The sequence below is a fragment of the Diceros bicornis genome, chromosome 25 (assembly GCF_020826845.1).
Source record: "Diceros bicornis minor isolate mBicDic1 chromosome 25, mDicBic1.mat.cur, whole genome shotgun sequence".
Taxonomy (NCBI): domain Eukaryota; kingdom Metazoa; phylum Chordata; class Mammalia; order Perissodactyla; family Rhinocerotidae; genus Diceros; species Diceros bicornis.
The window spans coordinates 47,590,764-47,655,462 of record NC_080764.1 but is presented as its reverse complement, the minus strand read 5'-3'; the positions used below and the strand labels follow the sequence as shown (position 1 = coordinate 47,655,462).

Genomic DNA, 64,699 nt, shown 5'->3' with positions numbered 1-64,699 from the left:
GCCACTTATATTTTGTGATATGCACCTGTTCAAACAATCTATAAGAACTAACCACCCACACTATCCACCCACATATAGGATTATGCAGGAATGGAGGAATTTTGGCTGACTTGTTGTATATAACTGTTCAGCCAAAGCAGATGGCAGACTCTACCACTTACAATGATTTAGGGGATTGAAACAGTATTTTTAAATACAAATAATCTCAAAATTAGTAATATATAAAGTATATTACTTACAGTGATAACTAATCAAAATAGTTAAATTTGTTATTTTTCCTCCATTTATAAGGATGCACTCATTATATAGATTCTGTACAAAATTGCGAAGATCACTTTTTTCCTTTTCAAAATTTATTTATTTTAATTTTTATAGTGAGAATCCTAGTGTTGGGTAAACTGCTGCACAATTACTGGAAATGCTGAGAGTCTTTTGGAAAAGTGTAGAAGTCGAAAGAGAATGTAAAGTACATTTCTCCAATGTCAAGTCCTTTGAGCCTCTGTCTAGTTGTACCTTGAAGAGATGGAAGATTAAGTACCAGCAAATGACACAAGAGAACAGGCTGCCAACTTGAGAGCTTCCCACTGACCACAGAATGCCTGGCAGACGCTTGGAGATTAAATCTGGGCTTTGTCTATGGGTGGACCCTGAGAGGAGGATTTTGCTTAAATGACCAGAGAATTAGACAACCATTTTTCTTGATAATAAGTAATACTTACCATGTAAATTTCTTCATAAATCGCTGAATAAAATAAAAATATATAACCCATATAGATATAAACTCTTACTGACAAGCCCGACAGCCTTCTCTAGAGAGCCCAACAGAAAATGTTTTAGCTGACTGTGAATTGGTCTTCTCTAAAAGCCAGCCAGCCCTTCACTGATAGCCCTGGATAAGGAAAGCCAGATATAATTCTTTGAAGATGTTTAGCTGAATTCAGAACCAAAAATCCTACCTCCAGTTGGCTCCTCTGTGAGAATGGATGGCCAGCCTTATTTCATAGGCTGGGCAGTTGAGGTTTCAGATGAGCTTATTTGTCCTGTTCCCCGGGGATGCAAAAGGAGGAATGTGACATTCATTCAGGGCTGAGATTTTGCAGGTAAAGACAGGGTTGTCGGGAGAGAGGGAGAATCTCCCTCTGCCCTTTTCCTTAAGGTTCTTATGGCTGGCCAAATAATTAACAAGACAGGTTAGAAGGAGAAAATAATACCAAGTTTAATAACATGTATGCATGTGATGGTGCTCAGGGCAAGCTGCCCCAGGAAGCACCACTCTGGTATGCGGATTATTTCGAGCTTAAGACAATAAGGACTCAGAGAACTCAGGAAAAATATTTGAGTTTCCCCTCCCAAACTGCCTAAAGAATTTAAAACAAAAGATCTGTTTTAGGAAGGAGTTATTATCATGACTGCTATAAAAGATAATTTAGGATAGAGGTTACAATAGAAAAGGCACCAACAAGCCCATCTTATCGGGAGTTCTGTCTCTCTGGCCACATTCTTTGGATGGCCCTGCGAGGAGTTGTCAGACAATCATTTACAAGGGAAGTCTCCATTTGTAAAGGTATCTCCCTCTCTGTATTGGGAAAAGGGGGGATGAGCTCATTTCTAGTAACTTATCAATGTGGAAGGTGAGGCCTTGGGGCTGTATAATAAACCTTACTCTTGTTTACTGTGCTGTAGTGGTAATCTCCTGTAACGGACTCCCCCCACCCCCAAAATCCTCCTTTGTCATTGGCTGAAAATGATATTTAAGACGAGAATTTCTGCTATTGTGTTGAGAAACGCAGTGTCCTTGCTTTCTCCCATGTATACATGTTATTAAACTTGGTATTATTTTCTCCTGCTAACCTGTCTTGTTAATTATTTGGCCAGCCAGAAGAACCTTAAGGGAAAGGGCAGAGGGAGAGTTTCCCTCTTCCCCCGACACATGGGAGAAAACAGGGACACTGCGTTTCTCAACACAATAGCAGAATTCTCATCTTAAATATCATGTTCAGCCAATGACAGAGGAGGATGTTGGGGGTGGGGGGAGTCCGTTACAGGAGATTACCACTAAAGCACAGTAAACAAGAGTGAGGTTATTATGCAGATTTAAGGCCTCACCTTTTACATTGATAAGTTTCTAGAAATGAGGTCATTCCCCCTCTTCCCAATACAGAGAGGCAGATACCTTTACAAATGGAGATTTCCCTTATAAATGTAAATGTCTGTCTGGCAACTCCTTGCAGGGCCATCCAAAGAATATGGCCAGAGACAGAACTTCTGATAAGATGGGCTTGTTGGTGCCTTTTCTATTGTAAGATCTATTGTACATTATATTTACAGCCATCATGATAATAACTCCTTCCTGAAACAGATGTTTTGTTTTAAATTCTTTAGGCAGTTAGTGGGGGAGGTCAAATGCCCTCAGAGAAAACAACCAAGGTAAAGAGATAGATTTCAGGGTGGCCAAATCTTGATCTTCCACAGGGTCATAGAGGGGAATAAAGATTTCAGCAAATTGGTTTTTTGTTCTCTACAGTGGAAGTAATTTAAGAAGAAGATAGTCTCTCACTCCAACTTCTCTTCCCTGTTCTCTATCTGTAATATGTCTGTAAAAATTCTCTCTACAAAAATTTCAGTGTTTTTTCTTTGCAGTCTATTATCATCTTTACGAATTCTTTGACTTCACCACCTTCTTGGCACCACAGCACTAGCCATTGAGATATTATTATAGATTCAGTTTTTCAATTTCATCCTCTTATCTCTATTTCCTCTGTCATTTCTTAGTTTTAGTTCTTATTGTATCTTATGCTTGAAAACATTTCAAGCTTACAGAGTATATCAGTTCCTTATCTTCTCAACTTTTTATTATCTAAGTGCCCTCAAATATCACTTTTTTAAAAAAAGAAGTGAAATAGATAATAGAACAATATACTGTAATAAATTGACCACTTATAAAATTAAGTTCAACCTGCAATCCCTCCCCACTTAACAGCGACCATCTTTTATATCTCACCATGCTTTAGTTTGGGCAGGGTCAGTTTATCAATGATTTCTGGATGTTTTAAACCACATGAGACAAATACAGTGTAAGGTAAAATTGTTACTCTTGCAGAAGTTGTAGAATATCCTGATGGTTATGGAAGTTGGTGGCGGAGAACCTGAATCATATGAAAAGTAGTTGATTAATTAGCACCTGACAGAATTTGTTAATTTGGGAAGGACAGTAATAAGACATAAATGTTGATAAGATAACTTTGCATATCAGAGTATTGTCAAAGGCCACTGGGGAAATTCATAATATTCTCAAATACCACAAAAAATGACCATTTTTTCATAAAAGATGTCGTACATGATGGCACCACATACTTCTGTCAGAAAATTTGCAATGAAGAAAATTAAGACTTGAGTCATTTTAACTTTAACGATTTGTTTCTGCTTACTATTAGGTTAAAAAACCCTTTTAGAAATAAAGTGATAAGGGATGTACTTGCTTAATTTTTAATCTTTTTTAAGAAAAAGTCTTTTTCACATTTAAAAAAATATTTATTTGTATTTATTTTATGCTGAATTTATTTGTGGGCCCAAAGCCTTTTTTTAATTAACTACCACCAATTCTTTTCAAACTCTTTCAAAAAGTTGAAGAGGAGAGAATACTTCTAAAGTCATCTTATGGAGTTAGCACTACCCTGATATGAAAGCCAAAGACACTAAGAGAAAAGAAAACTACAAGTCAGTATCTTTGATGAATATTGATACAAAAATCCTCAATAAAATAATAACTAACCAGATTCAGCAGCGTATTAAAAGGATTATACATCATTTTTAACTGGGATTTATAAGTGGGATTTATTTCTGGAATACGAGGATGTTTCAATATATGAAAATGAATCAATGTAATAAACCACATTAACAGAATGAGGAAAAAAAACACAGGATCATCTCAATGGATGCAGAAAAAGACTTGACAAAACTAAACATGTTTTCATGTTAAAAACACTAGAAAACTCTCAGAGTAAAAGGAAGCTACTTGAACATAATAAAAGCCAGATATAGAAATACACAGAGAACATCGTATTCAAGGGTGAAAGACTGAAAGCTTTTCTTCTAAGATCAGGAAAAAGGCAAGAATGCCCACTGTCACCACTTCTATTCAACATGGTATTAGATGTTCTAGCCAAAGCAATTAGGCAAGAAAAAGAAAGCAATAGCATCCAAATTGGAAAGGAAGAAGTAATATTATATTTGTTTACAAATAATGTCTTATATGTTGAAACCCCTAAAAATTCCACAAAAAAAATTGTTAGAACTGATAAATTCTGCAGAGTAGTGGGACACAAAATCAACATGCAAAAATTAGTTGTTCTTCTATACATTAATAATAAGTAATCTGAAAAAGAAACTTACAAACTTTACATTTTTATTTACAATATCATCAAAAAGAGAAAAATACTTAAGAATCAAGTTACTCAAGGAGGTAAAAATTCCAATGGTCTTTTTTGCAAAAATAGAAAAATCTATCCTAAAATTCATATGGACTCTCAAGGGACCCTAAATAGCCAAAACAATGTAGAAAAAGAAGAACAAAGTTAGAGAAGTCACACTTCATGATTTCAAAACTTACTACAAAGTAATCAAAACAGTGTGGTACTGGCATAAATACACACAATATACTAATGGAATAGTATAGAGAGCCCAGAAATAAACCTTTACATATATGGTCAAATGATTTTTGACAAGGGTGCAAAGACCATTCATTGGAGAAAGGATAAGTTTTTCAACAAATAGTGCTGGGAAAACTAGATGACCACATGCAAAAGAATGAGATTGGACACTTACCTTACACCATATACAAAAATTAACTCGAAATGGGTCAAAGATCTAATATTAGAGTTGAAGCTATAAAATCCTTAGAAGAAAACACAGGGTAAAAGCTGCATGTCATTGGGTCCAAATGCCATCGCCAACAATGATTTCTTTAATATGACACCAAAGACATAAGCAACAAAAAAAACCAACAAATTGGACTTCATCAAAATGCAAACGTTTTCTGTATCACAAGATACTATTAACAAAGTAAAAAGGCAACCCACAGAATGGTTGAAAATATTTGCAAATCACATATCTGATAAGGGATTAATATCTAGAATATATAAAGAACTCCCACAACTCAACAATAAAAAAACAACCCAATTTAAAAATGCACAAAGGACTTGAATAGACATTTCTCCAAAGATATAAAATGACCAGTAAACACGTGAAAAGATGCTCAACATCACTAAGTATCAGAAAATGCAAAATAAAACCACATTGAGATACCTCTTCACACACATTAGAATAGTTTTACTATCACAAAATCAGAAAATAACAAGTGTTGGCAAGGATTTTGAAAAATTGGAACCCTTGTGCTTGGATGGTGGGAATATAAAACTGTGGAAAACAGTATGGCAGTTCCTTCAAAAATGAAAAATAGAATTACCATATGATCTAGAAATTTTACCTATGGGTTCTGAAATAATAGAAAATATATTTATGGATCTCTGTCTCCAGTTCCTGGCACAGAGCTCCTAAAACCCTTGTAATTTCCTAAGTGATAAGAACACTAGGAGAATCATTTGTTCTATTGAGGCAACTCTGGGTGGGCTCCTGGATGGCCTCCTGGATGGGGGCTGGTCACCAGAAAGACCAAGCCCCGATTAGAAGCCTGGAATTTTTAGTCCTACCCCTTATCCTCCAGAGAGGGGAGAGGGGCTAGAAACTGAGTTAATAATTGATCATGCCTACGTGAGGGAGCCTCCATAAAAATCCCAATAGAATGAGGTTCACAGAGCTTCCAGATTGGCAATGACAAGGACTGCTTGGAGACTGGTGCACCTGGAGATGGCTTGAAAGCTCCGTGCCCCTTCTCACATACCTTTCCCACTGAACCACTTCCATCAGGCTGTTCTTGAGTTATATCTTTTTATAATAAACTGGTGATCTAGTAAATGTTTCTCTGAGTTTTGTGAGCCACTCTAGCAAATTAATCAAACCCAAGGAGGAGGTTGTGGGAACCTCTGGTTTACAGTCACTCAGTCAGAAGTACAGGTAACAGCCTGGGCTTGTAACTGGCATCTGAAGTTGAGGTGAGGTTGGGTGGGTGTGCAGTCTTATAGGACTGAGCCCTTAAACTGTGGAATCTGTTGTAACTCTGGGTTGACAGCATCAAATTGAGTTGAATTATCTGCCAACCAGCTGGCATTCCAAGAATTGCTTGTTGGAGGTGTGGGGAACCCTCCCACATGTGAAAAAATGAATCTCAGAACACCATATATGGGTATAAAAACAAAAGAACTGAACACATATATAAAGACATATATGTACACACGTGTTCTTAACAGCATTATTCAAAATAAGCAGAAGCTGGAAGCAAGCCAGGTGTCCATAAACGGATGAGTTGACAAAAATTGTGGTGTAAAACACAGTGGAATACCATTCACCCTTAAAAAGGATGGAATTCTCTTTCCTCTTCCCCTTCTAAGTTGTTCTTGTTATACCTTATTCTATCTTGTGTTGTGGCTGTGTGTTTACAGTGACGAGGTTAAATTTATTTTTGGTGAATTTCTTCCTTTGATCTTTGAATTTAGTATTTAAGTGGTTGTTAACCTATTCCGGTAAAGATCTACTATTTTTCTGAGTTTGTCTACCTACTTTTCTCCTTGCTCTAAGCTTTGTGTTCCATTTCTCTTCTTTTTTCAGGCCTGAGGACCTTGTTGAGTATTTCTTGTAGTGGGGGTCTCGTGGCCATGAACTCCCTTAGCTTTTGTTTATCTGGAAGAGTTACTATTTCTCCATCATATTTGAAGGATATTTTTGCTGGATAGAGTATTCTTGGCTGAAAGTTTTTGTCTTTCAGTATTTTGAATATATCATTCCAGTCTCTTCTAGCCTGTAAAGTTTCTGTTGAGAAATCCGCTGACAGCCTGATGGGAGTTCCTTTGTACGTTATTTTTTGTTTTTGTCTAGCTGCCCTTAATATTGTTTCTTTGTCGTTGACCCTGGCTAGCCTTACCACTAGGTGTCGTGGTGAAGGCCTTTGTCTGTTAATATATATAGGTGTCCTGTTGGCTTCGCTTACTGGTATTTCCTGCTCCTTCCCCAGATTTGGGAAATTCTCAGCTATTATTTCCTTGAATGGGCTCTCTGTTCCTCTTTCCCTCTCTTCTCCCTCAGGAATACCTATAACTCTTATGTTACATTTTCTAATAGAGTCAGATATTTCTCGGAGTCTGTCTTCATTTCTTTTTATTCTTAGTTCTCTCTCCTCTTCCATCTGGAGTATATCTGTATTCCTATCCTCTAAAGTACTAATTCTTTCCTCCATATTGTCAGCTCTGTTCTTTAAAGATTCCAGATTCTCCTTTATCTCCTCCATTGTGTTCTTCATCTCCATCAGCACTGATTGGTTTTTCTTTATGATTTCAATCTCTTTTGTGAAGAAACTCCTAATCTCATTGAATTGTTTGTCTGTGTTGTCTCGTATTTCGTTGAGTGTTTTTATGATAGCTATTTTGAAATCTCTGTCATTTAGTTTATGGATTTCTGTGTCTTTGGGGTTGATTTCTGGGTGCTTGTCATTTTGTTTCTGGTCTGGTGATTTCATATATTTTTGCATTGTGGTTCCTGTGTTGGTTTTGTTTTTCCTCATCCTGGAAGTCTCTGGTTGCAATTTCCACCTGCCGCCACTGTCTGGTGGTAAAGGGCTGTGTAGTCTAAGCCCCCTGCGCTCTGCCCCGGTTTTTCTGCTGTGATCCGCAGTTTTGTTTTTTGTTTTTTTCCCGCTGTGATCCACGGGTCTGGTCGTTTGATGAGGTCTGCCACGGATCACTTGGTCTGGTCTGTCACAGATCTCTTGGTCTGGTCTGCCGTGGATCACTAGGTCTGGTCTGGTTGGTTGAGCTGCAGGGTCCAGTTTGCGGGGAAGGGGGAGCTTTCTTTTGCCCTCTGGGTCCCTGATGTGGGAGGCTTCTCGTTTGCCCCTCTTTATCCGCTCTCTGGGGTGCTCAGATGTTGATGGTAGCCCTGTGGCTCTTCTGAGTCCTCTCTCCCCACTTCCTCAAAACCACATATGATAAACAAAGAGAAAACTAGAAGAGTCATAAGACAGAACAACCAAACTGAATTGGCAGTCCAAAACAAATGGGACAAGAAACAAAGGAAATGCAAAAGAACCAGAAAATAAGAGACAAAACAGCAACATTAAGCCCTCATATATCAATAATTACCCTAAATGTAAATGGATTGAACTCTCCAATCAAAAGATACAGAGTGGCAGGATGGATTAAAAAGCAAGACCCAACAATATGCTGCCTTCAGGAAACACATCTTAGCACTAAAGACAAGCACAGGCTCAGAGTGAAAGGATGGAAGACAATACTCCAAGCTAATGGCAAACAAAAGAAAGCAGGTGTTGCCATACTCATATCAGACAAAGTAGATTTCAAGATAAAACAGGTTAAGAAAGACAAAGAAGGGAAATATATAATGATAAAAGGGACACTCCATCAAGAAGACATATCACTTATAAATATATATGCACCCAACATAGGAGCACCAATGTACATAAAGCAACTATTAACAAACCTAAAAGGAGAAATCAACAACAACACAATAATAGTAGGGGATCTTAACAACCCACTTACAACAATTGATAGATCATCCAGACAAAAAGTCAATAAAGAAATAGTAGACTTAAATGAAAAACTGGACGAGATGGACCTAGTAGACATATACAGAGCACTCCATCCAAAAGCAGCTGACTACACGTTCTTCTCAAGCGTGCATGAAACATTCTCTAGGATAGACCATATGTTGGGAAACAAAGCAAGCCTCAATAAATTTAAGAAGATTGAAATCATAACAAGCATCTATTCAGACCATAAGGCTATGAAACTGGAAATGAACTATGAAAAAAAAACTGGGAAAGTGACAAAAATGTGGAGATTAAACAACATGCTACTGAACAACCAATGGATCATTGACAAAATTAAAGGAGAAATCAAAAAATATCTGGAAACAAACGAAAATGATAATATGACATATCAAACCATATGGGATGCAGCAAAAGCGGTCCTGAGAGGGAAACTCATAGCGATACAAGCCCACCTCAACAAACAAGAAAAAGCCCAAATAGGAAACCTTAAATTACACCTAACAGAACTAGAAAAAGAAGAACAAACAAAGCCCAAAGCCAGCAGAAGGAGAGAAATAATAAAAATCAGAGCAGAAATAAATGATATTGAGACCTAAAAAACAGTAGAAAGGATTAATGAAACAAAGAGTTGGTTCTTCGAGACGATAAACAAAATAGACAAACTCTTAGCCAGGCTTACTAAGAAAAAAAGAGAAAAGGCTCAAGTAAATAAAATTAGAAATGAAAGAGGAGAAATTACAATGGATACCATGGAAATACAGAGGATTATAAGAGAATACTATGAGAAATTATATGCCACCAAATTGGACAATCTAGAAGAAATGGATAAATTCTTAGACTTATACAACCTCCCAAAATTGAACCAAGAAGAAATGGAGAATCTGAACAGACCAATAACAAGTAAAGAGATTGAAATAGTAATCAAAAACCTCCCCAAAAATAAAAGTCCAGGACCAGATGGCTTCTCCAGTGAATTTTACCAAACATTCAAAGAAGACTTAATACCCATCCTTCTCAAACTATTTCAAAAAATAGAGGAAGATGGAACACTTCCTAAATCATTCTACGAGGCCAACATCACCCTGATACCAAAACCAGACAAAGACAATACAAAGAAAGAAAATTACAGGCCAATATCACTGATGAACATTGATGCAAAAATCCTCAACAAAATATTGGCAAACAGAATACAACAATACATTAAAAAGATCATACACCATGATCAAGTGGGATTTATACCAGGGACGCAGGGATGGTTCAACATCCACAAATCAATCAACGTGATACATCACATCAACAAAACAAATAATAAAAACCACATGATCATCTCAATAGATGCAGAGAAGGCATTTGACAAGATACAACATCCAATTATGATAAAAACTCTCAATATAATGGGAATAGAAGGAAAGTACCTCAACATAATAAAGGCCATATATGACAAACCCACAGCCAACATCATACTCAACGGGGAAAGACTGAAAGCCATTCCTCTGAGAACAGGAACAAGGCAGGGCTGCCCACTCTCACCACTCCTGTTCAACATAGTACTGGAGGCTTTGGCCAGAGCAATTAGGTAAGAAAAAGGAATAAAAGGAATCCAAAAAGGTAATGAAGAAGTGAAACTCTCACTATTTGCAGATGACATGATTGTATATATAGAAAACCCTAAAGAATCTGTTGGAAAACTATTAGAAATAATCAACAACTACAGCAAAGTTGCAGGGTACAAAATCAATCTACAAAAATCAGTTGCATTTCTGTATGCTAATAATTAACTAACAGAAAGAGAGCTCAAAAAGATAATACCATTTACAATTGCATCAAAAAGAATAAAATACCTAGGAATAAATCTTACCAAGGAGGTGAAGGACCTATACAACGAGAACTACAAGACATTATTGAAAGAAATCCATGATGACATAAAGAAATGGAAAGATACCCCATGCACGTGGATTGGAAGAATAAACATAGTTAAAATGTCTATATTACCTAAAGCAATCTACAGATTCAATGCAATCCCAATCAGAATCCCAATGACATTCTTCACAGAAATAGAAAAGAGAATACTAAAATTTATATGGGGCAACAAAAGACCCCGAATAGCTAAAGAAATCCTAAGAAAAAAGAACAAAGCAGGAGGCATCACAATCCCTGACTTCAAAACATACTACAAAGCAACAGTAATCAAAACAGCATGGTACTGATACAAAAACAGACACACAGATCAATGGAACAGAATTGAAAGCCCAGAAATAAAACCACACATATACGGACAGCTAATTTTCGACAAAGGTGTTAAGAACATGCAATGGAGAAAGGAAAGTCTCTTCAATAAATGGTGTTGGGAAAACTGGACCGCCACATGCAAAAGAATTAAAGTGGACCATGTGCTATCGCCATTCACAAAAATTAAGTCCAAATGGATCAAAGACTTGAAGGTGAGACCTGAAACTATAAAACTCATAGAAGAAAATATAGGCAACACACTATTTGACATTGGTTTTAAAGGAATCTTTTCGGATGACATGCCTACCCAGACTAGGGAAACTAAAGAAAAAATAAACAAGTGGGACTTTATCAGATTAAAGAGCTTTTATAAGACAAATGAAACCAGAATCAAGATGAACAGACAACCAACCAGCTGGGAGAGAATATTTGCAAAACATACATCTGACAAGGGGTTGATCTCCATAATATATAAAGAACTCACACAACTGAACAACAAAAAAACAAACAACCCGATCAAAAAATGGGCAGAGGAAATGAACAGACACTTCTCCAAGGAAGATATACAGATGGCCAATAGGCACATGAAAAGATGCTCAACATCACTAATCATCAGGGAAATGCAAATCAAAACAACACTAAGATACCACCTCACGCCTGTTAGAATGGCTATAATCACCAAGACAAAAAACAACAAATGTTGGAGAGGATGTGGAGAAACAGGAACCCTCATACACAGCTGGTGGGAATGCAAATTGGTGCAGCCTCTATGGAAAACGGTATGGAGATTCCTCAAAGAATTAAAAATAGAGATGCCCTATGATCCAGCCATCCCACTACTGGGAATCTATCCAACGAACCTGAAATCAACAATCCAAAGAGGCTTATGCACCCCTATGTTCATTGCAGCATTGTTCACCATAGCCAAGAAGTGGAAGCAACCTAAGTGTCCCTCGACTGACGATTGGATTAGGAAAATGTGGTTTATATATACAATGGAATACTACTCAGCCATAAAAAAAGACAAAATCGTCCCATTTGCAACAACATGGATGGGCCTGGAGCGTATTATGTTAAGTGAAATGAGCCAGAAAGAGAAAGACAAACACTGTATGATCTCACTCATATGTGGAATATAAACCAACACATGGACAGAGAAAACTGGACTGTGGTTACCAGGGGCAGTGGGGGTGGGGGGTGGGCACAAGGGGTGAAGAGAGTCATATATATGGTGATGGACAAACAAAAATGTACAACCCAAAAACTTCACAATGTTAGAAACCATTAAAACATCAATAATAAAAAAAAAAATGATGGAATTCTGACACATGCTATGACATGGATGAACCTTGAGGACTTTATGCTAAGTGAAGTAAAGCCAGACACAAAAGGAAAAATACTGTATGATTCCACTCATATAAGGTACTTAGAGTAGTCAAATTCATAGGAATAGAAAGGAGAATGGTGGTTCCCAGGGGCAAGAGGGAGGGACAATGGGGAGTTGTTGCTTAATGGGCACAGAGTTTCAGCGCAAGGTGAAAATAGATCTGTGGATGGTTGGAGGTTATCACTACACAGTTATGTGAATGTACTGAATGTCACTGAACTGTACACTTAAAAATGGATAAAGTGGTTAATTTCATGTTATGCATATTTTATGACCATTTAACAACATTAATTATTTTCAACAAATGAACAAACACTAGCTACATGCAATAACATGCATGAATATCACAACCATAATGCTGCGTAAAAGAAATTATATTCAAAAGGTTATATATTTTATAATTCCATTTATATAAAATGCAAAAAAGAAACAAAACCGAGGTCCAGCTTCCAGTAATAGTGGAGTAGCTTGTTGAACTAACACTCTCACAGATAACAATGATAAAATCTGTATGAAATACTATATATATTTATACAGAATCATGTAGCTATATGTAATACACATACAATAAATGTGTATATGTATGGATGCATAAATCTCTTCCAAAGGCAAGCAGAACCGAGGGGGAGTCTTACCTTGAATCATGGAAATTTTACGAGGATATATTTGCAAGCTTGAGTCTTTTGCCTCAAAGCATTCCAAAATCTGTACATGGCCCAGACAGGGGAAAAACTATAGTATTACTTGTAATGTTAGAGGATGTATTTTGGGGCTGGCAGAGTAGCTGGAAAGTTAGGGGAGAAATTCTGGAAGGGAGGGAACCACAAAGAGGAAAATCTTAAAATATGTATGAAAGTCTGCCCCACACACACACCAAATTGGCAGATGTTTGAACAACACACATGCAGGGTAGGCCCCAGAGGGCCTAGTGTAAAAACAGCAGTTGGAAGATGAAAGAACTGAATGAGGATTTCAGCTATGCCCATTGTAAAGGAGATAGGATTGGAGTTTCAGTCCAGCCAAGTTAACTCCCTGCTAGAAAAATAACAACAATCTTCAAAGGGATACAATAGAATCCAGAGTCTCTATAATTATCATCCATGGTTTCCAGTACATAATTTAAAAAATCATGAGATTTGAAGAAATAGGAAAATATAATCCATATACGACCACAAGTGGGCAGTAGAAACTATTCCCAAGGTGTTGCAATTAGCAGACAAGGATGAGAAAACAGCTTTTATAAAGATGATCATGGTGGTAAAGAAAAATATTCTCATAATGAATGAACAGATATAGAAACTCAGCAGAGAAATGGAAATTACAAAAAAGAACCAAATAGGAAGATGAAATACAGAAAATATTTTTGAGCTTACCGGTAGATTAGAAACAGTAGAAGAAACATGAAGATAGAGCAATAGAAATTATCCAGTCTGAAGAAAAGAACATAAAAGTTTTGAGAAAAATGAAGAGAGCCTTAAGACCTGTGAGATGAGTGAGTCCCCATCAGAGAGGGGAGAGACAAAAAATTAAATGAAGCAGAAAGGCAAATCAATGAGTAATAGCATAAAACTTCCAAAATTTGGTGAAAAATCTAAAATTTTAGATCCAAGAAAGTCAGGAAACCCACAAAATAAAATACAAAATGAAACCATACCTAGGCACATGATAGTCAAGCTGCTAAAATCCAAAGATAAAAAGAAAATCTTGAAAGCAGTCAGGGAAATACATATATACAGGGGAAGACATTACATACAGGGAGAAATAATGTGAATGATGGATGATATATTATCAAAAACAAAAGAGACAAATCAACAACAAAATGACATCTCTCAAGTGCAGAAAGAAAACCCAAAAGTCAACACAGGATCTGTATTTAGCAGAACTCACTTTCAAAAAGGAAGCAGAAGCCACAATAAGATACCACACACCTATTAGGTGGCTAAAATAAAAAATAAAATTGCAAATACCAAGTGCTGGTGAGGACTAGGAGCAACTAGAACTGGGAATGCAACATGATAGTTGCATTCGGAAAAGAGTTTAGCAGGTTCTTATAAAGTTAAACATACACTTATTATATGACTCAGATATCCCACTTCTAGAGATTTACTGAAGCAAATTGAAAACTAATGTTTAAACAAAAATCTTTGCATGAATCTTCATAGCCATTTTATTCATAATTGCCAAAAGCTGGAAATAAACTAAATGTCCTTCATCAAGTGAATGGAGAAAGAAACTGTGGTGCATCGGGACATTAGAATAGTACTTGGCAATAAAAAGGATAAACTCTTGATTCACACAACAAGATGGATGAATCTTGGATGCATTTCTCTAAGTGAAGGAAGCCAGATTCAAAAGGCTATATGGTATATAATTCCATTTATATGACTTTCTAGAAAAGGCAGAATTACAGGGATGCAAAGTGATCAGTGGTTGCCAAGGGATGGAGTGGGGGAAGCAGTTGACTACAAAGAGACAGTATGAGAGAATTTTAGGGGTGAAAAAACAGCTCTGTATGGTACTGTGGAGGTGGATACATGACCATAAAGTTGTCAAAACCCATAGAACTGTACACCACAAAGAGTGAATTTTACTCTGCAAATTTTAAAAATCAATCAGGATGCTGGGGAACTCAGATGGAATGCAGTGACAAATGAACCTCACTGTATTACAAGCATGTGACATAACCACACAGAAGGGGTGGGGATGAAAGGTCCTGACCTAAGTAACTTTGGAAGACAGTGTTTTGATGAGATACTGTAAAACTAAAGTACTGTACAGAAACACTTTACTCTAGGTGGTAAATTTGTTTTTCATAAGGGTATGGATTAGCGATTCTGAAACTAGTTGACACGTTAGTAAATATATTGTAGATAACTGGAGTTAAGTTTCTCACTGTTGGTGAAAGTTACAAATAAACAAAAGGAGAATGCTGGAATAAACTTTGTGGTGCTGGATTGGAGTTGGAAGTATCAGTATGAATCCATGTCTCTTTTAATATATCTATCCAGATAGATAGATAGATTGATAGATTGATATATCGATAGGTAGATGTGTATACCTGAGTTTATATTCATTCATACATTTCCAAGCTCTGCTGAGAGGGTCTAGAAGCAGTGACACCCTAGTATCAATGAGCACACCTAGCTCCCAGATTTTGGTTTCTAAATATCATTCTCCAATAAAAAGAACCAGGTTTTCTTGGAGAGATGGCTAATTCTAGATCTGGGGATGGGAAATACAATATGAGCCTGGAGCTTCTTGTAGTGCCAGAAAGTAGGAAAGTGCTTTCAAAAAAAACACAGAAAATGATGAGTTGTGTCAAAAGGAATCAATCTTAAAGACTTCCCAATGGCTCAAGCTGGAAAACTGGGAGCAACAAAATAAATAATGGTAGCATTGGATTATTACCCAGAGAATAAAATAAATATCCATGAGTCTATACTGATATAAAGAAGATTAAATAAGAAAGGAAGAAAGAAAAAAAGGGGGGGCGAAGAATGAGAGAAAGACAGGAAGAAGGCAGGGAGAGGGAGGGGGGAATATTCCTCACATAATTCCAAATAATAAACGCGGCTGTATAGCATGAAATAGCAAATCGCCACTAGACCACCACAGTAATAATTACTGTGGGCAAGACTGACTGATGAATGCAAAAACTGTGAGTGCAACTTAGAGAAGAAACAGTACATTTGCAGATCCTCAAAACATTTCCCTCCCAATACTTAACATTTTTCTCTTAACTTCTTTAAAAGACCTATGACTATTTAAAGAAAAATCATAACACTGTATTGTGGGATTTATAACATGGGTAGATGTAAAATTTATGACAACATAGCACAAAGGACAGACAGAGGTAAATGGAACTGTTCTGTAGCAAGGCTCCCATATTTTACATTGATTAAACTGGTGCACTATTAAGTCTAGGTAGGCTGTGATATGTTAAAGATGCACATTGTAATCTGGATCAACCACTAAAAGCTGCAAAGGTGTGTCACTTAAATGCTAATAAAGGAATTAAACAGCATACAAAAAGGGTTTGTACAAGAATGTTCACAGGAGATGACCTGCACGTCCCCAGGAGGAAGACGAGCCCACTTTGGGGCATCCACAGAGCAGAACGCCCTCAGCCGTGCTGAGGAGCAAACGCTGACACACACGTGCTGGGTGAGTCTCATCTACCTCGTGCCGAGGGAGGCAAGCTAGACAGAAAACAATACACGTGGGCTGATTTCTCCCAAGATGAAACTATGGTGAAAAAACCAGAACAGGGGTTGCCTCGGGGGAAGGAAAAAATTGCCCGGGAAGGAACAGGAAAGAGTTTTCTGGGAGTGATGGAAATTCTTTATTCTTAAAGGGGTGAAGGTTATATGGGCATGTTTATTTGCCAAAACTGTACGATTGAGATTTGTGCCTTTCAGTGTGTGTACATCTTACCCCCCCACACATACAAAAAGGACTAAAAGAATAATACAGTGAGGTGAGAATGGGATGAAGTCTGGATAAAACAAAAAAGGCAGATGATTAGTAGTTGTTGAAGTTGGGTGACGGGCCTACTATGCTATTTTGTTTATTTTGTATATTGTTTAAATTGTCCTGTAATAAAACACTTGTATAAGAAGACAAACTCGATAAACAGTGTTTGCTGGTAAGATATTGGTTACCTTTGGGGAGGAAGGAGGGAGAAAGGGATTGTCGGGGCCTGAATGAAGCTGGTGCTAGTTCTTGGTCACACAAGTGTGTTCACTTTGTAATAATTCTTTGAGGTTTACACGGATGACCTCTGCATATATGTCTGTATGCATGTTATACATCAATAAACACTTTAAATCCTGCATATTTGCACAAAGATACTAACTCAATATCTGAGAACAAGAGCAGTGTTTTGTTTTAAAGTGGAACACGTTCACTCATGACATCATCAGATGGATTTTAATACTCCCAAGTATCTATTAATGCCCTCACCCTTCCTTGGCGTCCTAGGTCTTTCCATTTTTGCCTCAATTTGGCAAGTGGCATGGCTTTGAGTTTTTATGATGCAATCTTTTTCCATCAACGTCCTCCCCCACAATTATGCTCACCAAGGCCTTGACATCTAGCACAGTGCAGTGTTCACAGCAATCACTCAAGACCTGTGGGACTGGGTTGAATGAGGAAGAAAACGAGGAGCAATGATGTTCATAACTTATGTCTAGGTGCCATATCGTGACTTAGGAAATTGGTAGGATTTTTCGATAGATTTGCTATGCCTTCTAATTTTTCCTATTTAAAACAATGGGAAATAGAGTCTCAGAGTTCTTTCTCAGAGATAGTCTGACATTTCAGGCACAGATTACTGACAACTATTAATGGTATATGACTTTCCCACCTCATCTTAGTTTTAAGTTTTTAATTCCTTACCTTGGAAATGACCTAACTTTGCTTATTCCAAATCTTGTAGTAATACTGATGCTCCAGAAAGTTGGGCCACGGATATTCTGCTATTGTGTGTCCTCCCTGCAAAGAAGTGGAGCTGCACATCCACCCGTCTAGAAGGGTGTGGTGCTGTGGTATTTGGAGTCAATCAGAGAAGCTAAATGGAAAAACGACTCAAGAGAATTATCGCTATAACACCCAAGAGCAACAAATTATTTTGCTTAATTATTTTGTGTTTCTGTGGGTATATTTAAAAAGAGATATTAAAACTGGTTTCCAAGGAGCCAGCCCTATAGTAGAGCAGAAATTGCATATTACCTTCCTACACAAACTTCCCTGACATTGTGGGAAGGACCAACGGGAAGTTTCAGTGCTGTTGCCTGTGTTAATGAGGCCAAGGAAGTCCAGTGAACAAGCCTGTGTGCAGCGTTGGAGAAGGGGCTTGCGTGTGGTCCCCTGAAGTGGCTTAGGAGTCACTTACCAGTGCACCTAAGTTTCCCATCTGTATATGCAGGAATTGGGGCTGTCCACTGTGATGTTTTCTCCTTTTTATGACATGGCTCATGGCAGTCCTTCTAAGATGCCCTTCAGGAAGGCGGGGTCCAAAGGGAGGATCTCTGCAACGACCCTGACCATGGAGTCCAAAGGGAGGATCATGGCAGCCTGGAGGGATGGAGGGGATAGTAGGACAAGTGGCCTTGAAAAGGCAAATTCCAGGATCCCAGTCACCCGGTATTTCCATTTTAGATATTGAATTTACATTTCAAATACTGGCCAGGGAGCTTCAAGGATGGCTGCAAGCATCCTCAGCAACAGCCAGGCTGGTGAGCCCCACCCCTACCTGAGTACCGGCCTCAAGGGATGCAGCCCAACCACGCTGCACATACTCCAGGCGGTGGGCAGGGTATGGAGGGTGGGCGTGGTAGAGAGAAGAGGCAGGATAGAGGGTGGGGTGGACAAGGAGAGGAGTGGGGCCCAGGGGTGGAGGGACAAGGAGGGAGTTGGGGCCCCTAGCTGTGCATGCTGGGAGCTTTTGTCTCTCAACCGCTCCAGGCTGGGAGCTTGCAGGACTACAGGACTACAACTCCCTGGATGCTCTGGGCACAGGGCGGTGCCTAGCCCTGAGGGGAGGAGCAAGGAGGTGTGCTCTGCACTGTGGTCCTGCACCTGCTCCACGTGGACTGAGTCTCAGAGGGATGTGACAAGACGAGAGGGACCAAGGAGTTAGGAGGGTGTGGCGGCTGCATGGGCAGCCGTGGGCCTGCATCATGCAACTGCTTTTGTCCAAAATTGAAGCCGGACTCACGTTTATTCCACACCGCCTCCCTCCGTTGCTTGATTCCTCCTCCCACCTGCATGCCTGTGGGTCTTTCCACAGCCTCCTACCTAGTCCAGCGCCAGGTGCTTCTCTAAAGTGCTTATGGGAACCAGTTTGACATCCCAGAAACTTTCCTCTGCCTGCTGCCCTCTGCCTTCTCCAGCCAAAGTGCCATCATTTCATCAGCTTTTGGGAGAAATTCGCCCTGTGGCCCCTCTTGCAAGCACAACTTAAGAGCTTTGCAGGGTGGTAACAGTGGCTGTTACTTGCCTTTTTCGCAGAAGTGGAAGTTGAGGCATCCGTGAGGTTAATCATTGGTTTCCCCAGGATCCGCCAAGAGCAGAGGAGAACAACCCAATTCCCAGGCAACTATCTAGTAGAACATTTTCACCAACACATTCCAGTGCAGAGGCCTCTGAAACAGCATCCTTAAGATGAGAATAGCTTAAGCATTTTGCCATTTAGATTGATAGCCTAATCTCAGCTCAGGCCTGAGTGGCCAGTCTCTCAGGGACACGAGTGAAGACTCTGATCCCTCAGGAAGAGACTGGTGGTCCAGCTTTGGGAGAGGGATGTTCAAGGTAGACAGCACTTGGGCAGCATTTGAAACCCATCAGCTTTAACATCTCTGCTTTGGATTCCGGCAAGGTTCCAGGATAAACACGCCTAGGGATAGTCAGATGTACCATATTCTATAAAAATTGTTTAGAGTAGTGAAAGGAACAGAGCATAAAATATCCTGCTTATTTCCAAAAGATGAAATGCAACCAAGACCTTGTTTTTTTCTTTTGTTTTGTGAGGAAGATCAGCCCTGAGTTAACATCCATGATAATCCTCCTCTGTTTGCTGAGGAAGACCAGCTCTGAGATAACATCTATTGCCAATCCTCCTCCTTTTTTTTTTTCCCCAAAGCCCCAGTAGATAGTTATATGTCATAGTTGCACATCCTTCTAGTTGCTGTATGTGGGACGTGGCCTCAGCATGGCCGGACAAGCAGCGCATCGGTGTGTGCCCGGGATCCGAACCCGGGCCACCAATAGCAGAGCGTGCACACTTAACCGCTAAGCCACCGGGCAGGCACAAGACCTTCTTGTTAATTTTTTTCTGCTCATTCTCTTGCCTGTACTGTACGCTTGAATGCAGAAACAAAAAACTTGAATTGCCAAATTCTTTTTTCCTGAGATTGGTAAATTAACTTAAAAGTCTTATTGAAACCTGTAGAGGAATGGTTAGCAGATTTCATGATTTATGTCGTCTCTAAAAATCTGGGCGTTGATCTACATGAAAAAAAGTCCTTGTTTATATTACACATCCCAATAGGTTACATTTCTGATTCCTTAATGTGGGATATTATCAAAACAACTGAAAAACCTGGTCATGGAATCTAGACCCTGTCACTTTGTCAAGAATTTGCCCCTTTATGAATTAATGACACATGAATTCTTTAACATTTTTGTAAAGAATGGAAGAGAAACTCTGTAGTGTCTCTGAATGTGGCAAGACGGGGAATTCTCATTAGACCACATCCTTGGGTTCTTCTCTTTTGTTCAATAGGCCCGGGTGATAGTCTGTGTGGTCAGGTGTAGCGCCACTCCCCCAGCCCCCAGTGTTCCATCCTATTCTGGCCTGTGCCTTCTTCAGGAGGTTCTGATTACACTCGTCCACAAGTGTTGGAAAGAGACATTGTAACATGAGGATATTCATCATCTTTTTTGTCTTTTTTTTTAGATTTTATTTATTTATTTTTTCCCCCAAAAGCCCCAGTAGATGTATGTCATAGCTGCACATCCTTCTAGCTGCTGTATGTGGGACGCGGCCTCAGCATGGCCAGAGAAGCAGTGCGTGCCCGGGATCCTAACCCGGGCTGCCAGCAGCGGAGTGCACGCACCCAACCGCTAAGCCACAAGGCTGGCCCTTTTTTTTTTTTTTAAAGATTTTATTTATTTATTTATTTTCCCCCCAAAGCCCCAGTGGATAGTTGTATGTCATAGCTGCACATCCTTCTAGTTGCTGTATGTGGGACGCGGCCTCAGCATGGCCGGAGAAGCAGTGTGTTGGTGCGTGCCCAGGATCCGAACCCAGGCCGCCAGCAGCAGAGCGCGTGCACTTAACTGCTAAGCCACGGGGCCGGCCCTCATCATCTTAAAACAAGGATTAATGGAGAGGAAAGTCTCAGGGTGTGTGTGCTCCGATGCACTGCTGTTGGGGTGTGGCCGCAGTGACCACTGTGCTCCCAGCAGTCCCCACAATGGCTGTCTCAGATGTTTGATCTCCTGGTGCAACCACAGCAGCTGTTGACAGAGCTGGGCTCTTGGCGTGGTTCAGTGTCTTCCTTCAGATTTTGTGGCTCTGACCCTCCTCTGCTCGCCCCCTTCCTATTCATATCTGCAGCGTTGATTGCTTTTAGTTGTTTCCTAGGAGCCACTGTGTGTAACTGGATTTCACAGAGTCTTTAGGGACCCACCCTCACTACACGAGTCACTGTACAACAGCCGCTTATCCTGGTGTAGCCCATGTTCATCCTCTCCAGTGGAGCTGTGAAGAACCCTACTTACTCGGAGCTCCTCTCACTCTCATGCTGCTGGGGCTGTTATGAAGCTGGGCATCTCGTCTTTGGTCTCATCATTATTCTTTTCATCGATTATTCTGAAGTCGGAGACGGCTTTGTTAATAATGTGGACACTGGCTGTCACAGGCACTTTTATGTATCTTCCCCAACAGCTCTGTGAAGTAGGCCTGTGATCCCCATTTTACAGGGGGGGACACTGAGGCTCAGAGAGGTCGAGTAGCTTCCTTCACGCAGTTTCTTGGTACATTTTGAGTCTCCACCTGGAACTCCACCTCTCAGGTGTGTGCCCTTAGCTGGTGTTCGACTTTGTGCCTCTCTACCAGCCTCCCCAAAGGCACACGCCCCATCCTGAGTCCATTGTCTGCTTGATGGCAGTCACCCTGCACAAACAGGCTCTGGGTGGGGAGTGGACTAGTGAGGCATGGTCCTCCAGCTTACCCTGGGCAGGTTCTAGGTTTCTTGGGAGAGCTGGAGCAGTGGAAGATACTGACCGTCACTCACCTGGAAGGTTTGTTACGTAGAAATACTCCACTGACTTTTTGCAGGTGTCGTGTCTTCTTTGTCTTCATTGCTCCTCTGGGCTTTCTTCTACAGTCCGTGCTGTGCAGTAACATACAGTACAGAGACTGGTGAACATAATACTGTTGTCCTGCACCAAATGGTCACATCATTCATTTTTCTGATTATGAAAGAAATACATATTTTAAAAAAAGTCAAAGTACACAGATCTGTATAAAGTGAAACCCACCCCTTTCATCCCCTTCCCTAAAACTCATTCCCCTACTCAGAAGCCACTATTGTTAACAGGGTGGGGTTTATTCTTCTGGAAATTTCCTATGAATTTATAAATACACACAAAGTTTTTTAACATAAATTACATAACTACATCGTTTCGCAATTTGCTGTTTCCCAAATCATATATCATAGACGTCTCCCCTTATCAGTGCACATCATTCTAACTTACCATTTTAGATGTTTTAGAGGTATTCCAAAGATCAGGAATACCATAATCTGTTTAATTCTTCTTTGATAGAAATGGGATTACATCCAGTTTCACTATTATACATAACGCTGCAGTAAAGATCCTTGTATGGAATTAATTACACTGCTATTCAACTGCTCAATTTGCTTTGTTTCCTTTTAGTCAGAGACTATGACATAACATTTTCATGGTAATTATAGGGAAATTAATTTTATCATGGAATAAATACATTTATGGGGAAACTGGACTTCAAGGTCATCCATCTCAATATTCTGGAGAAAAATCATGAAACTTAGAAGGTGTGCTCCATCACATTCTAACAAGTCATGTTAACAATTTAAAATTGAATGTTTGACTAACCTCTACTGTCTCTCTTCTGAAGATGGATGACTTTTTCTTTTCTTGGAAATTTCTGACTCCAGGGGCTCTCAGTTTGGCTTCAGAGAGGATAAGATATTGGTGTTGTATCTGTTTCTCTTCAGTTGTAGGCTGCATCTTCTAAAGATCATAGAATTGAACATGGTCCAATCGATATATATGATTTGAGTCAAAAATTCAAAGTAATGAACCTAAGAGAGGAATCTATAGTTATTTACATGAGTTTCTTGTTCATTATTGCAGAGTAATAATCAGGCATACCATTAAATATCATTTAATTGACCTAATTAAATTTGTTGTACCTTATAATAGATTAGAACACTAAGTTTAGTTCAGAGTTTGATATTCACCAAATGTGTTAATCTGCTTACAACTGCCATGTGTCTCACTCTTCTTAGATGTGCATCTTTGGCCCATCACAAGATTTTAATGAATGAAATCATCATAAATTAAGATAATGTACTGTCTTATGGATGATAAGGAGGCTTATGGGTCCATTTTGGAAATATGCCCATCTGTCTTTGCTCCCCATGGGAAGTTTCTCGTCACTAGGTCTCCAGGTGGATTGCACAAGCCCTAGGTCTGTAATAGTTTGGTGCCTCTCCTTTACTTGGGGTAGAAATAAAAGAGATCAGAGAGACTTATTAAAGTTTTGGTTGCATGGAGTCTTCGATGAAGAATATTCATACATATTGTTCTGGATAGCTCTCTGTTCCTAAGAGTACTAGTTACATTAAGAGCTTGTCAGGAACCGTGAAAGGTATGATATTTTACCTTACCTGCAAGCTAATAAGTCAGCCTACCATGGTCTTATAGATGCTGGCAAAAGAAACTAGACCCATGGGTCAGAGACAAAGGACTTAATGACACAACAATACTAGTGGCCAGAGTATCAACATTTGCACCAGTTCACTAAATCCCACTTCCTACAGGGTGATACACAGTGGGCCAGGTGACATGCAGAGGGTTGCAAGAACTCAGAGCTTAAGGAACTCAAATCTTTGATAATGGGCAGGAAGTCTGCTGACCTTTGCCCCAGGGAAGGGTGTTATTTCTATTATATTGGGCAGTAAGCAAGCCTGCCCTTTGTTCCAGAGGAGGCCACTATTTCTATCTTCCAAGGCTGACAGCTCTACACACATCCTTGAAAAGATATCCTGGTTTCACTGGCTTTCAAAGATAAGCTTGACTGAGACTCGATCATCATTCAGTTCTTCTGTTTCCTTTATTGAGATTGTGCAAATATGCTCTTTTCTCTGTAAAGTTCACTAACTTTATTCATACATAAGGGATGGTTTTGGTTTTATTTATTAAGTTGAGATTTTCGTATTAGAGCAAATGATGAACTATTATGGGTTGGATCTGAAAGTATGCTTTTCCAGGATAAATGTGAAAGAAGATCACGGCTCACAGAACTCTGCCACAAGGAGCTGATAGCAACTCAAATGATTTTAATTTGAATACTCCTTTGTACAACTTTCTTCCATCTTCCTTCATCCTCTCTGCTTCCTGTAACTCCCATATAGGAGTGGGGCAGTTTCAGGGATTCACTGAACTCCTTTACAATATTCAAATCATTTTGTCTGTTGTGTTTTTTTAATTGAGGTAAAGTTGACATACAACATTATATTAGTTTAAGGGGTACAACTTAATGATTCAATGTTTGAGTATATGTCGAAATGATCAGCACAATAAGTCCAGTTAACATCTGTCCCCATATATAGTTACAAAATTATCTCTTGTGATGAGGACATGGAGTATTTCAAGATGCAGAAGAATCAACGATGATGTCATACTTTTCCATACACAGCTTGATGAATTAGGACATAAGTATACACCCTTGAGACTGTCACCACCATCAAGGCCACAAACATATCCATCACCTCCCAAAGTTTTCTCTCACCTCCTTTATTACTATTATTCTGTGGTAAGATCTCTTAATATCTACTCTATTAGCAAATGTGATGTATGCAATACAGTCTTGTTACCTGTAGGCACTATGCCGTAGCCTACATCTCCAGAACTTATTTATCTTGATAACTGAAACTTTGTATCCTTTGACCATCAGCTCCCAAATTCTCCATCCTCCCAGCCCCTGGCAACCACCATTCTAACCTCTGCTTGTATGAGTTTAACTATTTTAGATTCCACATATAAGTGAGTATTTGCCTTTCTGTCTGCCTTATTTCCCTTAGCCTAATGTCTTCCAGGTCCATCCATGTTGTCAAAAATGGCAGGAATTGCTTCTTTTTTCAAGGTTGACTAATATTCCATTTTTTTATCCTTTCATCCATCAGTGACATTTAGGTTACTTCCGTGTCTTAGCTATTGTAAATTAGCTGCAATGAACATTAGAGTGCAGGTATCTCGCTGAGACCCTGATTTCAATTCCTGTGGGTATATACTAGAAGTGGGATTGCTGGATCATGTGCTAGTTTTCATTTTTGGAGGAATCTCCATACTGTTTTCCATAATGGCTGTACTAGTTTACATTCCCACAAGGGTTTCTTTTCTCCACATCCTCACCAACATTTGCCACCTTTAGTTTTTTTGATAATCGCCATGTTAACAGGTGTGAAGTGATAGCTCATTGTGTTTTGATTTGCATTCCCTGATTAGTGATTCCAAACACCTTTTCATACACCTATTGGCCACTTGTATGTCTTCATTGGAAAAAGTCCATTCTGGTCCCTTGCCCATTTTTTAATTGATTTTTCTTTTTGTAATTGACCCAACACAAAAAAAGAGAACAAAATTTTCAGGCATTATGAGTGCTTCCCAGTTGATGCAGATGGTTTTGTATTTACAGTGGTACCAAAAGATCATGTTTCGTGCTTTTTCTTCAGCTTGTTATAAGACCAGCAGTAGCTGCGGCATGGCAGATAATCGGGATCGTCTGGGTTTGGAGGTTTACAACATAACTGAGTGGTAATGAATTTTTTATTATTCCAAGGAAATTATTGAGTTCATAGTCCATAGAATCCAGGATTGATAGGTGTAGGAGGAAATTAAGGTGAGGATCGGTGATCTGGCATTACTTCTGATCTTGAGGGACAGGTATCCACTGTATGAGTGTTTGAATAAAAGTATTAGATATCAGGAATTTGTGGTGGGTGAATATGTTTTCTGAATTATTTACTTTGAACATAACCATTTGGATTGTGTGAACATTTGGGATGTGGGAGTAAGTCGCTAACAGGGGCTGGTTGACATTATCACTATTGATTTCACTTCTATGAACACCGAGTGGTCAATGGATTAAGCAAATGAATAGTCAGAAAACACAGAAATGGTAGGATTTGGGATTCAGTAAAGGACTGGAGACCGACTGTCCTGAGAGGGAGTGCCAGGACTTGTGCGGTTGAGAGTGACAAGGACAAGAATAGAAACACACTCAAACAAGGAGGGGGTGTTAACAGGATGGAGGGAGAGAAATGATCTGGAGTAGCCTTGAGTTTTGACCTGGAGCTTTCTGTTCTTGATGCAAATCTGCCTGATGACATCCCAGGACACAGGTCAGATCCCCAGAGGATAGAGGGAGGGTGGAAGTACAAAACAGCCAGGATAACTGTCCTAAAAAGGCAGGCTTCCTTTATCATTTGACCCAATTTCATGATTTATTTTTATAGGGTAAGAGGAAAAGAAGGATGATAGTCATGTCTTCACAGAGGAAGCAGCGTGACTGTGAGAACCAGTCCAAACCAAAGCCTGGTTTAAGCATCTCCATCCCTTTTAGGATGTCCAGTGACATATTCAAGAGGCAGGTTACTAGAATCCCATCCCATCCTGGCAATGAAGGGTCTCTGGGAGGACACCTTGGACCAGCCCCACCAGGTCTGCTGGCCCGAGAGACCGCGAGGACTCCAGGCCTGCAGCAGTGCAGGACAACTGGTAAGTCCTTTCAATCTTGCCAAAGCGTTGCAAAAACTTGCACCTAGTCACACAGGTTAATCCCTGCCAGGTGTGCTCGCAGGTGGTCTGCACTCCAGGTCCCATGCCCACTCCTGCCGATTTGGCAGAGATGATTCCAGGAGCTGATCTGGGCATTCCACAGCTCCACTGCCAACAATTTCTGGTGATTGAGGAAGGTATCAGGAAGGAGGAAAGGGCAGTGAGGAGCACAGGAGAGAGACTGGTGATAGCACTGATGGCGGACAGACTTGCTAGCGAGGTAGAGAAAGTGAGGGGTCAAGAAGGACGTCCTGACAGCAGATGAAGCGGAGCAGGCACCTCAGTGAGGTCTCTTGGCAGCGTCCCTAATGTTTCCTTGCTTTGAGCTCTTGAAACTTTAAAACATACCAATACGTTTCTTTTATTAAACTCTGCTGTGTGACATAGAAAATATAGACAGCAGTTTCTTTCTGAGGTGAGAGGTTGAGTTTCAGGTGAGGAGAGAAAGATCTTCCTTTTTCATGCTGTTCTCTCATTTACTTTTACTACGTACATTATTTTTACTTTCAGGTCAGCAGCGAGTTATCAACGTCACGAGATGATTCAGTTTTTCCCCTCATAGTCACAGTAAAACGTACTAAAAGTGGATTATTCTTTTTGTGTAATATTCCAATAGATTCTAAAATATTGTTTCAAAAGCACTTTGGTGTCTATGTACTCAAATTAGGTATTTACTTCTAGGTCTCCATTTTTATGTTCTTTTTTGCATGCTAATTCGGAGTTGCATGTAAGGAAATACCAGATTTCCCTCAGTTTTTTAGATACATATGTGTTGGAAGTTTGATTCATGAAGTTGGACATGGCAGTTGGGGGATCGTGCGATTATCAAAAGAGGCCTTTTCAGCGTCAGTAATCTGACAAGAACCCACTGCTTGTTGGGATTTAATTGTCTATTTGAGGGATCGAGCTTTCACTGTTGGCACTTCTCTTTCTCTTTAGAGGGAAAGTACGGCCTTCCCAGTCTTTCCATTACCAAATCACTTTCCTGGGTGGCTGTGCCATGTCAGGAAGGGCCTGGGATGCCGGGAACCAGGATTCATCCTCAGCTTCTGGCTGTCCTGAGAAGGCTTCCCTGGCAGAGTCCAGCCTGTGTGTATGGGTGACACTTGCAGCAGAAAGGAGGGGATAGCTCACAAGTGCCAAGCGATTCATCTGGCCCTTGTCTTACAGGGTGTTCCCAAGGGAAGAGGTTCAAAATGCCACTTGGTAACCCTTTAAAAGCTGCTAGTCATGGGGCGAGTTCTTGGTGTGAGCTCAGAGCAGTGTCTATTCACCACCAGATGGGGAGCATTTCAGTATTTTAATTGGTAAGGCTGTGTTCATGTACGTCCATGGATCATCAGTTCCGTGGCATTCCCTGCTGGACCCCCAACACCCCTGTCATGCCTCATCTTTCAAAGCTCCAAACAGGGTTCACACCCCAGTAGCTGGTTGTAATGTAACCACAGCACAAGACTGGGGAAAAAAACACAGCCACCCAGGGGTGACACACTTTAATGGCTCGGGCCCAATTGCCCCATTTGGACGAGTTCGGAACACCAACACTGAGTGTGTAAACTGGAGGATTGCCCAAGACCATGGACCTCAGAAGGACACGGGCTCAGAAGTCACCTTGGACAGCAAGGGACAATGTGGGGTCACTGACTGGCCAGGATTATGGTCCCTTATTCTGGCAAAGTAGAGCTCACTCGGGATCCATCAGGCCAAGCCAGGGAGGAGGCTGGGGGCCTTCTAGGGAATTTCTGTCCTAAAGGGAATTGCATAAGGAAGGCAGGGGTGCTGAAAATCCTAGTTCACAGGGAGCAGTCATGTTTATGTAACAAGGTCCAGCTGTAGCCTTAAAAGCTGCATCACAAATCTTTCCTCCTGGATACAAATCAAGCAGGAAAAGGAATTCAGAGTCCTGGACAAAGATCCCAGCAGGATTCAAATCTAGGTCAGGGGTGAACACGGAGCCCCTCGGAAAGTCCCCAGGGGGGACTTTTCCCCAGGGGGAAAGTCCTGCCTGCCTTTAGTCCATTTGCAAATGATCTTCCTCAGGCCTTGTCCTCTCCACGTGCACGTTTTGATCTTTTTACATTGGTTTCCCCACTTAGAGCTGATGCAATTCCAGAGATTGAACTAGAAAACTAAAAGTTCCTAAAATTTGGTCAAAAGAAACCTCAGCAGCTGGGGTCTGGGTGTCCCAGAGGTCGCCATGCAATAAGGCTTGGGGCTGACCAGGGGGCCATGGAGACAGGCTCTCTGGACTGGCCAACAGGAAGAATCCACCCCTGCCCTCACCCAACTCCTGCCCGGCCTCACTCATTCTCATTGAGCAGCTCCATGTCCTGGAACCAGGCCCCAAATCACTCCTCAGAGTCTTGTTATAATTCTTTGCAGCGACCTGGAGCAGCAGGATCTCCCTCATGACTTGGTATTTCTGGGACCAGAGGGAAGGAGAGGATGCAGACAGGGCCTGGGTGGGGGATGCTGCAGGGGCCTTGTGGGGGGTGAGGAGTGGGGCAGGGGACCAGTCCTGGGAATCCTCCTTCCCTCCAGTTCCATCCAGGCTCTACCTGTTCTCAGAATGGGAATAATCAGCCCCTCCTCCAGGAAGATTTCCTTGATGCCATCCTCCCCTCAACCCACGCGCCAACTGGATGGGTCTCCCTCTTCTATCAAAATCTTCCACTCAATGTAAGATACAGGGGGTGGAGCCAGGGACTGTTCTGCCCAGAGGGTCTCTGATTTCCACCTCCTTCCCCTCCCCTGCAGGGAGTGCCACAGCTGCTGACCTCAGTCCTCTTCTCAAGGTTGATCTCATTCCCCTGGAAGGCAGACAGCCAGAGTCCATCAGACAGAGCCCCCTAGACTGACTAGCCCCCTATCCCCACCCCTTCTCATGTGGCACTACTGCCAGGTCCCCAGAGGGGGCGGGGCATGCAGAGAAAACAGGACTTGGACCTAGGACGGGCTCTGGGCTCCAGAGAAGGACATGGGGGTGAGGCTGAGGGACCTGGCAGTACTACCCTCTCTGATGACAGACTTGGAGGCTGAGGCCTCAGGCAGAGGGGACTGCTCAGCCACATATGTGCTGCCTAACTTGGGGGTCCCAACTTCTCTCTCCCTCCACGGGCAGCATGGGAGTTAGAGGCAGAGTCCAGCTCAGATAAAACCTCACGCAGTTGTGCCATCAGGCAGCTCTGAGCTTCCCCAGCCTGAGGAACGGGAATGGATGTCTCAGGCAGAACCTCTATTCACTCATCCCTAAGATGGGCCTGATGCCCCAGTTCCCTGGGGCGGCTGCGAGGTTCTCATGAGAGGAGATGTGCCAAGTGCTGAGAGCTCAGAGCTCAGTTCGGGGCCTCACGCATCCCAAGGCTCAGGATCCTGGTCCTTCCTGCCTGGTCCTCAGATTCATCCACTTCGAGATAATCACCCATCGCCAGGTGCAGCATCAGCAGGTCACTGAGGAAAGTGCCAAGATAGGGGATGACGCCCTGTGACATCGGGGTGCGGATGGGATGAGCCCTTGCTCTCAAGTCGGTCCCTTGTAGACCCTCCCCTGAAAAGTCCTCACCCTCAGCCTCCTGGCCCACCCCAGGGTTCCCACAGGGAGCAGCCTAGGACTCTTAGCAACCTCCCCTCAATTCTTCCTCCCTTCACACCCCAAGAACACCACACTCTTCCACCTCACCTCCCAGGGAAGGCTTCTGGCAAATCACAGGGTATGCGGTCCCTGGCCCTCCCCACAACAAACCCATCCTGCACCAGCTCTTCCAGGCCATCCCGGTCACTTCTACTGGGGGATTCAGACACTGTGGCACCAGGAGGAAGGGCCCTCCTCTCTTGATTGGAGGCCTCCAGCTGGGAGCGCAGAGCCCCTCCCCCACAGGCACACTCACCTGCTGCTGCTGCTGCTGCTTCTCCTGCACTCTCTGGGGGTTGCTCTCCGGGGGGTAAACGTGGAGGGCCCCTCCTGCCAGAGTCGAGGACAGTGTCAGCGAGGCCATACTCCCCTCACCCCATTTTTCTCCAGCACCACTGGCCTCTGACCCTGGACATCTGACTCGAGTCAACTGGTACCAATGCCACTCCACCCTGCAAGGTCTTGTGATTCCAGAACAAGCCCAGCTCCAACTCTCACTCTGGGTATGAGGTTGGGCTTTCGGCCTGGTCTCCCCGAGCCTGTTTCCTCATCTGGAAAGTGTGAGAACTCCAGCTACCTCACAGGTTCTCCTGAGGACTCACTGTTGCATGACTGTCATCATTGTGCTTGCCCTCACCCCTCCAGGTGGAGCAGGCAGAAAGCTCCCACATTCCTTTCCTCCCTCTTACCTCATTACCACCCTGTGAGGCCTGCACCACACAATCACCACACAATCACCATACCTCCATTTCCCTGATGGGGAGACAGAGACCCAAACAGGGGCAGTGAGTTGCTCAGGGCCAACAGAGGAGAGGCCGCTTGCCCCTCTCAGCCAGAGGCCCTGTTCCAACACCCTCGCCTAACCCCCAGCCCCACCACTGACAACAGTCCTGTCCCCTGAGCTCTCAAAGCTTGGCCCTGGGCCGAGCCATGGATGGAGAGGATGTGGTGTCTTGGGAGTCTGGTTGAATGGCTCCTGCCTGCCCCAGTCCCGTGGAGTGTCTCTCCCCCATGCTGGACAGAGGCAATGCCAAACCCTTCTCCTCCCCAAAGAACCACTCAGGATATTCCCCTGCACTGAACTCTTTCTTTATCCACTCAGGAACTGGACCCACAAGGTGCCACCTCTGATCAACAGGGAAGGGGTGACAGGACGCTTTGCTTCCCCGTTTACATGAAGCTCCTAATGTCCTTTCAGCAGGATCCACTAAGAATCCATCAGGTGCCTAGATGCTACTCATAAGCCACCTGAGGCCTATGTCATTGCCAACCAGGCACTCAAGTGAGACTCCTGTGGTTGACTCGAGTGACTGCTCTAGGGGTCCAGTGGGGAATCCCACAATGCACACACATCTGTCTCTGGTCCAGCTGTTCAGATCCAAGGATGAGCAGCCTGTTTGGCCACCTGGGCCAGGGGAATCCCCTGCTGTGCCCGTCCCTGGGGCAGGCAGGGTGCCCTCCCCTTGGAGACATGGTGAAGACAGAAGGAGCAACAGGGTCCTGGCTCCCTGAGGACAGGTTTAGGCTGAGGGATAAACCCACCCAACCACCCAACAGCCTGGAAGAAGCTACATCCAGCAGGATGGATGTGCATGGAAGCCAGAGACCTGCTGATGGCGCCAGCTCGGCAACTCGTCCTGGAACAGCCCAGCCAACACCACTGTGTCCCATGACCAAGGCCTCCTGCCCAAAAATGGCACCCCCACCTGCCCATGGGCAGAACAGATCCCTCTGCTTGTTAACCTGGACAAGATAGACGGGAATGTTTCAGAGAAAGTTCAAGTGAGAAACTATCAAAACCACAGCCTGCCCAGTCCCCCTCCCCCTCTCCCCCCTCCTCTCTTTCCAGACCCCCAGCCTCCACTCTACCTTGGTCATCAGTTCTCTGCTCAAGGACTCTTCTTGGCTATAGCGCTCCTTAAGTTTATCAGAGATTTCCCTGAGGGGAGGGGAAAGAGGGAAGGATAAATTTAGGGATAATGTGAGGGGTCTAAGTGCGAATCCTTTTCTTTGACAACCTGAGAGATTCAAACTGCCTGGAGGAGTGTTCTCACTGGGCTCCTCTGAGGGCTAAGGTCTCGTGGGACTGGGAGGGGGCTCTCCTGTTGGTCACTGGGGTATCCATTCCCCAGCTATACAGAGCAGCTCTCTTTTGACCACTTTGAGTTTCAACTGGGCGTAGAGTTCTGTTGCTATAAACACTTGAAAATCTCCAATGTGGCTCAATCCAGTACCTGGCATTTAGGGAAACCGAGTCCTGAAGCAGAATTGGTGCACTAAGGACACCGGGAGACTTAGAGACCCACCGCCGAGGCCCAGGCCCTGTCCCCATCATTTGCTGCCTCCCAGGAGTTCCTAGCTGACTGAAGGGCCAATGGCAGACATTCAGGAGATCCCCCATCCACCCTGGTCCTCCTATGGAGAGAGGCTTACCCACCAGGAAACTTCCCCCATGTGTTCTTCAGGTGGCATATGGATGTTTTCTGCAGAGCAGAGATGACAGTGCGGGGCGAGGACAAGTTCTTCAGGATCTCGCACTCCTGGGGAAGAGAAGAGAGTGAGCTGTGAGGTGGGGCGCTGGAGCCCTGCTTGCTCTAGCTTCAGTCCCCTTCTATTTAAATCTCCCCTCCTGGATGAGACAGATGTTCAGGGAGCCCCAGAAGGGCACATTTAGGACCCAAAGTGTAACACTCACAAGGAGGAGGATTTTAGCTCAACCCAGGGAGGGAGCCAGGTAGGAAGTGAGCATCCCCACACTGGGACCTGGAGTCAAGGTCAGCGTGCCCCTGGCAGGAAGGGCCTAGGGACTTGCAGGGGCTTAGATCACACACTTCAATCCTGGGAGCTGATAAAGGTGGAGGCAGTTCCTAAGGCTCCAGAGAGGGGCTCCACTGGGCCTCCCACAGCACACCTGGGCCACCTGGATCCAGCGCTCCACCAAACTCGCCCTGTCCTGGGCCATCATGCTCGGGTCCCCGAGGCAGGTGGTGATGACGAGGTTGGCAACCCTTCTGAATTGGTCGATGTTGGCCTGGACGGTGGGTGCCAGGGTGCTCATTGCCGGGCTTGTTCCTCTTGCTCCAGGTGGAGCCCAGGCACTGAGAGGGCACCACCTTCTGGAAGAGCTCCTGGGGAACAGGTGGAGTGTCACCCAGCATTGCCACGCCCCAGCTCTGTGTCCACAGCCCCCAAAGTCCCACACAGGTGTCACAATTTAGATCTGGAGCACAGGAAGCTCAGGATGTGGCCTGAGCCTTGTTAGAGTCCCTGGCTTTTCTTCTCTGTCCACTGCAGGCACCCAGCACAGGATGACCCAGGACCCAATACTGGCAGGGAAGGGAGAGGGGCATTTGCATCCAGCCTGTCCTGGCTAACTCCAAGCTCAAGATGGTGGCTCAGCTCGGCTTATCCCAAGGGGGCATCTTCCAACAACCTGATCCCCCCTCTGATCCCACTCCCCATTCTGATGCACATTCCCCTGTGGCAGCTACAACCACGGGCCTTGTCTGTCTCTCTTGTAGTGGAGTACACATCAGGTGTCTAATAAGTCCTGAGGCTGTTGAGCCTCCTGAGCAGACGGTTGGGCCACCAGGGACCTGGCTGCACACAGTGAGTTCCCCTCCACCAGTGATGGGCCAGGCCCCACCCAGCTTTCCATCTCTTCTACCTCATGGAGCCAGCACAGCCACTCTGTGCAGCAGGTTCTGTTAGTGTCCACCTCTATGCTCTGCAGGTGGACAGCAAATGTTTGGGGGTTCAGAAAGTTGCCCAGGTAGTATGGTTGGTAAGCAGTGGAGCCAGGATTCGGGCCCAGATCATAGGAGTCTGGATGAGGTCTGGGGCAACGATGGCAGAGGTAAGGGCTACCCCACCCCGCCCTGAGAGCCCAGCTGCTCACCGCATCCATCACGGTTAGGAGGGAAGGCCGTGAGATTAGGCTTCTTTCACGCTTCTTAGCCACAGGTGGAGATGGACTTCCCACTAGAAATGATGGTCCAGGTGACTCCAGATCAGCAGCTCCCACTCCTGCTACAGCCGATGTCGGCCCTTGCTACAGCTCCAACACTGCTGGTGGAGGGGACACTGGCTCCAGTGCTAGAGAGGGTGGTGTCAACGGAGCTGGAGCCAGCTCTACCTCCACCACTGCCCACTGCTCTGCTTCTGCCGCTGGCTGGAGCTCTGCAGCTGGCGCTGCAGCAGGATAAAGAGAAAGATTCACTCACAAAGCTGACTTTACATGTGTCCTTCTAAACACAGGAAAGATCCCACTTCCTTTCCAGGAATACCCAGGCTGCAGTCCCCCTTACCCTCTGGCTCTGCCTCAGTGGCCTCCAGAAGCTCACACTAGGCAAAAGGAAAGAGGGTCACAGCAGCTCAATTCTGAACCAGGCAAGATTAACTGCACATACATCCCCTTTAGCTTGAAAAAGAGACAGCCCCTGACTGGTCCCACCCTAGTTCTGGTCCAACCCCATCATCTCAAGGTCCTGAGTGTGGAGGCCCTCTGCTCCTGCTCTCATCTCAGAGCAGCACCGGATGGTGTGGGTGGCCTCATGCACCTGCCCCTTGTCTAGTGAGTTGGTGGAGTTGAAACCATTGGGCAGGTACTCGATGACCTCCTGAGTGGAGTTCTGCAAAGACTGCCTGGGAGCTGGGCCAGAGGGAATCAGGGGCTGCCTGCACACTGCCACTGGGGCCAATGCCCAAGGGAAAGTCTGCTCCTCAGTTCAGGCACAGAGGGCATCCTGGCAAAGAACTCTGGTCAGGAAGGGAAGGAGATGAAACCTCTAGGGCTCAATAACATACGAGTTGAGGAGCTCACCTTCTCATGCTGCCAGCCATGACCTGGGGTATGAACGTGACAGACCCACCAGGCTTCCGACACCTAACAACCAGCTCATGCCCAGGAATGGCCTGCCCCACATACCCTGCCTTCCCCACTCCACACAGACACACAAACACACACAAACACACGATGAGGGGCCTGGATTTTGGGGTTGATCAGGTGGGATCACCGTTGTGTCCTGGCCTGCACTAACCTTTCCTGGGCTGCCCCATGTTACCCTTCACTGCCTCCTGTCAGACACCCAGAGGCGTCAGGGATGAGGGCTGAGCCAACATAGGCAACAATCAAAAAGATTCTCTTTCTGGGATTTTTTGAGCCCAGATCCTGCAAAAGTTGGGATACAACAACAAAACATTTTTGCCTCTTGACTGTCTCCTGTCAAGTGAGCTGGATGGGGGACTGTGGGTGCCTGGTTACCAGAGTTCAAAGATCTGTTGAGGCCTAGGACCAAGGAGATGGGGTCATTTTTCAAGATTCCTATACCTGGGCCCCTTACCTCAATCAGATTTCTCCAGAGCTGCCCCCTGAGCCCGGGCTGCTCACCCTCCTCTCTCATGTCACTTCCTGAACTGTACAAAAGGAGCCTACACAGCCCTAGCCACAGCTCCCTAGAAACCTAACTCAGGTCCTAGCTTTGAGGAGACAGAGATGAATGCAGATTTCCTTTAACTTACCAGTTCTTCATCCTGGGATAGTCCCTGTGCCTCTCAGGTCCTCCCCAGTCTCCAAACTTACACCAGGGGGATCAGGTTAGAATCTACTTCCTAGGGATGTCACCCGGTGTATACGACATAATATCTATTACCCCTGTGGGCTGGTGTCACATGTACCTAAGGCACAAACTTAGAGATGGAAGAATAACAAGAAGGGGTGACAGGTAGCACAGAACACCACTCAAAACAGGCCTGGGTTCTAGCAATGTGATATTGGAATAGTCACTTCCAACTTGGCCTCATTTTCAGGTCAGCATCATGAGGGGGTTGAAACTAATGGAAATTTAGATACTGCCACCCTGTGGCATTAAACCATTCAATTGTTTCCTGTTTTATGGAGCATGCGACCCAAGTGCCTCATCTTGGCCTATGAGGTGGGCAGCCTCCACAGTGGTACCCAGTAAGCCCCACCCATGTTATACACATCCTCGTGGAACCACTAAGTGGTTAGTAACTGGCTTCTTAACATAATAACAGCCAAAGTGATGAGATGTCTTGTCTAAATTTTAACTACACAAGTCTCTCACTTCCTCTTACTCCCTCTTTCATGTTCCATCTCTCTCTCTCTCTGTCGAATCCCTGTAACTGAGAAATCAAATACCAGTGTTTTGAGGCTGCCCAATGTGGAGGCCTATAGAGGAGAGAAGCACGGGAGTGCCCAGGCCAACAGACAGAAAGAAACTTAGACTCTCAGTCCAAACTGAACCCTGAAGGCTGAGAGTGACCTTTAGGGCTAGTCCTCCCCCAGTTGAGCCTCAGTTGAGGCCACAGCACCAACCTGTTCAACTCACTGAGGCAGAGGCACCCAGCTAAAACGTGCCTGATTGCTGATCCACACAAATTGTGAGATAGTCAACATTTGTAGTATTGAAATGCAAGGTTAGGGGCAATGAAGTCAGAGAGGGAAAGGTAACTGACACAGCCTACCAGGCCCTGGCCCTACCTTCCACCCCAGCTCCTGTTCTCTCCTCCCAGCCTCCCTCCAGCTGCACTGGCCACATTTCTAACCTCCTCTGGCCAAACTCACTTCTGCCTGTGAGACTCAGGACCAGTGGTGCCATCTCCCTGACACACTGCTCCCAGACTCGTGCAGGGTTGGCTCCCTCTTGTCATTCTGGTCCCAGCAAACGTCACCCCAGTGAGGCCTTTCAGACCCTCCTACCCAGTGACGCCCAGCACCCCCTTACAGCCCCCTGATATGTTTCTCTACAGCACTTGCTCTTTTCTTGCTCCTGTCTTTGCTTTTGTCCATTTCCCCTCTAGACTGTGAGCTCCTGGCAGGCAGGGACCACTTGGTCATTTTCATCCTGCACTTTGGCACACCAGGGCACCTGGCACAGGGTGAGTGCTCAGTGCACAGCTGCTGAATGAGTACATGCGAAGATCTTGCACCCCACTCCCTGCTTCTGACCAACTGTGATTGTGGAGATGAACACTAGTAATAGGAGGTACAAGTTGTTTCTGAGACAGAGGGACAGCCAGAAAGACCTCTGCTTGACTCTTCTCTGCTCCAGGAGGTCAAGAAAAGTTCAGTGGACACCGTGTAAATTCCAGGTTTATAGCAGAAGGAAAGGACTTGATGTATATGTATATTATGTAATGGTTACCAAAATATGTTTAGTTAACATCAATCACCAAACAAACATAAAAGATTTTTTTCCTAGTGATGAGAAGTTTTAGGATCTACTTTCTTAGCAACTTTCAAATGTACCACACAGCAATGTTAACTTGCATAGTGCTGTATATCTATATCTCAATACAACTGAAAAAAATAAAAACAAAATCTAACTTGCCACCACTGACACAAGAGGCTGCCCGCCCCCTGGTGGCCAGAACTGGCACTGCAGCCCTTACCAAAACTCCACTAAACAAAAAGGAACCATTCTTCAGACGTCCTCAAGGCAGAGGCTCTCCAGGGTCCCAGAGGTAAAGGAGCAGGACCTGTTGGCTTCGAGAGAGTGGGGTGAATCTCGGGAGCCTACATTTCCCCCCATCTTGCTGTCCCCCACCAGGTGTCTTCTTCACTCCTGAGGCATCCAACCTCAACCAGGACAATGACTCCCCCCTGCCTCCAGATGAGGACCCCAAGGGTCCAACAAGAACTGGTCTTCTCCCTCATCTCTAGACTTGGTGTCCAGTGCTCTGGCATCTTCTTCCTTATCCCCAGTTCTCATCCACCCATGCCCCCATGTCTCCTCAGTTCTAAATGATCTCAAGTGGGTGGAAAGCATCTTCTCAACATTTCAGAGCACAGTAGGTCATCAACAGAGAACCTAGTCCAACAGACACATTGCAAGTGCATGGAACACTTGGAGTCACCTGCTGGATGCACTCCACTTTACACAGGGGGACCCTCACTGAGGTATTCTCTCCTGTTCCCAATGCCTACACAAGGGGAGGATGGACTCATCACAGTTCTGGGTGCCCACAGAGGTGGAATGCAGGAACCCAGTCCTGTGCTCCCCAGGCTGGGCCAGGGATGGGTCTGGAACAGGCAGAAACCTAGGAACATTAGGGATTCCTCTGCCCATCTCTGGGCCCCTGGGCACGTATCTAGGAGAACGAATGCCATGGTCCCCTGGGAGAGCTGCCTCCCATCTCTCTCCCTCCTGCCTCTTGTCACTTCCTCCAGGTCAGCTCTTTCTAGACTGCACCTCCATGGCCCCCACATGAAAAGTCAGTGTGAGTGGGGGTGCCTGTGCACATGCGATGATGAGGAGAGGAAAATGACCCCATATGGAGAGGGGTGGGCAGCAATCCCCTAAGATGTTAATGCCTCTCATTGCCAAAGGAAACCTGAGGGAAGGGGCAGAGCCGTGGCCAAGGAAGCTGGAGCTCTGTCTAGTCTTTGGGACCCGGACTACCTCCCGTGGTCTGGGCCAGTACTTGCCTCTTTCTGGGCTAGTTTCCCAACAGTACAGTGAGGGGTAAGATGTGCAACAGCACAAGCGTGTGCTCAGCCAGGACAAGTCATCAGGCCCCATAGATACATTAAGTATGTTTTAAGTGTATTGAAGACATTAATATTGTTGTGCAATCATCACCACGATCCATCTTTAGAAGTCTTTTCATCCTACAAAACTGAAACTCTATACCCATTCATGAATAACCCCCCATTCCTCCTCCTCCCAGCCCCTGGCAAACACCATTCTACTTTCTGTCTCTCTGAATCTAGTGATTTCAGGAACCTCATAGAAGGGAAATCACACAAGGTTGTATTTTTGTGACTGGCTTATTTCATTTAGAGTAATATCCTGAAGGTTCATCCATGGTGTGCCATATCTTAGAATTTCCTTCCTTTGTTAAGGATGAATAATATGCCATTTTATGTATATACCACATTTTCCATATCCATACATCCCTGGACAGACACCCTAGCCGGGCCCAAAACCAAGCCCAAAATAAAATGGGGCCCCAACCAGACTTTTATCAACGGTCCCCTAGAGACTACTTTCTTAAGCCATGTTCCATATATTTACTAAGGATCTAGTCTTGGGCCATGAGTTGTTTTTCAGAAACTCCGTTTTTCCTCCTTGAGCAAGTTTCAACTGGTTTGAACCAGTGAGACCACAAGACGGCTGGCAAGACTCAAACCGTCAGTGCTGTTTGAGTCAAGTGACTGGAGGATGACGTAGGGGACCAAGAACTCCGCTGCCAATCATGTTAAGGACACTGCCTTTTGAACGTGGGATGTATGACAGAACATGAAAATCTTCTTGCACAAAATGCGTAGGACCGCTCCCAACCTCCCGCACCCACTCCTTTGCCCTTAAAAAGCCCTTTCAACTGCCCATTGGGGAGAAGGATTTAACCTTTGTCTCCTGTCTCCCTGCTGGCCAACCTCATAATAAAGCTTTTTCCCTTCTACAAGAGCAGGTATCTCATGGTTGGCTTAAGGTGTGCATTGGGCAGCGAGCCCTTCCTCGGTTACGATACTTGGGTGGCTTCTATGTTTTAGCTATTATGAATAGTGATGCTATGAATATGGGTGTTGAAATATGTTTTGAAGAATATGCTTTCAACTCTTTGGGGGTGTATATACCCAGAATTGGAATTGCTGGGTCCTATATAATTATATTTTTAATTTTTTTTAGGAATTGTTATACTGATTTCTACAGCAACTATATATTTTATCTTCCCAAGACAGTGCACAAGGGTTCCAACATCTCCACATCTTGACCAACACTGGTTCTATTCTTTTTCTTCTTCTTCTTTTTTTTTTTTATAGATGCCATCTTTTTTTTTTTTTTGGTAGATGAATGTGAGGTGGTCTCTCACTGTGTTTCTGATTTGCATTTCCCTAATGATTACTGATGATGAGCATCTTTTCATATGCTTATTGGTTATTTGCAGATCTTCTTTGAGGAAATGTCTACTCATATACTTTGTTCAAATTTGATTTGGGTTGTTTGATTTTTGTTGTTGAGTTTAGGAGTTCGCTATCTATTCTGGATATTAAGCCCTTGTCAGACACTTGGTTTGCAAATATGGTCGCCCATCCTGTGAGTTGTGCTTTTACTGTTGATAATGTCTTTTGAGATACAAAACTTTTTAATATCCATGAAGTGCAGCATGTGTATTTTCTTATTTTATTGGCTGCTCCTTGGGGGTCATATGCATGAAATCATTACCAAATCCTATCTTGTAAAGTTTTGTCTTCTGTTTTCTTCTAAGGGTATTATAGTTTTAGCTCTTACATTTAGGTCTTTGATCTATTGGGAATTAAGCTTTGTATATGGTGTTAGGTAAGGGTCCAAGTTGATTCTTTTGCATGTAGATATCCACATTTTCCAGCACAACTTGTTGAAAGGGCTTTTCCCCTTTGAATAATCTTGGCACCCTTGTCAAACATCATTTGATCACATGGGTGAGGGTTAATTTCTGGGCTCTCAATTCTGTTTCCATTGGTCAATATGTCTGTCTTTATGCTATGACAATGCAGTTTTGATACTGTAGATTTGTAGTAAGTTTTCAATCAGGAAGAATCAGTCCTCCAACTTAGTACCTTCTTTCAAGATTATTTTTGGTATCTGGGATTACTTGAGATTCCATAAGAATTTTAGGATGGGTTTTTTTCTATTTCAGCACAAAACGTCCTTGGGATTATGGTAAGGACTACACTGGATTTGTTGATCTCTTTGGATAATGTTGACATCGTCACAATAAGGAGTCTTCCAATCCATGGTGATGGGATGTCTTTCATTTCTAGTAGTACCGGGTGGTTGTTCAGGTTGAGGGGGCGGCACTCCTAGAGGTAGTCGTGCAGAAACCCACAATTCCTCCTCACTGTGCCTTCATCGTTTCCTTAGAAGTCATCGACCATCAAAAGAAGAGAAAATGCATGTAAAATGCATGTGGGAAATTTGCAAGGACTGGGTGTGCCAGTTGGTGCGCACCCAGGATCCGAACAAGGGCCGCCAGTAGCGGAGCGTGTGCACTTAACCACTAAGCCACTGGGCAGGCCCTGGTGTCTTGTTTTAAACACATGACTTTTGCTGGTCCCTGATTTCCCCAGTTACAACCCAGCTGTCCTTTCACTGACCATTGTTGGTCACACACCCACTGCACCTGCCTCCAGTCCTTCCCCTTCAACACCATAATCTCACACTCAGCTCCTCCCGACACTATCATGACATCTCCCACCACACGTCCCCTATACCTTCCACACAGCCATCAAGATGCTTCACAAACACTATCACCATTTATGTCCAATGGGCTGAGAGGGCTGCCCGTGCACTGGGAATCAGGAGTCACAGGGTCTGTCACTTGGCCTCCAATCACCTGCTGTACCCCAGGTGAAGGGCTTACCCTGCAGAGACACTCACCAGTAGCCAACTCCATCAAACAACAACATCTTTGCTCCAGTCTTCCTTCAAAATTCTCCCCCCACTTTCTGCCCCAACTGCTCCTTGAGGGGTCATTTTGTGGTAGCCTTTGAGGCCACCTTGGTGATTTTGTGCCCAGGCCCAAACAGCTCTTGGCCCACAAACACTTTAACCATACACCCTGAAATCATATAGCACAGGTAACCAGTGAATGGGTGCCAATTACTGGTTTTACCTCAAGACACCTAAGGAATATTTTACACCAGGAGCATCCAATTTTGGGTTTTACTGTGGGCTGATATCACAAGGCTCTCATCGAGTGAGCTTCTCTCTTCAACAACCACGGGAACAGCTTTCTCCAGGCTATATTGTGCAATGCATTATTGTCTCTTTCACAGCCTGCTTCTCTCAGGTCGCAGGTCCCTTGAGTTTCCTGCCCTGACTGGCTACCACCAACCCATAGAAACAATGTCAGTCCTATAGGACTGGGTGTTCAGTTCTACTAGGATTGACTGACTGGACTGGGCACAGGTGTGGTGGCCCTACCCACACAAAATCAGGAAACTGAGGCAACTAAGAGGTATCAACAACCTTAACACAACATGGACAACAACTCCATAAGAACATATCCTAGCCCTTGAACAACAGTCTCATGAGTCTCTCGCCTAAATGGTTTTAGAAAATGGCCGGGCCCTAGACTGTCTATACCGGTCAAGGAAGGAGGGGTTGGTGCCTTTCCTAGAACCACTTGCTGAGTGTACATCAACAGAGAAGTTCAAACCTACCTCCACCAAATGGCCCAAGAGGTTAAAATATTGCATAATATTACCCAAATCTTTGAATAGATACCAAAGGCCCCCGAGATCACTGACCTATTTTCATGGCTGGTCTCTCCAAGTTGGGGACAATGGAAATGGACTGGATTTTAGACTGTTGCTTGTATAATCATAGGATTTGTTACTATAGCCCTCATCGGATGTTTACTCTCTTGGCTACAACCTGCCCTACCCCTAATAACTCCATTAATTACACTTATTAAATATACCAGCCAACTTAAAATTAACCAATATCCTGATTAACTTAAAAAATTCAAAATTTTTATGTGGAAAATCTGCTTAACGTAGAATACACCGTTTTAAGCATTTCAAAGTATACATTTCTGTGGCTTTTAGCACAATGATTATGTCGTGTGGCTATCACCACTATCTAATTCCAGAACATTTTCAACACCCCCAAACAAACCCATACTCATTCACACTCTATTTTCTGCTAACCCAAGCCCATGAAAACAACTCATCTGTTTTCTCCCCCTATGGATTTCCCTATTCTGGACATTTCATTCAAATGGCATCATGTTATCTGTTGCCTTGGTGGATGGCTTTAGTGAGCACACATGTTTCAAGGTTCACCCATGGCCGAGCATGTAGCAGTACTTAATTCCTTTTTATGGCTTATAATATCCTATATTATGAATAGGCCACATTTGGCTTATGCAGTCATAACTGGATAGAAATTTGGGTTTGTTTCACTTTTGGACCATTGTGAAGAATGTTGCTTTGAATGTCTATGGGCAAGTTTGCTCTTTTGGACATATCTACCACGGGCCTCTCCAGGTCAATGGTAATTCTAGGTTTAAGATTTTAGAAAATGCCAAGCTGTTTTCTGCAGTGGCTGCATCATTTTACTTTCCCACCAGTAATGTATGTGGATTTCCCTTTCTCCACATCTTTACCAACACTCGTTACTTTCCATTATGTTGAATACAGCCTTCATTTTGAGCATGAAAACTGTGCTTTGAATTTGCATTTTCGTAATAATTAATGATACTGAGCATCTATCTTGTGCTTATTGGCCATCTATGTATTTCCTAGAGACATGTCTATCCAGTTGGTTACCCCGTTTCATTGACTTGTCTTTTATAATTGAGTTCTAAGAGATCTTTATATATTCTCAAAATAAGAGCCTTCTCATTTATATAAGTTGTAAATAGTAGGAGACTTCAAAAACCCACTTTTAACAATGGATAGAATATCCAGACAGAAAACAGGAAATAGCAGACATGAAAACATTAAATACTAAATGGAGCTATCAGACACACGCAGAACATTTTACTGGACAGCAACAAAATGCACACACTTCTCATGGGCACACAGATTATTTTCCAGAACAGATCACGTGTTAGGTCACAAAACAAGTCTTAACAAGATTAAGAAGACTGAAATAATACCAAGTAACTTTTCTAAACACAATGGCATGAAACCAGAAGTCAATAACAGAAGGAAAACTGGAACATTCATAATACATGGAAGTTCAACAAAAACTCTTAAACTTAAAAGTAGATCAGGGGGCCGACAGGTGCTGTAGCGGTTAAGTGCGTGTGCTTCGCTCCTGGTGGCCCAGGTTCGGATCCTGGGCACGCACCGATGCATGCTTGTCAGGTCATGTTGTAGTGACATCTCACATAAAGTGGAGGAAGATGGGCAAGGATGATAGCTCTGGGCCGGTCTTCCTCAGCAAAAACAGGAGGATTGGCATGGATGTTAGCTCAGGGCTGATCTTCCTCACAGAAAAAAAAGTAGATCAAAGAAGAAATCAAAAGGGAAATTAGATAATAGCTCAAAACATACAAAAAGAAACAATAGGGGCCGGCCTGGTGGTGCAAGCGATTAAGTGCGTGCACTCCACTGCGACGGCCCGTGGTTCGCCGGCTCAGATCCCAGGTGTGCACCAACGCACCGCTTGGCAAGCTATGCTGTGGCAGCGTCCCATATAAAGTGGAGGAAGATGGGCACGGATGTTAGCCCAGGGCCAGTCTTCCTCAGCAAAAAAAAATAAAATAAAATAAAAGAGGATTGACAGATGTGAGCACAGGGCCAATCTTCCCTCAGCAAAAAAAAAAAAAAAAAGAAACAATAAACACACCAAAACTTCTAGGATGCAGCAAAAGTAGTAGTAAGAGGACAGTTTATAGTGATAAACTTGTATATTATAAGAGAAGAAAGATGTCAAAGAAACAACCTGACTTACAACACACAGCATTAACAAAAGAAAAAATGAAACCCAAAGTTAGCAGAAGGACGGAAGTCACCAAGAGGAGAGTGGAAAAAAAATGAAAGACAGTATGGAAGATCAATAAAAGTAAAAGTTGAGTTTTGGAAAAAATGAAATTGAGAAACCCTTAGATAAAATATCTAGGAAAACAAAGATAGATGACTCAAACTAAATCAGAAATGAAAGAGGAGGCATTGCAACAGATGCTTCAGAAAGAAAAAGATCAGAAGAGACTATTCTGAACTAGTATACACTCATAAATTGGGTAACCTAGACAAAATAGATAAATTCCCAGAAACAACCTACGAAAGCTGAATCATGAAGAAATAGAAAGCCTGCCCCTGGACTCCACCAGATGGCCTACACAGGACCCCTATATGGGATGAATGTGAAGGCTTTGGTTTGCTAAAGCCAGTCTGTAAAGACTGGAAGAGGTGCCTACTTCCTCAAATTTCCAGACACCAATGGAGGCCACAAGGATCATGAATAATCAAAAACCCATGACACCACCAAAGAAAAAGAATAAAACTCCAATGACTGACCAAGCAATGGAGGTATAGGATCTATGTGACAAAGACTTCAGAACAACCCTCTTTGAGAAATTCATAAAACTCTAAGGAAACATAGATAGATTGCTAAATGAAATAAGGAAACAGTGCATGAACAAGTGAGAAGATCACTATAGAAACAGAAATCATTAAGGAAAAACAAAAAGAAATCCTAGAGTTGAAGAACACAATGACTGAACTGAAGAATTTAATAGAGAGCTTCGAAATCAGATTCAATGATATACAAGAAATAATTAGTGAACTAGAAGATGTGTCATTTGAAATCATCCAGTCAAAGAAGCAAAAAGAAAAATGGGAATGGATAGGAATGGGGAAAGACAGTGTGAATTATGGGATACCATGAAAAGAAATAGATAAGCATTATTAAAGTAGCAGAGGAGAAGACAGGGATAAAGTAAAAGAGTGTTTACTTAAAAATAATAGCAGCTGACACCTTCCCAAATCTGGAGAGAGATTTACACATCCAAGGTCCTGAAGCCGATCTGTCAACCTAAATTTTAAAGCTAAAACTTTATTCTCCAAGACACATTATAACAAAACTATCTAAACTCAAAAAAGGATCAAACATGATCAAGTTCAACATGATGCAAATCAATGAATGTGATATACCACATTAATAGAAGAGAAGAGAAGACAGGGAGCAAGGAAAAGAAAGTTGACTTAAAAAAGTAGCAGCTGACACCTTCCCAAATCTGGGGAGAGATGTAGACATCCAAGGCCCTGAAGCCGATCGGTCACCCTAAAATTACAAACTAAAACTTTCTTCTCCAAGACACATTATAACAAAACTATCTAAACTCAAAAAAAGGATCAAACAACATGATCAAGTTCAACATGATGCAAATCAATGAATGTGATACACCACATTAATAGAAAGAAAGATAAAAATCACAAAATAATCTCAATCGATGCAGAAAAAGCAGTTTGACAAAATTCAACAGCCCTTCATGATAAAAATTCTAAATAAAGGGTTACAGAAAGAACATACCTGAACATAATAAAAGGTTCACATGACAAAACCCACAGGTAACATCATATTGAACAGTGAAAGGTTGAAAGCTTTCTTGCGAAGACAAAGAACAAGACAAGGGTGCCCAGTCTCAACAGCACTCTTCAACATACTGCTGCAAGTCTCAACCAGAGACATTTGGCAACGAAAAGAAATAAAATACATCTAAATTGGAAATGAAGAATCAAAGTGGTCTCTGTTTGCAGATGATATGATTTTATATAGAGACATACATAAGGACTCCCCCCCAAACTGTTAGGACTAATAAATGAATTCACTCAAGCTGCAGGAGACAAAATCAACATGTAGAAATCTGTTGCCTTTCTGTACACTAACAATGAACTATCCAAAAAAGATATAAAGAAAAAAATCCTATTTACAATAGCATCAAAAACAGTAAAATACTCATAAACAAATTTAACCAAGAAGGTGAAAGATCTAGACACTGACAACTATAAGACATTGATGAAAGAAATCAAAGACACAGAGAAATGAAAAGATATCTTATGTTCATGGATCAGAAGAATTAATATTGTTAAAATGTCCATGCTACCCAATGCCATCTCAAGATTCAATGCAATTCCTATTAAAATTCCCATGACATTTTTCACAGAAATAGGACAAACAATCCTAATATTCATATGGATCCACAAAAGACCTCCAATAACCAAAACAACCCTGAGAAAGAAAAAGCTGAAGGCATCACATTCCTGATTTCAAATTTTATTACAAATCTATAGTAATAAAAACGGTAATGATACAGGTATAAAAAGAGACACATAGACCAATAGAACAGAATCAAAGGCCCAGAAATAAAACCACACACATACACTTTGCTAAAAGTTGATGAGTCAGCTAAGAAGACTCCATGGGGAACAGATAGTTTCTACAATAAATGGTGTTGGGAAAACTGGATAACCACATGCAGAAAACTGAAATTGGACTCCTATTTTACAACACTCTAAAAATAATCCCAAATTGAATTAAAGACTTAAATGCAAGACACCAAATATAAAACAACTAGAAGAAAATATAGAGAAAACAGCCCCAAGAAACTGGTCTTGACAATGATTTTTTTGGATATAACATCAAAAGTGCAAACAACAAATGTAAAACTTAACAAGTGGGATGACATCAATCTAAAAATCTTCGGCACAGCAAATAAAATAATTGGCAAACTAAAGGGGTTAATATCCACAGTATATAAGAAACTCTTACAACTCAACAGCAAAGAAACCAATAAAACAATATGAAAATGGTCAAAGGACCTGAATAGATACTTTTCCAAAGAAGACATAAAAATGATTAACAGGTACATGAGAAGATGCTCGTAATCACTCATCATCAGGGAAATAAAATCAAAACTACAATGAGATATCACCTCACATCTGCTAGAATGGTTATTTTCAAAGAGACAACAGACAACAAGTGTTGACGAAGCTGTGTAGAAAAGAGAACCCTGTGCACTGTTTGTATGAATGTAAATTCCTACAGTCACTATGGAAAAAATTTGGAATTTTCTCAAAAAAATAAAAATAGAAATACTATGTAAATGAGCAATTCCCCTTCTGGTTGTATATCCAAAGGAAATGAAGTCACTATTCTGAAGAGATATCTGCACCCCTATGTTCATTTCAGCATTAATCACAAACTGAGGACGTGGACAAAATCCATGTGTCCATCAATGGATAAATAGATAAAGAAAATGTCAGACATATGTATATATACATGAAATATATAATGGAATATTATTTAGCCATGCAAGAGAATGAAATCCTGCATTTTGTAACAACACAGATGGAAATTGAGGCATTACGCTAAGTGACATAACTCAGACAGACAAAGACAAACACTATATATTCTCACCCATATGTGAAATCTAAAAATGCCCAACTCAAAGGAATAGAGGCTAGAATGGTGTTTGCCAGGACCTTGGGCGTGGGGGAAATGGGGAGAGGTAAGTCAAAGTGCACAAATTTCTAGCTGTAAAATGAATAAGTTTTGGGGATCTAATGTACAGCATGGTGACCATAATTAACAACAATATATTATAGACTTGAAAGTTGTTAAGAGAGTAGATCTTAAAAGTGATCGCTAGAAAAAACAAGTTAATTATGTGAGGGAATGGAGGTGCTAACTCACTGTATTGTGGTAATTCTTTCACAAATCATCATCTTGAACACCTAAAACTTACATGTGTTATATGTCACTAATATTTCAAGAAATATAAAAAAAAAAAATCTCTCAACAAATTAAAACCCAGGACCATATGACTGCAGTGGTGAATTCTACCATACATATAAAGAAGTTTTAAAAAGAAGCCTTACACTCTGTCAAATATTGAAAAAGAGAGAACACTTCCAAACTCATTTTACGACGCCAGAATTACCCTGATACCAACACTAGACAAGGACACTAAAAGAAAATAAAATTACAGACCATTACCCCTGATGAACATAGATACAAAAATCCTCAACAAAATACTAACAAATTGAATTCAACAGCGTATTAAAAGAATTATACAGTACCACCAAGTGAAATTTATTCCTGATATACAAGGGTAGATTAACACACAAAAATCGATCAATGTAATATGCAACATCAAGAAAATGAAGGGGAAAAAACATGACCATCACGATTGATGCACAAAAACCAGTTGACAAAATTCAACAGCCTTTCAGGATAAAACACTCGAGAAACAAGGAATAGGAGGAAAAACACACAGCAAATACAAAACTCAGTGATGGAAGACTGAAAGTTTTCCCTGAAAGCTCTAAGATCAGGAACAAGGCAAGGATGCCCACTTTCACCACTTCTATTCAACACAGCTGAAAGTTAAAGCCAGAACCATGAGGCAATAAAAATAAATAAATAAAAGGCATCCAAATTGGAAAGAAAGAAGTAAAATGTTTGAAGATGATATCATCTCATATGTAGAAAATCCGAAAGACTCCACAAAAATGCCGTTTGATCTAACAGATGAATTCAGGAAAGTAGCAGGATACAAAGTCTATACACAAAAATCAGTTGCATTTCTATACACGAACCAGCAGCTCTCTGAAAAGGATATTACAAAAACAATTCATTTATATCAGAAAGAATAACATGCTTAGGAATTAACTTAACCAAGGAGTTGAAAGGCTTGCACCATAAAAACTACAAAACATTTCAGAAAGAAATTAAAGAAGACATACATAAATGGACACATATCCCATATTCATGGATTGGAAGGTTTAGTATTGTTAAAGTGTCAATATTACCCAAAGCAGTCTACAGATTCAATGTAATCCCTATCCAAATCCTAATGATGTTTTTTACAGAAATAGAAAAACCCGTCCTAAAATTCACATGGAATCTCGAGGGACTCAGAATAGCCTAAACAATCCTGAAAAAGAAGAACAAAACTGGAGGACTCACACTTCCTGATTTCAAAACTTACTACAAAGCCACAGTAACAACAGTATGGTATTGGCATAAAGACAGACATAGAGACCAATGGCATAGAATAGCTAGCCCAGAAACAAACCCTCACATATATGGTCAAGTGATTTTTGACAAGGGTGCCAAACCATGCAATGGAGAAAGGTTTCTTGTCAACAAATAGTACTGGGAAAACTGGATATCTGCATGCAAAAGAATGAACTTGGACCCTTATCCAACACCATATACAAAAATTAACTCAAGGATATAAATGTAAGACCTAAAATAAGAAAACTCTTAGAAGAAAACAGGACAAAATCTTTATGACACCGGACTTGCCAATGATTTCTTGGATATGACACCACAGGCACAGGTAACAAAAGAAAAACAACGGACAAATTGGACTCCACGAATTTCATAAGTTGGTACATCAAGAGGCACTGTGCATAGAGTAAAAAGGCAACCCACAGAGTGGGTGAAAATATTTGCAAATCATATTTCTGACAAGAGACTGGTATCCGCAATATACAGAGATGTCTTAAAACTGAACAACTAAAAAACAAGCCAATTCAAGTATGGGCAAAGGACTTGAAGAGACAGTTCTCCAAAGACTTATGAATGGCATATAAGCACATGAAAAGACGCTCAACACCACTAACCATTAGGGAAATGCAAATCAAAACCACAATGAGACACCACCTCACACCCACTAAGATGAGTGCTACAGGAAAGACAGAAAACAACATGTGTTGGACAGGATGCGGTGAAATGGGAACCCATGTACACTGTTGATAGGAATGTAAAATGGTGCAGCCGTTATGGAAAACAGTATGAATGTTCCTCAAAAAATTGAACATAGAATTATCACATGATCCAGCAATTCCACTTCTGGATGTACACCCAAAAGATCTGAAAGCAGAGCCTTAAAGAGATATTTGTACACCCATGTTTATAGCAGTATTATTCACAATAGCTAAAACGTGGAAACAACCCCAGTGTCCACTGACACATGAATGGATACACAAAATGTAGTATATCCATACAACAGAATATTATTCAGCATTACAAAGGAAGCAAACTCTGCAATATGCTACATGTGTATTAACCTTGGGGACATTATGCTAACAGAAATAAGCCAGTCACAAAAAGAAAAATACTGTATGATTCCACTAACATGAGGAACTGAGATTAGTCAAAATCACAGAGATGGAAAGTGGAATGGTGGCTGCCAAGAGCTGGGGGGAGGGGAGAAGGGAGACTTACTCTTTAATAGGTATAGAGTTTCAGATTTATAAGAGTTATGGGGATGAATGGTGGCGATGACTGTGCAACAGCGTAAATGTGTTTAACGCCACTGAAGTATACACTTAAAAATGGTTAAAATGTCACGCTTTTTGTTATGTATATTTTAACTCAATATACAAAAAGAAAAAAAAAAGAAATTAGCTATCAAGCCACAAAAAGACATAGTGGACTTTTAAATACATATTGCTAAGTGAAAGAACCCAACTGGAGAAGGTTATATACTCTGTTCCATAGTTTTCATATATTCCAATCACATGACATTCTAGACAAGGCAAAACCATAGAAACAGTATAAAGATCAGTGTTGCCAGGAGTTGGAAGGCAAGGGATGAAGAGGCAGAGCACAGAGATTTTAGGGCAATCCAACTCTTCTGTAGGATACTGTCACGGTGGATACATGAGATTATGCATTTGTCAAAATCCAAGTACGTGACAGTGAGACAGTGAACCCTAATGTAAACCACTGACTTGGTTACGAACACTGTATCCGCATCAGCTCCTCACTTGTAAGGAATGAACCGCACTAACACAGGTGGTCATGCAAGATGTTAACAGTAGGGGAAACTGTGGGGGAGGAGGGAGAAACGCTCCGCACTGTCTGCTGAATTTCTCTGTCCATCTAAAACTTTCCTAAAAACAATCTATTAATTAAAAATTAATCAATGGAAGGTAGGGAGTGGGTAGAAATATGGAGGAAACAAGAATATCAGAATATTAATAAGTGTTGAAGCTGGGTAATAGGGACATGGGGGGCTATCACACTTTTCTGTTTAATTTGTGTATGTTAAAGGTTTTCCACAATAAAACATTTTTAAAGCTCCAGGTTAAATCTAGATTATATATACAAAGAATCAAAGAATGTGAAGAAAACATATTTTTGAAGCAAGTACTCAAGGGGTACACTGAGGGAACGTGCAACCACACTGGATAGAGAGTGAACGTCCTCTCTGGACGTCCTCTCTGGTGAACGTTCCACCAGGAAGGTTCAGAGCTCAGTGAGCAAGGCAGGCGACAGCACAGTCAGGGAAGTGACAGATAATGAACACGGAAAAATGTTCGCCCTCACTGGTCACAGAAATGCCAACGACGGGCCCTGACAGAACTGCCAGAGGATTTACAACGTTGTGACACTCACAGCTCAGGGACAGTGTACCACGTCCTGTGAGAAGGCCAATCATCACCGGCTTTCTGGAGGGCAAACCTCTCAAACCCTGGAACTTGCAGGCCACCGGCCCGGCTGTTCTGTTGTACAGAATCTGTCCAAAAACAAAGGTATTGGGTAAAGATGATAGACTGAATAAACACATGTAGAGCCCCCTTGACATAAAGTCCCTAAAAAATGACCCAAAGATTCCTTGATTGATGAACAAATTCATAATAGCCCTGAGAACCATCAAGAGAGCCGACATTTTGAGGAAGACATCAAAGAGAGACAGCAGCTGGTGACCGGGGACCCCAGTGGGGAGCTCCTGGTGGGCCGTGGAAACCTAGCCAGGGCGCCCTCTCCCTCTCCTCCTTGTCCCCCTGCCGCTCACCTAACACCTCCTGCATCGCCCCTCCACTCCCAGCCACTGCCCACATCACACTCCAGGAACACAGGAACAGAGGCACAGGGCACCCTTTCCACCAGCACATCTGTCCTCTTGCTCTCTGCACCTCCCCAGGCGGTGAAGCCCAGCCCTGCACCTCCTCAGGGCCCAGCATGCTCCTCCCTGACCCTCAGGCTCCTCCTCTCCATCCGGTCCTACCTGCAGCAACTGTTAGCTCATCCCCACCTTACAAACAAAACTCTCCCTTGGACGCATGCTCCTTTTTGGCTATTGTCCACTTTCCTGACTCCCCTTCATGGCTAAACCTCTTAAGTAAAGTGTCTCATCCCTACTTCCCTCCCATGGCCCCCCTTCACCCACTCTAGACCCAGCTTCATTCCCACCCTCTCAAGGAGACTGAGGTCACCAGTGATCCCATGTGGCCAAGTTCAGCCATCTTCTCTCCATTCTGATCAGAGCTGTATCCAACCCAGCAGAGCACCCCTCCTTTCTGCAATACCCTTTTCCCCTCGTGGCTCCTGCGACTCCATGCTCCACCGTTTCAGTCTCCTTTCCTGGACCCTCTTCACCTGCACCTCTCTAAACATGGCCTGCTCCTAGGCTGGGCCCTCGTCCCTTCTACAGCTGCAGTGTCTCCAGGAGACCTCATTCAATTTCATGGTTTTAAACATCTCTGACCTCATCCTGACTCTGCAGACACACTGATGCAACTTTAAGAGGTTAGGTGCTGGCTCCCCAGTGTCAGCACCTAAGAAGTATCTCAGACTCGATTCCTTTCAAAATTTTACTGTCATATGAGTTCCAAAATAGCATCAAATATTTCCAAAAAGGAGGAAAAATTTGGCAACAATAAATAGTAGTGAACAAAGTAACCAATAAAATGTCTACTTGCATATTACCATCGTTGCTTGATGGGGAAAATAAGAACATAGAACTAAGTAAGGTCAGACAGTCTCGAGCTGGGGAGTGGAAGGTGATGAGTTGGGAGCGTAGAACACAGGAACTGATCAACTCTAAGCATTTACAGAAAGAGAGGCAGAAATGGTTGTTCCTAAAAGCTGAAAGACACCCACTAGAAGAATAGAAAAATCATGAGAAAGCCTAACAAATTAAAAATTAAATTAAATGGTAGACTCAAATTCCAATTTATCGATAATCACAATTGTAAATGGATCAAATTGCTCTATAAAAAGATGAAGGCTCTCAAGTTGAGTTAAAATATAGTTATAAAATAAAGGGATATAATATGGTTGAAAATAAGAAGATAAAGAAATAAGACTTTAAATGGGACAAAAAGGGGTTCTCTGTGTTGATAACTGTCAGGAACACTTATACACCTAACAATATGGTCTTGAAACATAAAAAAAAACTGGACAAACAAGAAGACACAGGCACCTCCAGAATCACAGGGAAACGTACCTTACTTCTCTTAGAAATCCACAGGTCAAGTGATACAGTAAGTTAGGAAACAGATCTGATGATGAACACAAAAAAGCTAGATCTAGACTCAGCCCAAGGGACAACAACATAAGCAACTAGTGGAGAGGAAACATTCTTCTCAAACCACAATGAAACAGTCACCACAATGGACTGTGTGCTAAGCCACAGTGAAATCTCTAAAGAGTCCAAAAAGCAGAAATCTATGTGACCATATTACCGGACCTTAAAGCAATAAAAGTAAAAAATAATCACAAAATATTGGCTCCCCTCCCCCAACCTATCCACTTGAAAATCTATCCAAACCCTTCTAAATCTCTCAGGTTAAAGAGGGAATCCAGACAGATAGGACAACCTCTTTAGAAATGAATAGCAATGAGAGGAGCATGAGACAAATCTATGGCGTGGGGACAAAGGAAGAGAAGAAGGGACACAGCCTCCACTGCAGGTATCAGGGAATATCAACTGTACATGAAGAAGCTGAGCACTTCCCTCCAGGAGCCAGAACAACACCACAATAAAACCAACATCAGCAGAATGAAGTGAGGATTCACAAGACAGCAACAACAACGTAGACCTGAGCAATGGGGTCAAGGGCTGACTGTCTGGAAAGACCTGTAACAGTGAGAAACCTTGCACAATCTGACCAAGAGGAACAGACAAAGGCACCAAACTGTACCATCAGGTACAAGAAACTACAGAAACAGCTTTAACGTGATAGGGGAACATAGGGGATAACTCTGACCAGGACATCAGCGGTCCTCAACTGGAGCTGTCCTTCCCCCGGGATGCATCTGGAAACACGCAGGATGCGTTTTGTTTCTTGCTTTGTGTTTTCTTAATGGTTGTTGCCCTGGGGTTCCAGGAGGTCCTGAACAGCCTGTCACATAGAGCCGTTTCCCTCCTGAAGTGTTACTGACATCTGGGAAGACAAGCACTGATCCAGATTAAATGAACAATGTGGTAGGGAAATGTTCGCCATGGGTGTATAACAGGCAAAAGATGGTACCCTCAATACATAAGGAATATCGAGAAACCAATGTTTACAAGGACTAAACTGTAAAATTGCAGGAAAATCAGAAATGTAGCCAATAAACACACCAACAATATTCCAACCTATTTGTATAGGTAGAGAAATATGTATGCAAAGCACAGGAAATAGTCTAGGAGATTACACACCAAATTTTACTACCAACAAGGAATAAAAGTTGGGAGGTATGTGAGAAATAGGAGTTTTTACCACTTGTTAGCTTGTATATTTCTGGAGTGTTTTAATTTTTACAAAAGAGAATGTATTCTACTCAAAAAGATGTTTCAAATTTTAAAGAAATTATTAAAATGTTCAAAATGACTTCAATTCAAGGATATTCATTAAAACATGAAGGGAAAGAACCCCCCCATGACTTTAAGAGTCTCCTGTAACTTTTCTAATAGTTTACTATGTCGATTTTATTTCACATTTAGATCCTAACTCATTGGAATTTACATTTGTGTGAGGGATGCAACAGAAGCTGATTTTCTCCTGTTCGAATGGAAAACCAACCGTCCAGGGACCATTCATTGCGTAGGTCTGGCTTTCCCAGCTGACCTGCAATGCCTCCTTCCCCACCTGCTAAACCCTGACAACTACCGCTGCCTCTCGAGCGCCCTAGAGCGAGCGGGGTGAGCTCTGCAGCCTGGGCTTCCTGTCTGCGAGGGGCGGCTACCAGCAGAGCCTTGTCCCAAGACAGCAGCAGGCATGCTGCACACAGAAGTGCTCAGGGGCCGTCTGCTGCGGAGCAGGAAACCCCTCATGGTGAGCAGGCAGTGGGGGAGCCCCGAGCACCGGGACTGACCTCGGCTGGGGGCAGCAGGCTGCTAAGGCAGGGAGCCCCCTTCCTTTAGCTCGTCCAGCTCCTCCTGCAGCGTGTGCACCTGGCTGTCGGCGGCTGACCCTCTTCAGCTCGCCGTTCTTCTCCACCTGCTCCCGCAGGCGGCGCCCGTGCTCCTGTTCCCCTGGGAGCAGAAGCAGTAGGAGTGCAGCAGTCGAGGAGATCTTGGGCCCCCAGTGCTGACAGGATGACGCAGCTGAGGGACGTAGGGCTGGTGTCGCTGTGCTCGCCCCACACAGCTTCTGCAGCTGGCTTCAGGGTGACATCCGTCGGAGGGTGGAGGGGCTCTGGGAGGGTTTCTGAGGCATCATTGTGAATGATGAACGTGGGGGTTCTGGTCCAAGCTCTCATCAGGCCCCAGGCTGGTCCCGCTGCAGCTGAGCTCCACATCTCTCTTCAGCCTCTTTTGGTCAACAGCCTCTCAAGGGACAGATGGCCTCTCTTGAGTGTGCTCTGAGAAGAAACTGTAAGAAGGAAGCCAGCCAATAAATCTGCATGCCCCGATCCTGAGGGATAAAGTCACCCACGGAAATGCCACTCTTACCCAGCAGGCCCTGGCTGGGAAGAGGGGGTCTCATCGCCAGCATCTACAGCAGACTTGTTTGCATCTCCTTGGCTGCCTAATGCTGTGGAGGCCACACTGTCTCCTGGAGTTCCTTCCAGAGACTCTGTGCCCAATACTGACTGGCAGCTTCCTGGGCGGCACTGGGTGCGTGTTCACCCTGCAGAGCAGGTTACTTCCACTTGCGGGACCACGGCTGGGCCCTCAGCTTTTCCCTCAAGGACCACAATGAACCTGCAGCTCCTTTCCCATCTGCTTCACACGCATGTTCCTCAGGCCCCCGGTGGCCTTCCTAGTGTCCTTTCTCCTGGGGCGGCCATGGCCTTCAGCCCCCCCTTCTCGGTCAGGTGGAAGATGGAGGGTGTGGCCGTGGCTTGAGCACATAGTACTGATCCTCCAGCCTTTCCTAGAGCTGTTTTTGGTGAAATATTCACTACAGACGAAAGAATGCTTAGTGGGGTCCAGTCACCCCTGTGAACAGCTTTTAACCACTGGACCAGATGTTTTGAGCCCATTATGTGGAGGCTGCAAGGATAAATGAAAAAGTAATTAGAAAGAAAGAATTAAATGTTTCCCCCTAAAATAATCAGCTATAAAAGCAAAACAAGTGTTTTTGGGAACACCCACACCTGTAGCCACTTTGCCCATTTAAACCTTTAGTAAAGATTTAAGGAACACCTGCTTGCAACTTATTACTGGAATAGAAACATGAAAGACCCACTGTCTAACTTAAGGAGGTGACCGTCTGTAGGGCAGAGAAGGAAGGAAGGTGAGGACCTCCTCCCAGGCTGTGGTAAGTGCCCTGTAGGGACACAGACGTTCTGGCAGATAACACAGGATGGCATCAAGACAACAGGAAAGGCTTCAAGAAGCCTCAGAAATAGTTCTTAGAAGCTCATGGCTGCCCAATCCTCCTGCTGTCCCTAGGATGCAAGACTTTGGGTGCTAAAACGGGGAGGCTTGGTCCCCCTATTTCAAAGCCAGGCCAGGTGTCGGCCAGCAGAGCCTCCCAGGCACTCAGCAGGGCGCCTGGCCCCAGCTCTGCTCAAGCAGCTGAGGATGCGAGACCACCGCCAAGGGGAGGTCAGCCCCAAGAGCTGTGGATCTGTATTCCTCCTGTCCTCCCACTACCAGGAGGAAAGCTGCTTCCTGTACAAATCAACCAGCCCCTGCAACGTACTGACCAAGACACTTCATAATCTCTTCTCCTCATTAAGGTAAAATCTCTATTTAGACCAAACTGTGCACGTGGGGCGTTGGGGGGGTCTGTCCCGAGGGCTTTCTGTTCCACTTGAGGTCATCTAACACCCCTGAGGCCACTGTGGACCAGACCAAGTGGATACTAGGTCTTCAGGGAGTTCCAAGCAACATGACTTTCTAACCTTTCTCAATGCTTTGTGACTAGTTACCAAAGGACCCCCACCTCCTTTGCCCCCAGACCACATTAGACTATGACACATGCCAAGAGCAACCTTCTCTGCAGGGCTTTGCCTCATTCTCAAAATCAGTAACAAAACTTTTGGGACACAGGCTCTGAAGGAAACCGTCAAGAAAGCAGGGTGGCTGACCTCTGAAACAAGCTCATGTTACTAGTTCTTTGGATAGATTGTAACAACTTCCAAATTAGAACAAACCATTGTAAACCTTCAATAAGACTACAGACAACAAGTGGCATTCAGGTCTTTCAAAATTCAATAACAACCTGCAATATGAAACAAAATGATCCGCCAGGAGGTTTTCAAAGTAGAATGTCTTCAGCGCACTGTTCTGGGACCTCCAATGTGGAGTCCGCAGGAAAGGACTCATTGAACTAGCTGAATTCCAGAAGCCCTCATGAAGGGAGCCAGGCCAGGGGGAAGGCAAACCCCTCATTCTGCTGTGGGAGCCCAAGGAAGATGTGTAGAGAGGAGCCCCTTCACCGAGTCCCCGAGGTAAGCCTCCCGGTGAGGAGTGGGCCGTGCCCTCCTCCACCCAGGATGCTGTCAGATGCAGAGTCCAAGTCCACATGGTCAGCCTCCCTATGAAGAGTGGACTGTGCCCTGCTCCCCCAGGATGCTGTCAGATGCCCAGTCTGCAAGGTCAGCCTCCCCGTGAGGAGTGGGCCTCGCCCTGCTCCACCCAGGATGCTGTCAGATGCAGAGTCCCAAGTGTAAGTCTCCCCTTGAGGAGTGGGCTGAACCCTGCTCCTCCCAGGATGCTGTCCGAGTCCAAGTCCACAGGGTCAGCCTCCCCATGAGGAGTGGGCCTTGACCTGCTCTGCCCAGGATACTGTCAGATGCCTCTCCAGCACTCACCTCCATGTGCAGAGCCACCTTTCCCTGCACTGCCAGGAACCTTCTAGCAACAGAGCATCTGGAAGGTGTATCCATCCAGCAGGTACAAGCTGCATTTGCTCAGCCACATTCCTGATTGCAGAGATCAAGGCAGGCTCCCTGCCATCAAAAGAGCAGAAAAGTCACAGCAAATCCAAGAAGATAGTGACCTAAGGAAGAGCGTTTCCAGACTACCCTGTTACTTGACATTGTTGGCACTAGCCCAAATCAGTGGAGAGCAGGGTGGCTGCAGGGTGGGGGTGAGAGGGTGGTGGAGGCCATAAGGTGGGCGCTGGTGGCTGTGGGGTGGCCATGGTGGCCCGAGGTGCCCCGAGCAGAGACGGTGGCGCAGACCAAGGCTACACAGCACCCAGCGCTGACTCACCTGCTGGACAGGCCCCGAGCACAAAGTGCTGCCCACCTCGGGCTGGACCTCATGGGGGGCTGGCCGGGCAGTGGCGGCCAGTTACCTCTGGAAGGAGACGGTGGTTTCTCCTCATTGCCTGGCCAATGGGAGCAGTTCGTGGCCGCGCAGCGATCACCATCCCAGGCCTCAGGCTGTTGCACCGCCAGCCTCCGTCCCCCTCCTCACCACCCCTGAGCGGGACCACCACGAGGGTAGAGCTCTGGGCAACACTCTATGGGATGTGGAACTGGTCCCCGTGGCCCACAGGACAGCAAGATGGCAGCACTTACTCCAGCCACCCCCAGTACACAGTTCTGATCGTTCTTGAGCTTCTGTTAGTGTTTCTTTATATAAAAACAAGCCATTGCGAATGCATGCTTTTCTTTGCATGTTTGTCCTTGTAATGAGCAGTCAGACTCCGCACTTTTTGATGTGTGCTGACAGCTTACGCCTCTCCTCTCCCTCTTCCCCTCATGTCCACACCTGGACAAGCTGAAGAGCAAGTCCAGAGTCTCCCTTCTCTGGCATTGGCTTTGGATCCAACCACACAAGCCCCTGTCTGTGTGCAGAACTCTCGCCCTGGTCTCACCCCTGGCAAAGATTTTTTGCTTTGACCAAACTTTAGTCAGAATCCTGAACCTTCTCCTAGGTTTGTCTGTGCACTTCCTTGTAAAATCCAGTTTTAGTAAGAACCTTGCTAAGTCAGTTTAAGCAGAACCCACACCCGTAGATCTGATCACCCTCGAGATCTGCTTGGGCTCCTCCACGTCCCCCACCATCCCTCAGGTGGTGTCTGATAACTCTGGTCTCTCTTCGGTAAGAATCCTGTTAGGTCAGGTTAGCCAGAAACCCCAACACTTGTTTTTTCTCTTAGTAATTTTCCATCTCCTGACCCCCACCATGCTGCCTGGCCGTGAATGCTCACTTGCCCATGCTTCATTCAGAGTCGAGCCCAATCTCATTTCTCCCCTGCTGTGAATCCCATCACAGTGGTCTCTACATATTGCAGTGGTTCTGAATAAAATATGCCTTACCATTTTTGACAAGTGTCATTGAATATTTTTTCTTTAAAACCTCCAACCACGATAAAAACCCAGGCCTGGCTTCTTTCCTTGCTCCCTCAAGCCATTTCAGAGCTGCTTGTGATTTTGGCCCTGCTCTCCTCGGAGACGTCTATTATGTGAGTCATAAGACTTTTGCTGACTTGTGTGTGTGTGTGGAGGGGGGCACACACCAGCATCAGTCTCTCCATGGCAACCACAGCACTTGCCAGTGAGCAGTCATATTTTGAAAGGAATCTCTCTCTGGGCGGTAGGTCTCAACAGTGAGTTCAAAATATTCAGTGAACGATGTACTAAACAGATGTGTTGTCATCCAGGCTTTGTTGTTCCATTTGAGCATTGACTCTAAGTTAAAGTCACCAGATGCATTACCCCTAACAAGAGAGTGAGCCTGTACAAAGGCCCAGGGGGGTGGATTGGAGGGGGAGGGGAGAGAACAGGATCAGTTAGAGGGACCAGATGTTAGAGTGTGAGAGAGGAGTTGGAGAAGGGGCTAGAGCAGTCAGTAACAGCACAGCAGCCAGGTCAAGGCCCTGTGCACCATGTCTGGGATTCAGGATCTTCTAATAGCAGTCAGTGGGGGAGCCCCACTTCTGCTTGGATCTCTGGGGGACAAGAAGGCAGTGTTTTACCACGTCTTTCTGTCCACAGCTACCAAACCCTGGCCAGGGAGCATGAAGCGCTGATGCAGAAGTACCTGCACCTGCTGCAGATCGTGGAGACGAGAAGACAGTGGCCAAGCAGCTACGGCAGCAGATCGAGGATGGGGAGATCAATATCGAGCGGCTGAAGGCAGAGGTGACTGCTGGCGAGGGGTGCAGAGGAGGCTGGCCGGGGGGCCCAGGGCACAGGCCCAACACCTCACACTCCAGGCTCCTGTAGGACCAGGGGGCACATGACGGGCAGGGGGACCAACTTCCAGCCACAGCTAAGCCAGTCTCCAAACTTAAATTTAGTGATGCTGGCAGAGTGGGAAGGGCCTTAGTCAGATCCGAGTTCAGATCTGCCACTTGACAGTTGCAACTTGACAGTTGCAACTTGGAGTGCGCCCCCCCCCATCCTCTATGCGTCCATTCCTTCATCTGTAAAACAGCCTTTTTATACTTGCCTGACAAGGGTGTGAGGATTGAGTGAGGTTATTTATGGGCAAGTTTTTAGTTACTCTGCTGATGACCACATTGTCTAAGCATTCCCACATTATCAGCTGAAGGGTCCGGGGACACAGAGTCCCTGGTAGGTCATCATAGTGTGGGCTCCTGGCTCAGTTCCAAGCAGTCGTTCTCTCTGCCTGTCATAAGAGCTCCTACAGGGGCTCACCGGCACCAGGCTCATCGGTCTGGAGGCCATGCTGTTGTTAGGTTAAGCCTTCTAGAACTTCACTACTCAAATAGTGGTCCATGAAGAAAGAACATGTTAGAAATGCAGAATCTCAGGTCCTGCCCAGACCTCCGGAATCAGAATCTGCACTTTCACAACATCCCAGTCGATTGCCATTTACATTAAAGCTTGGGAGGCGCTGGCTCTCTGTCCCTTAGACGCCCCTCACCAGCTGTCTACCCCAGCACCGAATGATCTGATTGCCTCTCCCCCCTCATCTCACCAGTGCTCACCAGATGCTCAGAGCCATTTGGCCACGTCACACGAGGACCGTGGACTCTGAGCTGTGGATGGGAAAATGGAAACAGATTCTAACGAGGGTCGGCTGCATGATTTGTAGGGCCTGAGGCAAGGGAAAAATGCAAGGCCCTGGGTGGAGTCGGGGAAATCGACCTCCCCTTCTCACAGCCCACCAACCCACCCATGGCAGACAGGCGCCCCCCCAATTTCAACCTCCAACCTCCTCTAACCTCTGCGCCATGATACACTTGGTACCTAGATGAGGGGTGGGCAAGACGCCCATGCTGAGTCACCCACCTAGTGCCCAGGCATTGTCCCTCGCCCTGCCCTGAGACACCATCGGGAGTGCACTGCACCCACTCTTACTGCATCTACACCGAGGCTCCTGAAGAGGGTTGAGGGTGACTCACGGAGGGATGTGAGTTTTCCTTGCTGACTAGACCCATTTGCTCCCAGACAGAGGGTAGAGGAGGTCATGGGTTCTGGGGTGCCGACATGTGTGGAGCGAGCAGCTGAAAGAACATCCCAGGGAGGCAGCAGGAGGCAGGAACACATGTGGTCTGAGGCTCCAAGCCCCTGGGGTGTGCTCCATTGTTCCATCAGATGTTACTCGTGAAAACAAATTAAAAGAGAAATGGTTAAGAACTTCAAGGTTGCAACTGCAGAACTTGAAGCCCCAAGCATGGGGCCTTCTGAGCATAGGACCCCATCACATGACTTTGAAGCCAGCTCTGCCTGGAATGTTCAAAGGTCTGAAGTTGCCAATTCTACCTTATGGTGCCACTGCCAAGCTCTGAACTGATGGTCACATCAGCTCGGAACTTGAGGTTGAACAAAAGTTTCAGATTCCACACACCTCCTCTATCCTGCACCAGGCACTGAAAGACATGCTTCCTTAGTCAGTCCCCATAGCTATAATCATAGGATTGAACGAGGAGGGAGGCTAAGAGAACTCAAGTCACCTGCCCAAGCTCACACAGCTGGGAGGTGGCAGAGCCAGGACTAGAACCCACGTCTTCGTGTCTACTTGCCAGTCTTCCCACTCTACTCGTAGCCTCTTCCCATGTCGCTCCTGGGATGGGGGCTTGTCCCGAGTCTAAACGATCTGGTTCATTCTGAGATCTATCCTAGCCCTACACATATCCCTGAAACCAAGCTGAGTCCTTGCTAGGGACGAGGGAATAGGTCTAGGGACCAGCACCAGGTTAGGGGCTTCATGACCAAGGGTGTTGGGTGTCATTCATTCACTCACTCACTCATTCACTAACTGTCTAAGATCAGCTGACCACTGCCTCATCCTCTTCCCCAGGCTCCTCTTCCCCCATCACTTGGGGCTCCAGCCAGTGCTCCCTGGTCATGAGCTGTGCACATCTTGGCCTTTGCACATGCTGGGGCTTCTGTTTGGGGTGCCCCTGCCACCCCCACACTTCCCTGCCTGGTGGGATCCTACCAAGCTCGAATGCCTCCTCCTGGGGACTCTCATCCCAGAATGTTCTCCTTGCCCCCTGCTCCCACGGCTTTCCCACCCTCAGCTTGCCATGTCAGAGCCAGGTCCTTTGGTGTCTGTCCCCAACCCGGCCTGGTGAGACCTCCTTGAAAGCAGGGGTGTCCTTTATCACTCTGTCCCTTCTGCCTCACACATAGTAGGTACTCTGTAAGGGTTTGATGAATGAATGGGCATCAGGTTCTGTGGTAGGCAGTAAAGAGATGGAAGTTTCTACCCTTAAGGTCTGATTGGGGTAGAGTGTGATTGGTGCCATAATAGAGCTTGCGGTGTGAACCCAGCTAGAAAATTAGTCATTTTATGGCCAAAGAGAGTGTGGGTTCATGTTGCATATGGCCTTGAAAGGTTTCAGGGGTTGGTAGGCCAGAGAAGGGGTGGGTGCAAAAGGCAGGGCCCTCTCTGGTGCTGGGGAGCATAAAACTGGTCAGTTTTGAGTGAAAGTGTGTGTGTGTGTGTGTGTGTGTGTGTGTGTGTGTGTGTGTGTGTGTGTGTGTGTTTGTCAGTGTGGCAGCAGAGACCTGTTTGGTGGGAATTTGGAGCAACGTTTCCAACTGAGTGCATTACTCTCCAGGACAAAGGATTTCTGTAAGAAGACTGAAAGATCAGCTTGGTAAATCCTTCTGGCTGTAGTCTCTCTCTCTCTCTCACTGTCTCTCACTCTCACTCACACACACACATACACATCCTGCAGGGCAGAGGGCACCTGTGTGCTCTGGAGGGGCTCCAGGAAGGTGAAACAGAGCCCATTTCCCAGGAAGTAGGCCATCAGGTAGGCAGGAGGCACTGAGGAGCCAAGTAAGTGATGAGTGACGCCCGTGACAAAGATAGAGTGTCTTAGAACGTCAGAGCTGGGAGGGATCTGAGAACTCAGAGGTCCACAGAAGAGGAAGGGACTTATCCAAGGTCACTCCAAGGTCACTTCCAGTGCTAGAATCCAGGCTTAACCTTGGGTCTCCTGGCTGCGGGTACTTGGCCTGTGCCTGCCCCACAACTGATTCCTTCCTTGCTGGGGAGACGAGCCAGATAAAAGGTGCATGTTCGGGAACCACTGTGTCACCTGGATGGCCTCAAGCTCTCATGGTCCACCTGATAGCCAGAAAAATTCCTC

The 64,699-nt window shown here is 44.0% G+C and overlaps 2 long non-coding RNA genes across 5 annotated transcripts; both read right to left on the bottom strand.

Moving 5' to 3' along the window:
- Nucleotides 1-1,989: 1,989 nt before the first annotated feature.
- Nucleotides 1,990-23,155, bottom strand: LOC131421886 (uncharacterized). 2 transcript variants are annotated; one of them, XR_009223974.1, is made up of 5 exons: nucleotides 22,935-23,155; nucleotides 22,094-22,271; nucleotides 18,187-18,368; nucleotides 17,691-17,862; nucleotides 1,990-3,146 (listed from the first exon to the last, which is right to left on the bottom strand). It is a non-coding gene; the product is annotated as an uncharacterized LOC131421886 (long non-coding RNA). The 2 variants fall into 2 exon arrangements; XR_009223975.1 differs by having other exon boundaries at nucleotides 22,094-22,192.
- A 9,781-nt stretch (nucleotides 23,156-32,936) lies between these two features.
- LOC131421883 (uncharacterized) lies at nucleotides 32,937-59,367 on the bottom strand. 3 transcript variants are annotated; one of them, XR_009223969.1, is made up of 3 exons: nucleotides 58,986-59,367; nucleotides 56,094-57,216; nucleotides 32,937-33,074 (listed from the first exon to the last, which is right to left on the bottom strand). It is a non-coding gene; the product is annotated as an uncharacterized LOC131421883 (long non-coding RNA). The 3 variants fall into 3 exon arrangements; XR_009223970.1 differs by lacking the exon at nucleotides 32,937-33,074 and adding an exon at nucleotides 34,458-34,725; XR_009223971.1 differs by lacking the exon at nucleotides 32,937-33,074 and adding an exon at nucleotides 50,016-52,527.
- Nucleotides 59,368-64,699: the final 5,332 nt, after the last annotated feature.